Source organism: Triticum aestivum, chromosome 5D (assembly GCF_018294505.1).
Source record: "Triticum aestivum cultivar Chinese Spring chromosome 5D, IWGSC CS RefSeq v2.1, whole genome shotgun sequence".
NCBI lineage: Eukaryota > Viridiplantae > Streptophyta > Magnoliopsida > Poales > Poaceae > Triticum > Triticum aestivum.
In genome coordinates, this window is record NC_057808.1 from 25829002 (window position 1) to 25901090 (window position 72089).

The 72089-nt window shown below is 43.9% G+C and overlaps 2 long non-coding RNA genes across 3 annotated transcripts; one reads left to right on the forward strand and one right to left on the reverse strand.

Moving 5' to 3' along the window:
- Nucleotides 1-5674: 5674 nt before the first annotated feature.
- LOC123124153 (uncharacterized) lies at nucleotides 5675-8133 on the forward strand. Of its 2 annotated transcripts, none has more exons than XR_006460997.1 (4): nucleotides 5675-6072; nucleotides 6237-6289; nucleotides 6918-7069; nucleotides 7578-8133. It is a non-coding gene; the product is annotated as an uncharacterized lncRNA (long non-coding RNA). The 2 variants fall into 2 exon arrangements; XR_006460998.1 differs by having other exon boundaries at nucleotides 5677-6072; nucleotides 6918-7039.
- A 33902-nt stretch (nucleotides 8134-42035) lies between these two features.
- LOC123124154 (uncharacterized) lies at nucleotides 42036-44819 on the reverse strand. The gene is made up of 4 exons (XR_006460999.1): nucleotides 43665-44819; nucleotides 42578-42717; nucleotides 42416-42492; nucleotides 42036-42318 (listed from the first exon to the last, which is right to left on the reverse strand). It is a non-coding gene; the product is annotated as an uncharacterized lncRNA (long non-coding RNA).
- Between the last annotated feature and the right edge of the window lie 27270 nt (nucleotides 44820-72089).

Here is a 72089-nt window from a genome sequence, read left to right on the forward strand (position 1 = left end):
CAAAGTCAGTCAAAATAGTAACATTAGCAACAACAACGGGCACATCCTCACAAATACCGATAGGTATGGCCATTGATTTCTTAGCCATTTGCAAAGATATTTCAGTAGGTGTGAGTTTATTCAAATAAAGTCTTTTATATAAAGAGAAAGGCATAACACTAAAACCAGCTCCTAGATCACACAAAGTAGTTTTGACATAATTCCTTTTGATGGAGCAAGGTATAGTTGGTATTCCCGGATCTCCAAGTTTTTTAGGTACTCCATCTTTAAAACTATAATTAGCAAGCATAGTGGAGATTTCAGCTTCCGGTATTTTTCTCTTGTTGGTGATGATGTCTTTCATATACTTTGCATAAGGAGGCATTTTAAGGATGTCAGTCAAGCACGTACGCAAAAAGACTCGCCTCAGCATTTCAGCAAAGTGTTCAAATTCCTCCTCATCTTTCTTTTTAGTGGACTTAGGTGGAAAGGGCATAGGTTTTTGAACCCAAGGTTCTCTCTCCTTACCATGTTTTCTAGATATAAATTCTCTTTTATCATATCTTTTATTTTTAGATTGTGGGTTATCAAGATCAACAACTGGTTATATTTCCACATCATTATCTAGTTCTTTTTCATTGTTTGGTTGAGTATCTTCATGAACATCATCATTATCTTTTTCATTATCACTAGGTGAATGTTCATTACCAGATTGGGTTTCAGCATCAGAAATAGAAACATCATTATCATTATCAGGAGGTTTTTCTATTTCAGGTTCACTAGAAGCATGCAAAATCCTATCATCTTTCTTCTTCTTTTTCTTTTTAGAAGGACTGGGTGTAGTGGTATTATTTCTTTCTGAATCCTGTTCAATTCTTTTTGGGTGTCCCCCAGGATAAAGTGGTTCACTACAAGAAATATGTCAACTAGTGACCTTCTGTTAGTGACCCTAGAAAAATTAGTCATAGATCTATGACCATTTCGGACCAATTGGTCAAAAGCTGCTCGGGGGGCTCCAAACCCTAAACTATAGCGACCATTTTGGTTAGAAAGGTCGTAATTTCCTTACACGAAATGGTCATAAAGCAGATAGCACTGGTTCGCTGCCTTATTTCTAGCTGATCATGACCAATATAGATGGTCGTAACCTTGTAAATTGTGGTGGGTTGCTATGACTAGGCGCCACCTCATCAGTTTTGCCTATGTGTCATGTCCATGTGGCAGTTTTTGCCCTAGGTTGTGAAGCAACCTATATTTCTGTCATTCCCAAAATTCCCAAAAAAATCTCATAAATTCTTTGGGACATATCTTCGTCAAATATGTTAAAAAACCTTCCTTGCCTAGTTCAAAAATAATTCAAAAATATTCATTTTCCTATTCTGTTCAGAAAAACACTTTGTGAAGGAAGTACCACTTTGGCATGTCCAAATGGTATCCATTTTCTAAAGTGCTTTCCTCTACCCAAATAACCATCCTCCACCAAATGCCAGCTCAATCCATTCATTATTTTGAGCCCAGCTTCAACATTCGTATTTATGTCCAGTGTGGTACTTTGCAAAGCAAGTACCACCTAGGCTCCTTTTTTTGAGCTGAAAATTTGTGAAGACGGTCTTCTTAGTAACTGATCATCCTCAGCCAAAACTCACGCCTATTAGCCATGTGCATTTCCCGTACCGCTAATCAAACACTTGGCTGCTTATTCATGTTTGAGCATTGATCGGTCTCCTCGTAAGAATCTTATGTTGTGATTTTCTTCCTAGCACCTACCTGGGGAGTGCCCAACCCACTAGACATGCCTAGGCCACCCAGGACACATGGCAATGGCACAGTCACGCGGTGACCACGCGGCGGGCATGCGAGTTTACGCGCTCTAGAGTTGGGGCCCTCGTCCACCGTTCAAACCTCGACGTATCGCCACCAAACCATGTATTTATGATTCAATAGGTACTTATGTAACTATAAATGATTTTTGGAAAAAATAAATAGCAAACTATGAGGCAGCTGTAGTTCAAATTTGACCCGCTTCCTGCTGAATCGGCGGGAATTTGTCTTTTTATCAGAGGTGGATCAAAACTTTTGACACCCAACCATTTTGTCAATTGTGCATTAAATATGGACTAGTATTTTATAAAATTGATTTGGTCCAATTTTGCAACAAATATATGGTAGGTCCTTCACAAAAAAACTCATTTCAGGCACTCGGAAAATGGAAAATGAATTTTTCCATGCAAAGAACATGAAAACTTCCTTAGGCAACATTGTTTGCCATTCCAAGATGCACCCTTGTGCACAATATGAGATCATTTGAAAAAACTATGCCATGAATGTGGCCATAAGATTGATCATTTGGATTGAAACCCATGAATCTTCACGCATGATAGCTCATTTTTTAGAACACTTTTTTAAAATAATTTCTGTATTACAAGTTTATTATTTTTCCTGGAAACTTGATCACATATAATGACACAATGCGAAGGTTTTCCAATTTTTTGATTTTTTTGAATTTTTATGCCCGTTTCAAAATGCGGACAAAACGGCGGGCTTGACCGTTCCTAGCTAGTTGTTGAATCTTGGAAAAAATTTGATGTTTCTCTTATTAAATAGATACTTATGTACCTAGAAATGATTTTTGGAAAAAATAAAGAGCAAACTATGAGGCAGCTGCAGTTCAAATTTGACCCGCTTACAGCTGAATTGGCGGAAATTTGTATTTTTCACCAGAGGTGGATCAAAACTTTTTACACCCAACCATTTGGTCAATTGTGCATTAAATATGGCATAGTATTTTAGAAAAATGATTTGGTCCAATTTTGCAAGAATTATTTGGTAGGTCCTTCACAAAAAAACCTCATTTGGGGCACTCGAAAAATGGAAAATGGCTCTTTTGTGCAATGGAAGTGAAAACTCCCTTAGGCAACATTGTTTGCCATTCCAAGATGCATCCTTGTGCACAATATGAGATCATTTGTAGAAACTATGCCATGAATGTGACCATAAGATTGATCATTTGGCTTGAAAGCCATGAATCTTCACGCATGACAGCTCATTTTTGAGAACACTTTTCTAAAATAATTTACGTATTACAACTTTATTATTTTTCCTGAAAACTTGATCACATATAATGACACAATACGAAGGTTTTCCAATTTTTTGAATTTTTTTGAATTTTTTATGCCCGTTTCAAAATGCAGTCAAAACGGCGGGCTTTGACCGTTCCTAGCTAGTGGTTGAATCTTGGAAAACTTTTGATGTTTCTCTGATTAAATAGATACTTATGTACCTAGAATTGATTTTCTGAAAAAATAAAGAGCAAACTATGAGGCAGCTGCAGTTCAAATTTGACCCGCTTCCTGCTGAATCGGTGGAAATTTCTCTTTTTCATCAGAGGTAGATCAAAACTTTTTACACCCAACCATTTGGTCAATTATGCATTAAATATGGCCTAGTATTTTATAAAATTGATTTGATCCAATTTTGCAACAAATATATGGTAGGTCCTTCACAAAAAAAACTCATTTTGGGCACTCAAAAAATGGAAAATTGATTTTTCGTCCAAAGAAAATGAAAACTCCCTTAGGCAACATTGTTTGTCATTCCAAGATGCATCCTTGTACACAATATGAGATTATTTGAACAAATATTTGGTTGATCCTTTACAAAAAAACTCATTTTGAGCACTCAAAAAAATGAAAAATGAAGTTTTCATGAAATAACTTATCTTTAATCGATTACGACCAATTTAGATGGTCATAAAGTCTTCAAATTGCTTGCTGTGTTTTGATTGGTCCAGGAGCATATCACGCGGATCATGCCTCAGACACCGTCGGATGCTCCCGAATCCAACGGCAGCCCTCACCCCTCACCCTCTCACCCACGCCCCCACTCCCCACCGTACCTGCAGACCCCATGCACCCACTCACCACCGTTCCAATCCCCACGCACGCACTCTGATGGGAATCGTAGCATAATTTTAAAATTTTCCTACGCTCACCAAGATGCATCTATGGAGTATACTAGCAACGAGGGGAAAGGAGTGCATCTACATACCCTTGTAGATCGCGAGCGGAAGCGTTCCAATGAACGTGGATGACGGAGTCGTACTCGCCGTGATTCAAATCACCGATGACCGAGTGCCGAACGGACAGCACCTCCGCGTTCAACACACGTACGGTGCAGCGACGTCTCCTCCTTCTTGATCCAGCAAGGGGAAGGAGAGGTTGATGGAGATCCAGCAGCACGACAGCGTGGTGGTGGATGTAGCGGGTCTCGGCAGGGCTTCGCCGAGCTTCTGCGAGAAGGAGAGGTGTAGCAAGGGGAGAGGGAGGCGCCAGGGGCTGGTGTGTTGCTGCCCTCCCTCCCCCCACTATTTATAGGACCCCTGGGGGGGGCGCCAGCCCTTGGGAGATCAGATCTCCAAGGGGGGCGGCGGCCAAGGGGGGGGGGAAGGGGGTGGCTTCCCCCACAAGCCAAAGGGGGGCGCCCCCCACCCCTAGGGTTTCCAACCCTAGGCGCAGGGGGAGGCCCAAGGGGGGCGCCCCAGCCCACTAAGGGCTGGTTCCCTTCCCTCTTCAGCCCACGGGGCCCTCCGGGATAGGTGGCCCCACCCGGTGGACCCCCGGGACCCTTCCGGTGGTCCCGGTACAATACCGATAACCCCCGAAACTTTCCCGGTGGCCGAAACTGGACTTCCTATATATAATTCTTCACCTCCGGACCATTCCGGAACTCCTCGTGACGTCCGGGATCTCATCCGGGACTCCGAACAACTTTCGGGTTTCCGCATACACATATCTCTACAACCCTAGCGTCACCGAACCTTAAGTGTGTAGACCCTACGGGTTCGGGAGACATGCAGACATGACCGAGACGCCTCTCCGGTCAATAACCAACAGCGGGATCTGGATACCCATGTTGGCTCCCACATGTTCCACGATGATCTCATCGGATGAACCACGATGTCGAGGATTCAATCAATCCCGTATACAATTCCCTTTGTCAATCGGTATGTTACTTGCCCGAGATTCGATCGTCGGTATCCCAATACCTTGTTCAATCTCGTTACCAGCAAGTCTCTTTACTCGTACCGCAATGCATGATCCCGTGACTAACGGCTTAGTCACATTGAGCTCATTATGATGATGCATTACCGAGTGGGCCCAGAGATACCTCTCCGTCACACGGAGTGACAAATCCCAGTCTCGATCCGTGCCAACCCAACAGACACTTTCGGAGATACCCGTAGTGCACCTTTATAGTCACCCAGTTACGTTGTGACGTTTGGCACACCCAAAGCACTCCTACGGTATCCGGGAGTTGCACGATCTCATGGTCTAAGGAAAAGATACTTGACATTGGAAAAGCTCTAGCAAACGAAACTACACGATCTTGTGCTATGCTTTAGGATTGGGTCTTGTCCATCACATCATTCTCCTAATGATGTGATCCCGTTATCAATGACATCCAATGTCTATAGTCAGGAAACCATGACTATCTGTTGATCAACGAGCTAGTCAACTAGAGGCTTACTAGGGACACGTTGTGGTCTATGTATTCACACATGTATTACGATTTCCGGACAATACAATTATAGCATGAACAATAGACAATTACCATGAACAAAGAAATATAATAATAACCATTTATTATTGCCTCTAGGGCATATTTCCAACACACTCACCGCCGTTCCAATCCCGCACCCGCACCCGCTCGCCGAAACCCTAGCCGCCGCCGCCCCCGCACCTTGGCCGACCCTTAGCCCGTCGATGGCGAGGAGCCCTCAGCCCGTCGCCTGCCTTTACCGACAAATCACGCGACCGCGTGCCCACCAAATCCCAAATCTCACTGTCTCCGCCCTCTCCCCGTCCCCTCCACCAAGATCGCACCAACTACCTCGATGGCCGCCGCCGCACCGCCGCACGCCGCGGCACTCCTGGCCGCCCTCGCCCTCGCCCTTGCCCTGCTCGCGCTCGCGCCTCCGGCGGTGGCCGAGATCCGGTCGATGGCGATCCGGGCCGACCCGCGCACTATGATCCCGTGCGGTGCGGGAGAGCGGCACGGCGGCGGAGAAACCTCGGCGACCAGATGACGGCGCAGGTAAGCTTCGCCCCGCTCGCATCTTCCCCCACTAGCCTGTGCTCCCTCCCGCCACCCCCACCCCATCCCGTCCCCCCTCCCTCTCCTCCGTGTCGCCTCTCTCCTCTGAACCCCCTAGAACAGCAACGCCAAAAATCCTAACCCTTTCCCTCCCATTATCGCAGGTTGACTCCGGTCCGGCGTGGTGAATCTGCAGCGGCGGTCAGATCAAGGCAAGGTAACAGAAATACGTACCATCCATCTGTTGTGATTTTCTTTTGAGTACTAGATCCGCCCCTGCTCCGGGCGCACGCACACAACCTTTTCGACTACTAGATTCGTCTCAGCATAAGTCACGTTTCACCAAACGGTAGCGCAGGGATAGATGAGCACACGCCGCTGTTTCCGTCTGATGACGTGTTTGTTCCTTAGATGATGTGGTGCCCGCTGTTCTACTGCCGTGATGGCCAACAAATTCGGTGCATCTTTGCGTGGCATATATAATACCTACTTTGTTTCTTTGAAAGGGAGATTTCGCGGTTCACGGTTATTGAAGGAACTCGGTTTCTCCCAGATTAGGCAGTGCCACACTGTTTCTTTGAAAGAAAATTTCGCACTTCACGGTTGTTGGAGGAACTCTGTTGCTCCTACGCTACACTAGCTAGTAAAACATCACCATATGCCATGCTCTTTTCTCCAGATGTTTGGTTCAGATGATTCATTTCTCTCGCATTGCCTGTTTGCCCACGCATTATCGTGTTGCTCATGTAGGCATTTGTTATAGACAGAGTACTGACTGTGAGTGGTCACTGAGTAGTCAGCCTTTGCTACTGCATAAAAATTCACACTTGTAAGTGATATGGCAGGATGGGTCGGAAAGCTGGGCTGTACATAAACTCAAAGAAGTTTGGCGGCGTCGTTAAGCCGTACATGCTGGAGATGACGGCCTTCCTCAACTGCCTCGCCTTGAACAAGCAGATCGATCAAAGTAATTCCATATCTAGCGATGATTATCTCAGTAAGTCTACTAGAATTGTGCTGTCCTTGTACATAAACATCCAGGAAAAGGGTTTTTCATCTGGAGATAATAAACTATGTCAAATATGAGTACCTGTATATGTGTTAAAATTCCCGCTGATTCAAATGTAAAGTGTGGTCTCTGTTTGCTGAAGTATCCTTTGAGGTGTAATGCTTCCACCAGAGATTAGCTACACCAGCATCTCCGTAAAGCAACTAGTATTATGGAATGTGGTAGCCATGGAGGTGATTGCTCATTGTTGTACTTCACTAGCTTCTACTTACTGAAAGACTACATTGCAACTGTTAACTGGTTCAAGATTAAACTGAACCACTGCAGCTACCTTGGTTAGATAATCTGGCTGAAATAAGAACTCAAATCCTTGGTTAGTCTGGGAGATGTATCTGTTAAAGGTTGAGCTTACATAGTTCAGATGGTTTTACCATAGCTTGTTTGAACTGAGCAACATGGGTAACTGTCAACTCAAGGATTTGAATTTATTTGGCAGGCACCAATTGGCAGTGAGAGGCAGAAGGGGAATGCTGACACCGCGTTCCATGCTCCTTCAGACATGGAGTCCAGGCGCGCATGGCTCCGTCGCCCCGCGCGCTCCATTGGAGGAGCCCCCGCCCCGCGCGTGGCCGCCTTGGAGTTGGAGCGCTCTGGCCCCACGCCCTTGTCTGCTCTGGCGGCGGGTTCCTCCTGGCCGCAATGATGCTCGAGGCCGGCCGCTACACCCACAAGAAGGATGATGGCATCTGCAACAGTGAGCTGCAGGGTTTTGCTTGCTCGCTTGCTTACTTTGCTGCCTGTCTGTAACCTGGTCGATTTTGTTTTCTGCTACCATTCTCAGTGTCATGAAAATGGAGATGCATGTCTAACTGCTTCACATGCTTAATCTAATTTAATGTGTAAAATGGCAGGCAAATGCTGCTGCAAAGATATTAGTGGTATATGTGCATGCATTTGACAATATGATTTCACATGTGTGTTTGAACATTAACCATACAGATTATGGTACTGTTAATTTGGTGCAGTTGAATGAGTGCTTGGTGTTGATATTTTGTTAGATGAGCATTATTTTGTCTTATAATAGATTGATTTGCATTGTTTTGGTTAATCAAAGTCCCACAATCATATGTGATTTAATTGACTGAGATGTTGCAGTAGACTTTGTTGCTAGCTATTTAAGATCACTTAAGATATTATATAAACATCATGTTGTGATAGTGGCACTACTAGAAAAAGGGCTATAGATGGAATGGCCACTAATGGCGCACCAGACATGTGGTGCGCCATTGCTATGTAGCAGTGGCGCACCATGTGCTGGTGCGCCATTAGTGTGAAATACACTAATGGTGCACCAGACACACGGTGCGCCATTAGTAACAATTTTTTTTATTTTGCCAGACATACTAATGGCGCATCAGGACATAGTGCGCCATTACTAGTTGTAACTAGTAATGGCGCACCAGCAACATAGTGCGCCACTACAATATTTTTTTTATTTTTTTACTTTTTTGCAAAACTACTAATGGCGCACCTGGGGCAGTTGGTTGATACGTGGGACGCCGCAGAGAAAGAATATTTCCCTATGAGAGCCGCACTGCTCACGACGGTGCACGACTATCTCGGTTTCGGATATCTCGCGGGGCAGGTGGTTTCGGAGAGAAAGAATATTTCCCTCCCCCGCTCCACCGGCCGCCGCCGCCGACCCCCGGCCCGCACCCTCCCCCACTCCACCGTCGCCGACGATCCATCGCACCCTCCCCCGCTCCACCGGCCGTCGCCGACGACCCCCCGCACCCTCTCCCCCGCACCCTCCCCGGCCCGCTCCACCGTCACAAATGAATGCAACTAAATTTGCAAAAAAAGCAAATTTGATTATATTTTCAAATAACAAATTTGATGATATTTTTTAAAAAATCATTACTGTTTTTATAAAAAAATACAAATGAATGCAACTAAATTTGCAAAAAAAAGCAAATTTGATTATATTTTCATATAACAAATTTGATGATATTTTAAAAAAATCATTACTGTTTTTATAAAAAAATATTACTGTTATGATTTAAACAAGTTTGAACATATTTAAACACAAATAAATATCAAACAGCATTTTAAATCAAGTTTGAACATATTTAAACACAAAAAAATATCAAACAGCATTTTAAATGCATAAAAACAAAAATTGGGTTAAATTTGCAAAAAAGCAAATTTGATTATATTTCAAATAACAAATTTGATGATATTTTTTAAAAAATCATTACTGTTTTTATAAAAAAATACAAATGAATGCAACTAAATTTGCAAAAAAAAGCAAATTTGATTATATTTTCATATAACAAATTTGATGATATTTAAAAAAAATTCATTACTGTTTTTATAAAAAAATATTACTGTTATGATTTAAACAAGTTTGAACATATTTAAACACAAATAAATATCAAACAACATTTTAAATCAAGTTTGAACATATTTAAACACAAATAAATATCAAACAGCATTTTAAATGCATAAAAACAAAAATTGGGGAGCCTGGGAATCGAACCCAGGACCTCCTAGTGTGTGTGCTGCGTGCTGACTAGTCAGGCTAGTGGGCATGTACTAATGGAGATAGGGTTAGGTGGAATATAACCTGACCAGTCGGGCTAGTAAGTAAAACAAAATTCTAATGGCGCACCAGGGGGAGGTGCGCCATTAGAATCGACGTACTTGTTCCCCTCGCACTGTGGCCTCCCGCCCTCCCCTCGCCAGATCCCCCACTCGAGACCCCAACCGTATGCCGCCGCCCCCTTGCTCCGCCCCCTCCGTCCGCCGCGCCTGCACGCCGTCGTCGACGCCGCCGCCGCTGTGGTCTTGCGCTGCCCCGACGCCGCCGCCTCGACCCCCGCGGGACTCCACCCCCGCCGCCCCCGACGGCCGAGCGCTCCTCTCCTCCTCCCTCCGACGAGCGAGGGCCTCCTCTGGCCCCTGCAGCAGCCGGCGAGCAAGGGCCTCCTCCTCCTCCGACGTGCCCACACCCCGCCTGCCCCTGCCGTCCTCCGCCACCCGGCGACCAGCCGCGCCCGCCCAGGTACCCCTCCTCCTTCCTCCTTCCTCCCTCTCCACCCGGCGACCAGCCGCGCCCGCCCAGGTACCCCTCCTCCTTCCTCCTTCCTCCCTCTCCACCCTTCCTCCCCATTCCCTTTCACCCATCTCAAATGAACAGATGCATGATGCTATCTTATTAGGGCAAACACAAAGGTTAAATCCTATATGCACTTTATTTCTACTTGCAGACATCAAGTTCAGTCAAATATGTCATGGTTAGCTGAATGAAAAGGAAAAATTTCAGAGAAGTGGTGCCCGGATCAAGAAGCACTTTTTTAGTCGAGCCATCATTTAAATTTCAAAAATTGAGACGATTCACTTATGTTTGTTGTAAAAGTTATACTTGAAAACCTGTGCCAAATTGCACTTGAAAATTGTGCATTGGTGGTGTATGTTGGTGGCATTTTCTTACGCTTTCAGTTTGAGCGGTGTCACAAAACTGTGCCAAATTGCACTTGAAAATGTGTTCTGTGATGTGGTATAACACCATGCTCGAGATATCCTTAACTTCCTATTCATAAAACAAGCAAAAGCTTTGGGAGAAATATCATCTAGCTAGAGAAGATTGGCAGAGAATTCCTTTGGAGAAATATCATCTATTCATAACACACTCTAGGAATTCCTTTGCATTTTGACAAGATTGGCAGAGAAGATCTGCTAGCTTTTATTGATAAAATTTTAGCCAAAATAGCTAGATGGAGAGGCAGACTCCTTTCTTATTTGGAAAAAATTACCCCAATTAGGTCCTGCCTAGCTAGCATGAATCTAAAGGGACCTGCTCTTATAAATCTCTATATGTTCTAGTGAATTTTAGGGGGGGTGCAACCTTTGTAACTTCCTGTAGTATGGAGTATTAAATTGCCCCCTAGGGTATAAGGTTTCGTTTGGATGTTCTCCCAGAACAAAATCATGACTTGTGACAATCTAAGGAAAAGGGGGATGGCAAAACCCCTAGAGTGTGTTCATTGCAAAGAGATACAAACTGTATATCATTTATTTTTTGAATGTATTGTAGCTAGTAAAATCTGTGAAGATGTCGAAATGCTTTTCTAGGTGCCAATCGTTAACTTTGAATCTATTGCTAAGTTGTGGCTTTGCAATAAAAGATACATTCACTTGAATGCAGTGTGCTTTTTTCTTTTCCAAAGGAAAAGAAAATGTGGTGTATAACAAATGTATTATTTGGTGGAAATTGAGATATCATATTAATCATTGACAAATTGGCTTTGAACAAATAATCTTAAATCCATGCATACCTACACAATTCATCTATTTGCAATGTGATGTTGTAAGGGTACTAATTGGTCTCTTCTGCTGCTTATCAGAGATGGGGGGAAGCAGCCACCGCCGCTCTGCCTCACCGGAGTACGAGTTGGATGCTTTCGAGTTATTCAGTGTCATACTTGGGACTTCAGTATCAGCCACGAGGCAAGTATATAAAACGAGAGATCTCCCCTTCACCCATCTCATTATGATAACTCTGTTGTTTGCTACATCACTCCTTGTCCCAAATTGCAGAGGCTGCCTGACACTTTTATGAACATGCTGGGTGAAGATCCGCCACATAATGTGAAGCTCCGACAGACCGGCGGCGGGGTTCGCAGGCTGTGGGACGTGGAGTTGGTGATCGAGAAGGGCCACATGTACCTGTGCCGTGGCTGGGAGAAGTTCTACAGTGCCTACGACCTGCGGACCGGGTACTTTCTTCTCTTCAGGTACGACGATGACGCCACAATGCTCATCGTGAAGGTTTTCAACACGACTATGTGTCGCATGCGCTACGCTGACGACGAAGATGCCAGTGCGTTCTGCCTCTTCTTATTCCTCTACATTTGGCTTTGTCTCACATCGATTGTTAACGGCCATTGTTGCATTTGGACAGGCAATGGGAGCAGCAGCAGCGACATTGGCTACAGCCAAAGCAGCAGCGATTCTGGCTTTAGCGAAAGCAGCAGCGATTCTGGCAGCAGCAAAGACAACAAGAAGGATGATCCGGACTGGAGTGGGGGAGAAGAGGAGCAGAGTGGGGATGAGGAGCTGCAGGATGACGATGGGCATCAGGCTGAGGATGACCTAGCGCTGGTGGTGGCTGACCAAGGGCAAGAGATGGTGGTGGCTGACCATGGGCAAGAGATGGTGGTGGCTGAGGATGACCTAGCGATGGTGGTGGCCATCCTGCCTGAAGGTGGCCTCGCGATGGTGGTGGTGCCTGACAATAACCACGCACCGGTGGTGGCGCCGGCGATCCCATAGCTGGGCGACATGACCACGCCAATTGTGGTAGAAGACTACATCCCACAGCTGCCTCCACCGCCTCACCGCTCTTGGCGCATCAGGCTGAGGAAGGAGAAGGAGAAGAACAATGAGAACTGAACTATGTGAAACTTTTGTAATATGGTGTTGGATGGATAACGGTGTTGGATGAACAATGTGAAACTTTTGTAATATGTAACGATGGAACTATGTGTTGGCTATGTATGTATATATGATGAAACTTGTGTGTTGGATATGATTGTTATATGGATGCTTGTTGTATATATATGTGTTGGATATCTCATATGTGAAATAGTGACATGAGATTAAGAAAAAATGAATTTTTTTTAAAATGTTCCTAATGGCGCACTTCCATCTGGTGCGCCATTAGTATACCAGTTACTAATGGCGCACCTTTGGGATACTAATGGCGCACCCTTGGTGTGCCATTAGTATACCAGATACTAATGGCGCACCTGTGGTGCGCCATTACTAAAATATTCTAGTGGCGTGGTGCTAGTGGCGCACCAGTAGTGCGCCATTAGTAGGCAAAACTGGTGCGCCACTAGCAAGCCTTTTTCTAGTAGTGTGGTGGTCATTGGGTGCATGCAATTAACCAGGACGACGAGTGCGGCGACGAGTCCGACCAGGGCGCGCTGGCAGAGGAGGCCCAGGAGCTCACCGCCCCTGATGGCGAGGGCGTGCCTGACTTGGGTGGTGGCCGCCAAGGCCAACGCCAGTGAGGACGTCGTCCTGGAGTTCATTGGGGGCCCCATCTCATTTGACAAGGCGCGTGCCACTACGAGTGTGTCCCCGTGGACGGCAGGAGGTAATGTATCCTAGTACCTTGTTCGTCTCGGATCGATTTGTCTCCTCTCTGTGTAGCTGAATGTTGTTCATGTGACTGTGTCTGGGCAGAAATAGTGAGGATGAAGAGGTGAATGGTGTTGATTGTTGAAGTGAAAGCTTGATTTGGTCAGGTGGAGGGTGGCTTTGTGAAGGATGGGGAGGTGGGAGAAGAAGAACTCTGAAGGTAAACAATCTAACACTGCTGCTCACAATCTGAGGCTTGTTTATTTCTGCACTGAACTGAAGCTTGTGTTTATAACTGTAGCTTGTGTTATACTCTTTACTGAATGCTCTGTGCCACGATCCCATGAGTAACAAGTTTGATTCTTAATCCTATTTGTAATTATACTTTGACTGTACTGAAGCTTGTGTCTGATTGTAGGCATATGGTACTGAACTATAGTACTGAACTGCTATAGTAACAAGAGTAGCTTGTTTTAATGCTTGTTGCTGCTGCAAAACTACCCTTCGAGATGAAATTAGTTTGCTGGTGTTTACTCTCTACTAAAGAGATATTAGTAAAGCTGTCGTTGGTGGTTCAATTCTGAATATATACTGATATATGAATTCTGAATATTACTCTGTTCTAAAGGGATGTGTACTGAACTGAAGATTGTATGCATTGATATATACTTTGTCTTTGCCTTTGTGCTCTGCTCGAACCTGGCCAATTTGGTTGAATTGTCTCTGGGGCCTGTACGTGGGCGTGTGATCCAAGTAGGGCTAAACGTGTTGATTCTACTGATCTCTCGGCTGTACCACTATGCATTGCCGTTGCTTAGGCAGCATGCTACAGGCACATCACAACAACTTTGAAATTTGAGCCGCGTTGTAGTCATGCTGTGGTTGCTGCGTATATGCTGCATCCTTTTGTTATGAGTATCAAAACCAATCAACAGATGTGTGAAACTGTTTATTCGGTAGCTTCTCGTAGAGCGAGGGGAATTGTCTAGATCCACACAGGCAAATCAGAGTGCCTCTCTGCTAGAATATGTCTGTTGATAAACGAGTTGGCACAAGCGTTCAAAGCCAAAGTTTCTTGGGGTAGTAATGTAGAACATATAAAAAAGGATCTACCCTGCACCCAGATTCATGCGAGAGATTTCAAATAAGGGCAGTAATGTAGTGTGATTCAGTAAAACCAGTAAATAAATAGCACTGGGGTTTCTGGACTTATCGTGCATATACAACATATTTCTGGACTTACCGAGCTATTGTAATATGAATGTATATTAGGACTGTATTGAACCCTTCCATGTTTCTGGACTCATGAAAATAAACTACATGCGATATACTCAAATAACACTCGGGTTTGGGACTATTTTATGGTGTTGTGGATATACTTTGTGATTTAAAGTTACTAATCTATGGTCTGGTGTCATATCATGGTCTAATATTTTTTTGTTTGACTCTTTCTCCATTGCCAGGAAAGCGGTGAGTAGATGTCGATGATGTCTACTTGCTTGGCTCCTATGGTGATGCATGCACCGGTGAAGCACGCACACATGCAAGGCTGGCCCCATGTCTTCCTTGGCTGCGAACATCATCTACAGGTACAACATTGTCCCACATCTCTATGCTGTTTTGCTCATTCTTCTCCTTGCATCTGAGAAAATTGGTGCTTAATCTGCTATTGATTACAGTCTTTGTTCGTTAATACCAAGTCTAAATTGTTCCTTTCATTTTTCCTGTTACTCAGGCTAGCAGTATGACCGGATGCGAGGACCTGCTCACTGACCAGGACAATCTATGAGCTCCCAGCGCCTCTGATACAAGGTGCGTTAGGGCCAACCTCTTCCGGAAGAAGGCCACACTCGTAGCCCCTCTGGATCAAAATTGGTATCCTTCCTGCCTCTCCTTGTGGATTCACATGATTTTGCCTCATGGATTGATGGATGTGTCTGTAATTGTAAAGTCTGGTCCTCGTTTACTTTCTATAATTTATTGCATGCTTGATGAGGCTATGTCAAGTGTCTAAATTTTGAATGCATGCTAGCTAAGGCATTTCTGAGCACTTCGTGTTGATTGGGCGTTTAGCTCCTGTAATGTTCTTGAAGTTCATTGTTATATACTTCTTGTTGTAGGATGGTGTTGGAAATATGCCCTAGAGGCAATAATAAAATGGTTATTATTATATTTCCTTGTTCATGATAATTGTCTATTGTTCATGCTATAATTGTATTAACTGGAAACCGTAATACATGTGTGAATACATAGACCACAACATGTCCCTAGTAAGCCTCTAGTTGACTAGCTCGTTGATCAATAGATGGTTATGGTTTCCTGACCATGGACATTGGATGTCATTGATAATGGGATCACATCATTAGGAGAATGATGTGATGGACAAGACCCAATCCTAAGCATAGCACAAGATCGTGTAGTTCGTTTGCTAGAGCTTTTCCAAATGTCAAGTATCATTTCCTTAGACCATGAGATTGTGCAACTCCCGGATACCATAGGAGTGCTTTGGGTGTGCCAAACGTCACAACGTAACTGGGTGGCTATAAAGGTGCACTACGGGTATCTCCGAAAGTGTCTGTTGGGTTGGCACGAATCGAGATTGGGATTTGTCACTCCGTATGACGGAGAGGTATCTCTGGGCCCACTTGGTAATGCATCATCATAATGAGCTCAATGTGACCAAGTGTTTGGTCACGGGATCATGCATTATGGTACGAGTAAAGTGACTTGCCGGTAACGAGATTGAACAAGGTATTGGGGTACCGACGATCGAATCTCGGGCAAGTAACGTACCGATTGACAAAGGGAATTGTATACGGGATTGATTAAATCCTCGACATCGTGGTTCATCCGATGAGATCATCGCGGAACATGTGGGAGCCAACATGGGTATCCAGATCCCGCTGTTGGTTATTGACTGGAGAGTCGTCTCGGTCATCTCTGCATGTCTCCCGAACCCGTAGGGTCTACACACTTAAGGTTCGGTGATGCTAGAGTTGTAGAGATATTAGTATGCGGTTAACCGAAAGTTGTTCGGAGTCCAGAATGAGATCCCGGACGTCACGAGGAGTTCCGGAGGTAAAGATTTATATATGGGGGGCCCACCTGCATGGGGGACCCACATGAACATGGGTAGTGGGGGCAAGGCCCCACACCCCTGGTCAAGGCGCACCAAGATCCCACCTTAGAAGGAATAAGATCATACCCCGAAGGGATAAGATCAAGATCCCTAAAAAAGGGGGATAACAATCGGTGGGGAAGGGAAATGATGGGATTTCTTTCCCCCACCTTTGCCAACGCTCCAATGGACTTGGAGGGCAAGAAACCAGCCCCCTCCACCCCTATATATAGTGGGGAGGTGCATGGGAGTAGCACCCCAAGCCCTGGCGCCTCCCTCCCTCCCGTGGCACCTCTTCCTCCCCGCATGCGCTTGGCGAAGCCCTGCCGGATCCCACTACTTCCACCACCACGCCGTCGTGCTGCTGGATCTCCATCAACTTCTCCTCCCCCCTTGCTGGATCAAGAAGGAGGAGACATCCCCGCTCCGTACGTGTGCTGAATGCGGAGGTGCCGTCCGTTCGGCGCTAGGATCATCGGTGATTTGGATCACGACGAGTACGACTCCATCAACCCCGTTCTCTTGAACGCTTCCGCTCGTGATCTACAAGGGTATCTAGATGCACTCCTCCCCTCTCGTTGCTAGCATCTCCTAGATTGATCTTGGTGACACGTAGGAAAATTTTGAATTTCTGCTACGTTCCCCAACAGTGGTATCAGAGCCAGGTTTATGCGTAGATTCTATGCACGAGTAGAACAGAAAGTAGTTATGGGCGACGATTTGTTCAATTTGCTTACTGTTACTAGTCTTATCTTCATTCGGCGGCATTGTGGGATGAAGCGGCCCGGACCGACCTTACACGTACTCTTACGTGAGACAGGTTCCACCAACTGACATGCACTTGATGCATAAGGTGGCTAGCGGGTGTTTGTCTCTCCCACTTTAGTCGGATCGGATTCGATGAAAAGGGTCCTTATGAAGGGTAAATAGCAATTGGCATATCACCGTTGTGGCTTTTGCGTAGGTAAGAAACATTCTTGCTAGAAACCCATAGCAGCCACGTAAAACATGCAACAACAATTAGAGGACGTCTAACTTGTTTTTGCAGGGTATGGTATGTGATGTGATATGGCCAAAAGGATGTGATGAATGATATATGTGATGTATGAGATTGATCATGTTCTTGTAATAGGAATCACGACTTTCATGTCGATGAGTATGACAACCGGCAGGAGCCATAGGAGTTGTCTTAATTTATTGTGTGACCTGCGTGTCAATGAAAACGCCATGTAATTACTTTACTTCATTGCTAACCGTTAGCCATAGTAGTAGAAGTAATAGTTGGCGAGACAACTTCATGAAGACACGATGATGGAGATCATGGTGTCATGCCGGTGACGAAGGTGATCATGCCATGCCTCGAAGATGGAGATCAAAAGGCGCAAGATGATATTGGCCATATCATGTCACTTTATGATTTGCATGTGATGTCTGTCATGTTTACATCTTATTTGCTTAGAACGACGGTAGCATAAATAAGATGATCCCTCACTAAAATTTCAAGAAATGTGTTCCCCCTAACTGTGCACCGTTGCGAAGGTTCGTCGTTTCGAAGCACCACGTGATGATCGGGTGTGATAGATTCTAACGTTCGCATACAATGGGTGTTGACGAGCCTAGCATGTACAGACATGGCCTCGGAACACATGCGAAACACTTAGGTTGACTTGACGAGCCTAGCATGTACAGACATGGCCTCGGTACACAAGAGATCGAAAGGTCGAACATGAGTCGTATAGTAGAAACGATCAACATGGAGATGTTCACCGATGATGACTAGTCCGTCTCACGTGATGATCGGACACGACCTAGTCGATTCGGATCATGTATCACTTAGATGACTAGAGGGATGTCTATCTAAGTGGGAGTTCATTAAATAATCAGATGAACTTAATTATCATGAACATAGTCAAAAGGTCTTTGCAAATAATGTTGTAGCTTATGCTTTAGTTCTACTAAGATATGTTCCTAGAGAAAATTTAGTTGAAAGTTGATAGTAGCAATTATGCGGTCTGGGTCCGTAAACTGAGGATTGTCCTCATTGCTGCACAGAAGGCTTATGTCCTTAATGCACCGCTCGGTGTGCTGAACCTCGAGCGTCGTCTGTAGATGTTACGAAACATCTGACATACACGTTTTGATGAGTACGTGATAGTTCAGTGTGTGATGCTAACGGTTTAAAATTGTGGCACCAAAGACGGTTTTGAAACGTCGCAGAACATATGAGATGTTCCAAAGACTGAAATTGGGATTTCAGACTAATGCCCACGTCAAGAGGTATGAGACCTCTGACAAGTTTCTTAAGCCTGCAAACTAAGGGAGAAACGCTCAATCGTTGAGCATGTGCTCAGATTGTCTGAGTACCACAATCACTTGAATCGAGTGGGAGTTAATCCTCCAGATGAGATAGTGATGGTTCTCCATAGTCACTGCCACCAAGCTATTAGAGCTTCGTGATGAACTAGAACATATCAGGGATAGACATGATGATCCTTGAGCAACTCGCGATGTTTGACACCGCGAAAGTAGAAATCAAGAAGGAGCATCAATTGTTGATGGTTAGTAAAACCACTAGTTTCTAGAAGGGCAAGGGCAAGAAGGGATACTTCATGAAACGGCAAATCAGTTGCTGCTCTAGTGAAGAAACCCAAGGTTGAACCCAAACCCGAGACTAAGTGCTTCTGAAATGAGGGGAACGGTCACTGAAGCAGAACTACCCTAGATACTTCGTAGATGAGAAGGCTGGCAAGGTCGACAGAAGTATATTGGATATACATTATATTAATGTGTACTTTACTAGTACTCCTAGTAGCACCAGGGTATTAGATACCGGTTCGGTTGCTAAGTGTTAGTAACTCGAAATAAAAGCCGCGGATTAAACGGAGACTAGCTAAAGGTGAGATGACGATATGTGTTGGAAGTGTTTCCAAGGTTGATGTGATCAAGCATCGCATGCTCCCTCTACCATCGAGATTGGGGTTAAACCTGAATAATAATTATTTGGTGTTTGCGTTGAGCATAGACATGATTGGATTATGTTTATCGCAATACGGTTATTCATTAAAGGAGAATAATGGTTACTCTGTCTATTTGAATAATACCTTCAATGGTCTTGCACCTAAAATGAATGGTTTATTGAATCGCGATCGTAGTGATACACATGTTCATGCCAAAAGATATAAGATAATAATGATAGTAACACATACTTGTGGCACTACCACTTGAGTCATATTGGTATAAAATGCATGAAGAAGCTCCATGTTGATGGATCTTTGGACTCACTCGTTTTTGAAAAGATTGAGACATGCGAACCATGTCTATTAGTATATATGCATGAAGAAAGTCCATACAGATGGATCGTTTGGACTCACTTGATTTTGAATCACTTGAGACATGCAAATCATACCACATGGGCAAGATGACTGAAAGGCCTCGTTTTCAGTAAGATGAAACAAGAAAGCAACTTGTTGGAAGTAATACATTTTGATGTGTGCAGTCCAATGAGTGCTGAGGCATGCAGTGGATATCGTTATGTTCTTGCTTCGCAGATGATTTGAGTAGATGCTGAGTATATTTACTTGATGAAACACAAGTCTGAATTATTGAAAGGTTCAAGTAATTCAGAGTGAAGTTCAAGATCGTCGTGACAAGAGGATAAAATGTCTGTGATATGATCATAGAGATGAATATCTGAGTTACGAGTTTGGCACACAATTAAGAAATTGTGGAAATTGTTTCACAACTAATACCGCCTGGAACACCATAGTGTGATGGTGTGTCCGAACATCATAACTGCACCCTATTGGATATGGTGCATACCATGATGTCTCTTATCGAATTACACTATCGTTTATGGGTTAGGCATTAGAGACAACCGCATTCACTTTAAATAGGGCACCACGCAATTGCGTTGAGACGACACCGTATGAACTATGGTTTAGAGAAACCTAAGCTGTCGTTTCTTAAAAGTTTGGGGCTGCGACGCTTATGTGAAAAAGTTTCAGGCTGATAAGCTCGAACCCAAAGTGGATAAATGCATCTTCATAGAATACCCAAAACAGTTGGGTATACCTCCTATTTCAGATCTGGAAGCAAAAGTGATTGTTTCTAGAAACGGGTCCTTTCTCGAGGAAAAGTTTCTCTCGAAAGAATTGAGTGGGAGGATGGTGGAGACTTAATGAGGTCATTGAACCATCACTTCAACTAATGTGTAGCAGGGCACAGGAAGTTGTTCCTGTGGCACCTAGACCAATTGAAGTGGAAGCTTATGATAGTGATCATGAAACTTCAGATCAAGTCACTACCAAACCTCATAGGATGACAAGGATGCATACTACTTCAGAGTGGTACGTAATCCTGTCTTGGAAGTCATGTTGTTGGACAAAGATGAACCTATGAGCTGTGGAGAAGCGATGGTGGGCCTGGATTCCGATGAATGGCTCGAGGCCATAAACTCCGAGAGAGGATCAGTGTATAAAAACAAAGTGTAGACTTTGAAAGAACTACTTGATGGTCGTAAGGCTGTTGGGTATAGATTAATTTTAAAGGGAAGACATACAATGATGGTAAGTGTCACCATTAAGAAAGCTCGACTTGTCGTTAAGATGTTTTCCGGCAAGTTCAAGGAGTTGACTGCGATGAGACTTTCTCACTCGTAGCGATGCTAAGAGTCTGTTAAAATTATATTAGCAGTTACTGCATTATTTATGAAATCTTGCAGATAGGATGTCAAAACATTGTTTCCTCGATGATTTTCTTGAGGAAAGGTTGTATGTGATACAACCAGAAGGTTTTGTCAATCCTGAAAGATGCTAACAAGTATGCAAAGCTCCAGCAATCCTTCTAAGGATTGGAGTAAGCATCTCGGAGTTGGAATGAACGCTTTGATGAGATGATCAAAGATTTTGGGTTTATACAAAGTTCATGAGAAACTTGTATTTCCAAAGAAGTGAGTGGGAGCACTATAGAATTTTTGATGAGTATATGTTGTTAACATATTGTTGATCAGAAATGATGTAGAATTTCTGGAAAGCATCCAGGGTTATTTGAAAAGTGTTTTTTAGTGGAAAACCTGCATTAAGCTACTTGAACATTGAGCATCAAGATCTATAAGGATAGATAAAAAAACGCTTAATAGTACTTTCAAATGAATACATACCGTGACAAGATTTTGAAGGAGTTCAAAATAGATCAGCAAAGAAGGAGTTCTTGGCTGTGTTACAAGGTGTGAGTATTGAGTAAGACTCAAGACCTGACCACGGCAGAAGAGAGAGAAAGGACGAAGGTCGTCCCCTATGCTTTAGACGTAGGCTCTACAATATGCTATGCTGTGTACCGCACCTGAAGTGTGCCTTGCCATGAGTTAGTCAAGGGGTACAATAGTGATCCAGGAAGGGATCACATGACAGCGGTCGAACTTATCCTTAGTATCTAGTGGACTAAGGAATTTTCTCGATTATGGAGGTGGAAAAAGGAGTTCGTCGTAAAGGGTTACGTCGATGCAAACTTTGACACTAATCCGGATGACTCTGAGTAGTAAACCGGATTCGTATAGTAGAGCAGTTATTTGGAATAGTTCCAAGTGGCGCGTGGTAGCTACATCTACAAGATGACATAGAGATTTGTAAAGCACACACAGATCTGAATGTTGCAGACCCGTTGACTAAAACATCTCTCGTAAGCATAACATGATCAAACTCTAGAACTCATTGAGTGTTAATCACATGGTGATGTGAACTAGATTATTGACTCTAGTAAACTCTTGGGTATTAGTCACATGGCGATGTGAACTTTGAGTGTTAATCACATGGTGATGTGAACTAGATTATTGACTCTAGTGCAAGTGGGAGACTGTTGGAAATATACCCTAGAGGTAATAATAAAATGGTTATTATTATATTTCCTTGTTCATGATAATTGTCTATTGTTCATGCTATAATTGTATTAACTGGAAACCGTAATACATGTGTGAATACATAGACCACAACATGTCCCTAGTAAGCCTCTAGTTGACTAGCTCGTTGATCAATAGATGGTTATGGTTTCCTGACCATGGACATTGGATGTCATTGATAACGGGATCACATCATTAGGAGAATGATGTGATGGACAAGACCCAATCCTAAGCATAGCACAAGATCGTGTAGTTCGTTTGCTAGAGCTTTTCCAAATGTCAAGTTTCATTTCCTTAGACCATGAGATTGTGCAACTCCCGGATACCATAGGAGTGCTTTGGGTGTGCCAAACGTCACAACGTAACTGGGTGGCTATAAAGGTGCACTACGGGTATCTCCGAAAGTGTCTGTTGGGTTGGCACGAATCGAGACTGGGATTTGTCACTCCGTATGACGGAGAGGTATCTCTGGGCCCACTCGGTAATGCATCATCATAATGAGCTCAATGTGACCAAGTGTTTGGTCACGGGATCATGCATTACGGTACGAGTAAAGTGACTTGCCGGTAACGAGATTGAACAAGGTATTGGGATACCGACGATCGAATCTCGGGCAAGTAACGTACCGATTGACAAAGGGAATTGTATACGGGATTGATTAAATCCTCGACATCGTGGTTCATCCGCTGAGATCATCGTGGAACATGTGGGACCCAACATGGGTATCCAGATCCCGCTGTTGGTTATTGACCGGAGAGTCGTCTCGGTCATGTTTGCATGTCTCCCGAACCCGTAGGGTCTACACACTTAAGGTTCGGTGACGCTAGAGTTGTAGAGATATTAGTATGCGGTTAACCGAAAGTTGTTCGGAGTCCCGGATGAGATCCCAGACATCACGAGGAGTTCCAGAATGGTCAGGAGGTAAAGATTTATATATGGGAAGTCCTATTTTGGCCACCGGAAAATGTTCGGGATTTTTCGGTATTGTACCGGGAAGGTTCTAGAAGGTTCCGAAGTGGGGCCCACCTGCATGGGGGGACCCACATGAACGTGGGTAGTGGGGGCAAGGCCCCACACCCCTGGTCAAGGCGCACCAAGATCCCACCTTAGAAGGAATAAGATCATATCCCGAAGGGATAAGATCAAGATCCCTAAAAAAGGGGGATAACAATCGGTGGGGAAGGGAAATGATGGGATTTCTTTCCCCCACCTTTGCCAACGCTCCAATGGACTTGAAGGGCAAAAAACCAGCCCCCTCCACCCCTATATATAGTGGGGAGGCGCATGGGAGCAACACCCCAAGCCCTGGCGCCTCCCTCCCGTGACACCTCTTCCTCCCCGCATGCGCTTGGCGAAGCCCTGTCGGGATCCCACTACTTCCACCACCACGCCGTCGTGCTGTTGGATCTCCATCAACTTCTCCTCCCCCTTGCTGGATCAAGAAGGAGGAGACGTCCCCGCTCCGTACGTGTGTTGAACGCGGAGGTGCCGTCCGTTCGGCGCTAGGATCATCGGTGATTTGGATCACGACGAGTACGACTCCATCAACCCCGTTCTCTTGAACGCTTCCGCTCGTGATCTACAAGGGTATGTAGATGCACTCCTACCCTCTCGTTGCTAGCATCTCCTAGATTGATCTTGGTGACACGTAGGAAAATTTTGAATTTCTGCTACGTTCCCCAACAGATGGCAAGTTGTCGCAGCTGGAGCAAGTCTCACAAGAGAGAGCAATGAAGTCCATTGTACTCTCCTGTTATATACTTCTTGTTGTAGGATGGCAAGTTGTAGGATGTGCCATAATTGTCTTATTGCATATTCCCTCTGTTCCTTCTATATTCCTGTGTAAGGAAATGTATTTCCTGAGATGATTTGTTATGTAAACCTGATGTGATGCGATGGATGATTTGAATTTGATATGTTGTTTTCTTGATTTGAATATGAAATAATGTTGGATGTACGTGTGTGTAACTGGGCTAGAGGCTGGTCCAAAAGGCTGATAGCTAATACCGGACAAATAATTGGGCTGAAGAAGGCCACAACCCAAAAAACACTGGACTGTTTAAAGAATGAAACAAAATAAAATCTCAGAAAATAGAAAAGGAAATAGATTGCAAAAAGGATGAGTCCCAAAAAATGGAAGAAAATCATGAAAGCCGAATTGTTGATCCAGGCCCATGTAGCTAATCAAAGCATAGGGAAAAAACAACAAATAGGCTAAATTGTTGGGCTCGGCCCATGTAAAACACCGAATCGGACCGGGCTGAATCTTGTCAACGACCTTTTCAATTGGTCATAATTTTGCCATGTCAGCTTGCCACCTCGGAGCCGACATGGCCTGGGCAGACAGCTAGTGACCAAAACAAAACAGTAGGCATATTTTGGTCGTAAACGTCTACGACCTTCTCACAGAGAAGGTCGTTGATTTTAGTTTACGACTGCCAGCTTTTGACCTTCTGTTTTTGGTCACAAAAAGGTCGCAAATGAAAAACAATGACCTTTCGGTGACCAATAGTCAAGGTCACAAGTTGACATATTTATTGTAGTGGTTCCGGGGTCATTTTACCTCCTCTAGTTGCAACTCTAACAGCAAAGTCATGTATATTATTATTCATTTCCTCAAGCAACTCTCTTCGAGATTTAGCAACTTGTTCTAACTAGGTTTGAACCATAGAAGCATGCTTTCCAACACCTCTAACATCATTTGAGATTCTAAATAACAATTCACTCAAGCGAGCAATCATATCAGAATTATATTTCAATTGTTTCATAACATTTTCATTCAAGTGATCTTGCTTTCTAATATAATTCTCAAACTCATAAAGGCATTGGCTAGGGTGCATATTGTGAGGATTATCATTATCATTGAATTTCATTAGAGAACTTACCTCTACCACCTTAGGTGGTGGTGGTATATTAAGCCCATGTATTTCTTCAATAGGAGGTAAATTTTTAACATCCTCAGCTTTAATACCTTTCTCCTTCATAGATTTCTTTGCCTCTTGCATATCTTCAGGACTGGGATATAAGATACCCCTCTTCTTCGGAGTGGGTATAGGCGGTGGTTCAGGGAGAGTCCAATCATCATATTTTTTCAATATGTTATTCAATAATTCTTCAGCTTGCCCAACAGTTCATTCCCTGAAAAGACAACCAGCACAACTATCTAGGAAATCCCTAGAAGCATCGGTTAGTCCATTATAGAAGATATCAAGTATTTCATTTTTCTTAAGAGGATGATCAGGCAAAGCATTAAGTAACTGGCAAAGCCTCCCCCAAGCTTGTGGGAGACTCTCTTCTTTAACTTGCACAAAGTTAAATATCTCCTGCAAGGCAGCTTGTTTCTTACGAGCAGGAAAATATTTTTCAGAGAAGTAATAAATCTTATCCTGGGGACTACGCACACAACCAGGAGCAAGAGTATTGTACTAAGCTTTAGCATCACCCTTTAATGAGAACGGAAATAATTTGAGAATATAGTAATATCAAGTTTTCTCATCATGTGTAAAAAGGGTGGCTATGTCATTCAACTTAGTAAGATGAGCCACAACAGTTTCTACTTCATAACCATGGAAAGGATCAGATTCAACCAAAGTAATTAACAATGGGTCGACAAAGAATTCATAATCCTTATCATCAATAAAGATAGGTGAAGTAGCAAACTTAGGATCATATTGCATTCTAGCATTCAGAGATTTTTCTTTATACTTGCATAATAATTTCTCTAGATCATCTCTATCCTTACAAGCAAGAATGTCTCTAGTTGTCTCTTCATTCATAACAAAACCTTCCGGTACCTTAGGAAATTCATATCTAGGAGGGCTAGTTCTAGTAGGTGTTTCAAGATTTCCAGTTTCAAGCTCATCATCAGATTCAACAACATCATGTTGTCTTACTCTAGCAATTTTTTCATCAAGAAATTCACCTGGTGGCACATCATCATCAAGCAAGGTACTAGCATCATCATAAGTATCATTCATAGCAGAAGTAGCATCATTAGCAACTTGCGACATATTAGGATTGATAGCATGTGGTGGTGTTGCAAGTTTACTTATAACAGAAGGTGAATCTAAAGAAGAGCTAGGTGGCAATTCCTTAGCTCCCCTCATCTTAGAGGGAAATATCTTAGTCTTAGCATCCTTCAGATTCTTCATAGTGATAAATTGATAATAATCCCAAGTGACTCAACAAATATAGCTATGCTCCCCGGCAACGACGCCAAAAAAAGGTCTTGATAACCCACAAGTATAGGGGATCACAACAGTTTTCGGGGGTAGAGTATTCAACCCAAATTTATAGATTCGACACAAGGGGAGCCAAAGAATATTTGCAAGTATTAGCAGCGAAGTCCTATTGGAAACTAAGGGATATTAAGGCCTCCTTTTAATAGAGAACCGGAGAAAAGCATTAACACAACGTGAATACATGAACTCTTCAAACTACGGTCATCACTGGGAGTGGTCTTGTCGGTTACGTTGATGACAACATCGACACCAAGAGCGGGGGATGAAGAGAACCGTTTTCCTACTCACTATAGTGAGGTGGACCAAATGGCGAGGTTCTCATCCACCGGTGGTTGCCGATAAAAGAACGATAAGGACATGGTTGCTCTATTAGCGATGTATATCATGATCTTTCATATCCTATGCCCTGATCATCGTAGGCTAAGGTTGCATCATCTCGGGGCAGTGTCGCGGTGTCACCATCTCCTAGGTCTTGATGTCCTCATTCCTCGAGACGGTATCCTCTATGGGTATCGTCTTGTTGTGGTGTCGCCAAACTTTTGTTCCGAAGAGGTGGGCCAATGCCTGGCAAGGCATATTACTTCTAGGATACCCACGAGGATTACAAGGAATCCAGTGGTCAGGGGCATAAGGGTTCTAGCGACCATTTACAAAGGTTTGAAGGGCAAGAGATCAAGGAGAATATACCTTAGTTTTCGAAAACTTGAGAAGGGGAAGAGAAGTATAGATAGTTTTTCAAAATTAGTGATATTTTTTAAAACAGTTTTACCCTAACTAACGACCATACTAACTAAGGCTTCCTACAGTCAGGATGGCTCTGATACTAGCTCTGTGGGGACCCCGACTCATAATTCATGATCACCGATTGCACGTGTATAGTGATCCCAGAGATCAATGCTCACTGAACACACAGAAGCTGAATAACAAGAGTCTTACATCCATACATACCGTCTTACACACGTAGGACCATTATGGTCAAGTCTTGAGTATATCATCGCAGCGGAAATCCTCAATGACAACCTGGACCCCTGCCATCTGCCTTAACCCTACAGGCATTCTGACTGGGAAGCGTCCTAGCTCGCATGTTCGTCACCAAGGTACTCTTCATAATATCATGTTCTTTCATGCCTGGCCAATAAAATAACCAGTGGCAAGCCAATGAGTACTTTGTGAAGGAAATATGCCCTAGAGGCAATAATAAAGTTGTTATTTATATTTCCTTATATCATGATAAATGTTTATTATTCATGCTAGAATTGTATTAACCGGAAACTTAGTACAAGTGTGAATACATAGACAAACATAGTGTCACTAGTATGCCTCTACTTGACTAGCTCGTTAATCAAAGATGGTTAAGTTTCCTAGCCATAGACAAGAAGTTGTCATTTGATGAACGGGATCACATCATTCACTACTAGGGAAGACCTTATACACAGAAGCTTAGCAGCAGCGCGGTACAAAAAGAGGCGCTACTGCTAATCAGCAGTAGCGCGCGTCCAAAACAATCGCTACTGATACAAAGTTAGCAGTAGCGCGTGTTGGCGGAACCACGCTGCAACAAAAATCGACCGAGGGTACCCACCAACCTAAGTTTAGCAGCAGCGCGGTGTCACGACACGCGCTACTGCTAATGCAATAGTAGTAGCGCACTTTTTACCCCGGTCGCTGCTACTAATTTTGAAATTGGCCACATGGTTGGCCCCGCTTAGCAGTAGCGCGTGTGAGGAAAGCGCGCTGCTTCTATGCTCTAATCAGTAGCATGTTTTGCCGCCCGCGCTACTGCTAAGACGCAGCACAGTACCACCTTTTTCCCCTCCCCCTCCTCCCCTCCCCCATCTCCTATCTTCCCTTTCCCCTACCTCCCACATCCTCTCTCTCTCACTTTGCTTCTTCCTCAATACTTCTCCCCCATTACTCTCCCTCTTCTACCTTTCTCTAGCTAACTACACCACCTCCATTAATGCATCTCCTTTCTCTTTTTCCTTCCCCCTCCACTAGCTGAAGTTGTCTCCTCCCAAATTAGCTAGCTAGGTAGATGTAGCATTCAGTTAAGTGACCTATTTGCCCCCTAACTAGATCTATCTTTGTCAAGAAGAGCTTTGTCCACTTTTGATCTCCCTACATCATCATCTCCACCGTGTGCTCGATCTCGAGATAGGTGATTAAAATTTCATGCTTTTGCAAGAATGGAAATATGTGTATGTGTGCGTGATATGATAATTGGGCGATATGATGGAAATTGTGTGTGTGGCATCATTTGATGCCGAATTGTGCTTTTGAGTTGCCTATGTTTTGCCGAAATGTCGATTTATTTCCGTTTTGGCGAATTGCGGGCAAACTCTAGATCTATATGTCCTATTTTTAGGGAAGGTCATACCGAATTTTTGTATGACTTTGATGCATGCACGCATTTTTATAATCAATTTGTTTATTATTACCATGCAGACGTTCATGATGGTCAGTGGAACGATGGTGGACAGGTGGTTGCGGTTGGCGGAGAGAACGTGGACTCCACGCAGCAGAGTTCGTCGGTTCTAAGTTCAATCGTGCGGGACCCTCATGTTCAAGCACTGCTTCGCAAGGAGACGAGTACTGAGAGAGCTACTTCTAGAGAGGAGGCTAAGCTACATCAACTGGTGGTAGACTCGAACACTCCATTGTATGATGGTTGCAATCCTGAGGTGACCCGCTTGAGTTTCACGCTCCAACTCTTGAAGACGAAGGCTAAAAACAAATGGACCGACACTAGCCTCGATGAGCATCTCAAGTACCTAAAGGATGTTCTTCCCGCGGGGAATCTATGTCCTACTAGTGTGGATGAGGCCAAGAAGATCGTGTGCCCGCTTGATCTGCCCCGCGTTAGATACCATGCATGCATCAACAATTGCATAATTTATCGGAAGGAGCACGCGGAAAAAACAAGCTGTCCGGTGTGCAATGCTTCTCGATACAAGAAGGCCGGGAAGAAATGTCCCCAGAAAGTTGTATGGTACTTACCAATCACTCCCCGTCTCCAGCGGTATTTCGTAGATCCTAAGGAAGCAAAGGTAATGCGCTGGCACGCGGAGAGGAAGAAACCCGACGATGGAGATGATCCGAAGCTGAGACACGTCAAGGATGGAAGCCAGTGGAGAGCGTTGAACGGCTTCTATCGGTATTTCGAATGTGATGCAAGGAACATCGTTCTCGGCACGTGTACCGATGGCATGAATCCGTTTGGCAACCAGAACACCAACCATAGCACATGGCCCATGTTTGTATGGATGTACAACCTCCCCCCCGGTTGTGCATGAATTCGAAGTACATTCACATGAGCATGCTGATTCAAGGGCCAAAACAACCAGGAAATAATATTAATCTGTATCTGGGGCTACTTCAAGAGGAGTTAGAAACGCATGGAAAACACCGGCCAAGACATGGGACACCAGCAAAGGCGAGTATTTCTAGATGAGAGTCGCGCTGATCACGACGGTGCACGACTATCTCGGTTATGGATATGTCGCAGGCCAGGTGTGCCATGGATATTGTGGATGCACGTGGTGCATGGATGATACGACATCTCAGCAGCTAACGTAAGGAAATATGGCGGATCTGGGAAAATCGTGTACATGGGGCATCGAAGATGGCTCGAGCCGGACGACCCGTGGAGAAACCATGGAGATCTATTCAATGGTCACGCTGAGCATCGAGGACCTCCATGTAAGCGGAGCGGCGCCAAAATCGATGAGCTGTTGAAAAACTGGAAGCAGTGCCCGGCGCTGGGAAAGACTATGAAAAAGGCGCCGGAGCCACTGCTGAAGGTATGGAAGACGAGGTCTGTGTTCTGGGACTTGGAGTACTGGCACAAACTCGATACACCTCATTGCCTTGATCAAATGCATATCTGTAAGAATGTCCTTGTGAGCTTGCTCGCGTCACTGATGAACATGCCAGATAAGACCAAGGATGGGCCGAAGGCAAGAAAAGACTTGCAAGATTTGAATGCCAGGGAAGATCTGCACATGCGGCCCCATAAAAAGTCAGATGAGATAGAGACGGAGACAGAGGCACGAGAGAAGAAGGCAAGAAAGTAAAGGAAGAGAATTATTGCCCCCCTTCTTGCTTCACCTTAAGTGCCTTACCAGAGTCAAAGTTAGTTCCGGTTACTGTGGCAAGATAAGCAGATATCTAGACATGGAAAAGAAAAGGTTCAGCGGGATAAAGTCCCATGAGTGTGATGTGATGATGACGCAGATACTACATGTTGCCCTTAGAGGGATAATGGACAAGCACGTCCATGACACGCTTATTGGTCTCTGCAACTTTTTCGACGTCATCTCTCAAAAGTCGATCAGTGTGAAGCAACTCCGAAGGCTACAGGAAGAGATCGTTGTGATACTGAATGAGTTTGAGATGTACTTCCCGCCCGCGTTCTTTGACATGATGGTGCATCTGTGTGTCCATATTGTGGACGACATAATAGACCTGGGGCCGTCATTCCTGCACAACATGATGCCATTTGAGAGGATAAATGGGATCATCAAAGGATTCGTTCGTAACATGTCCCGTCCGGATGGAAGCATCGTCTAGGGCTATCTGACACAAGAGTGCATCTCTTTCTACGAGAATTTTCTATATGGCGCAGACCAGCCGCCTGGTGTTGGTGTTGGTTTGCCCGTTAACAAGCACGATGGGAGGCTCGAAGGAGAAGGTCACTCCAACGGTCGCAGGGAACTGCACGTGGCATACTCAGATCGACGCAGCGACTTTGACAGAGCAAACTTGGTAGTGCTACAACACCTAGACGAGGTAGATCCTTTCGTGGCACTGCACAAAGAAATTATCGCAAAGAAGTATCGTGACCGGGGGGTATGCAGGACGCTGAAGTTACTAGAGAGCACAACTCCACTTTCCTACATTGGTTCAAAGAGCATATTATTGCTAATCCCCCGGAGGAGGGCTGGAAGGATGGATTGCTCATATACGCCTTAGCACATGGCCCCTCGCCCAACCTCGTAACCTATCAGGCATACGATATCAACGGATACACGTTCTACACGGAGGACAAAGATATGAACAGTGATGATTGGAACTCAGGGGTGACAATGGAATGCATGACCGGCAGCGACAACGGCGCAACTGATAGATTTTACGGAAGGGTCGAGTAGATCTGGGAGTTTGACTACTCTGGACTGCACAACACAACGATGTTCCGTGTCAGATGGGCTAAGAATGTCGAAAGAGGAAACTGGTATTTCAGTACCATGACTATATCCGACGCCAAGAGCGCTGCCGTGAATGCTATCGCAAAAAACGAGCCATGGGTACACGCCAAGCACGTGACACAATGCTTCTTCATAACCGACCCGCGCAATCCCAGCCGTGTTATCGTGAGGAGAGGCAAAAGGAACATCATTGGAATGGATGGAGTCGCCAACGAGGAAGACTACGACCAGTACGGCAACCCAATGAGGGAAGATGACGATGATGATGAAGTATACGTCAAAAGAAGAATCAATACTACATTACCTAAGAAAAATCGTACTCCATGGAAAAGGAAAAGTCACAATGAGGGGCTCAATTATTCTTCAACAAACAAGAAGGGAAAGAAGCTCACTCAAAAACGAAAACGTCAACGCTGAGGAGCCGTATGTTATCGATCAAATGATGTAATATATATGTTCCTATTTTGAATACACACTTAGCCATTATTATGCATGGGTTCAATGATGTAATATATATGTTCCTATTTTATATACATACTTAACCGTCGATGCAATATATATCGCCTCCCCTTCGTTCACTGCTCTCGAAAAAAAAGAAAAGAAAAGTGAGAGAAAATAATGGAAAAGAAAATAGAAGGAAACAAACAGGAAAACTGCTATATAGGTACTGGTTATAGCAGCAGCACTTTTCTGAGAAAAGAGCTACAGCAAGTCAAGATAGTAGTAGCGGTTTCCTCATAAAACCACTATAGCTACCTGGAGTAGCTATAGCGCGTTTTGTTTAAATGTGCTACTGCTATGCCCACTTAACCCCCCAAATCCCCACTCCTCTCTTCATCCCGCTTCTTTTCCTCATATATTTAGTTATGAATTTAGCTAGGTTTTTTCTTCAACTTCTATATTTTTCTTCCTTTTATATGCAAATTTGAAGTGGACATGTGATATGTGGACATGTGATGGTTTGGACATGTCATATTTGGAATTTCGACATGATGATTATGTGCAGGGTAAATGATCCAAGTGGCCTATGTTACGCCGGAATGTTGATTCATTTCCATTCCGGTGAATTTCAGGCGCTCGATATGTCCATTTTTTAGAAAAGGTCATGCCGAAATTTTCCGTGAATTTTGGCATGACTTGTGCTAGATAGTAGGCATATCGAGTGTCGGGAGTTGCTGGGAAACGACATTCCGGCAAACATAGATATTTTTTATGTCATTTCTCATTTTTTCATAGTTTTAGAATTAAACGAGGAGACTTAATCATAGGAAACATGTCGAACAACGAAGAAACTAGGCCTTCTGACCAAGATGCAAACGAGATGGATTATGATGGTGAACAAGAGTACGCCAACTTTTTGTCTGCTAAGCACAATCAAGGTTTGCAGGTTGGCCTCGACGATGATACTGACGCCGACATCGACGGCGCTGGCACCGATGGCGGCACCGAGACCGGCGGGGAAGGTACCGGCGGGGAAGATATCGGCGGGGAAGGTACCGCGTCGATGCCGCTACCAAAAAGAAGAAGCAGAAGAAGCAGAGGATACGAAAACCTAACAAACTAGGGATTGGACGACTGGTGATCACAAAGATGGCACCTGGCAAGTTTGAGCCATTAGAGCCGGAAGAACCTCGCAAGTGCTATGGGAACCAAGTAGGATGCATCCTACGGGAATGCGCGAGCATCAACGACGATGACTTACGGAGTAAAGAACATTTGACGCAGTTGCTCCTGACGAAGTTGCACAAGAGATTCAAGTTCCCCGACCGGGATGATAACATAGAACAACCGTGGGATGATCCGAAGATGAAAAATATTAACAATCACGCCATGGGCATGTTCAGCAATGATTTGGCCTCCTGGAAAGGGAGGGTGAAACGAGCTATTGAGACTAAGGAACCCCTGTCCAAGATTCTGGAGGAAAATCCGACACTTACGGAAGAGGAGTTTGAAAAGTTCAAGGACACTTGCGCTACCGAGGCAGCCAAGGCTAAGGCTGCGAAATTCAAGAGCCTTCAGCAAAGGAACACGGGGAAGCATCGCCTCGGAAGCTGTGGCTACCTCGGTAAAAGGCCCATATGGGATAAGGAGGATGCGGAACGTGAAGCCGCGGGTATCCCAGACCCCTTCACGAAGTTCACCAACCCCTTGGAGCGTGACTTCATCAGGGCCCGCTACAAGTGGGACAAGGAAAAGAAGGTTTTTTACACGGACCGGATCACGATGAGATTGATTAGACTACTGGTAATTATTCTTTTACCACCTTACATTTAGCTCTAGATCTAGTCGACTACACATTCCTAAACAGTTCACGTTCCTTCTGAAGGAGAAGCAACACCATCTTGCAGCCGAAAGCCCTACTTCTCCGATGAGGCCCAAGTGGGAGACCCCTCTCAACCGGGCCTTGAACGAAATTAAGGGACTCCCTTTGGGCCAGCGGCCGCAATATGGTCGTGTGCACGGCGCCGGAGACGGCGCCACGTGGAAGGTGTTTTACAATGAGGGCCCGGAGGCCAAGAAGCAGAAAAAGAAGTTTAGTCAGGTGGACATCGACGAGAAGGTGAAGCTTGCGGTCGAGAGAAAAGCAGCTGAGGACGCGAAAAAAACAGCCGAGGAGAAAAATGAGTTGCTACAGCAGGTAGTCAATGTAGCTGTAACTGCCTGCAGAAATGATTTTGCTACTAACTTGGTTCCGGCTATCATCAACTTGACGAAGGAAAATCCAGGCAAGACGGTACGTGATTTCTCGTTGCCCAGTTTCGTCGCGAGCAACTCCGTGAAAAACAACAACAACACCGCACCATCACTTGCTCACGCAACCGGGCCTCCTCTCGCACTCGCTCCTGCTCATAGCAGCCCGTCCTCAGTCTCTGGCACGCGAGGTGGGCCTTCGTCTTTGGCTGAGCTCGACGCCCTCATGGTAATTACATCTCGCATGAACATATATATCTAAAATATTCCATTTCCGTTGCCTTTCGGATGTTTTACGCCGCAGGCATGTGTTTGCAGGCCGACGAAACCCCATGCACCGTACTGTACTTGATCAAAGGCCAGAAGGTGGACGTGGGAAAGCGGGTGATAACGAATCCCTTGTGTTGTGGAATTATCACGTCAGATGTGCTAGTGTGAGGACTTAGTCGTGGAGCCATCGCAACGAGATTAGCTTAAAGGGGTTAAACCGGACAAAGGACACGGGGAGTTTATACTGGTTCGGCCCCTTGCGGTGAAGGTAAAAGCCTACGATCTAGTTGTGGTGGAATTGATGGGGTCTCGATGATCAGGGAGCGAATCCGCTTTACCTGGCCCTCGAGCTGTTGTTTCTTGTCCTTGAACCGCCGCCGGGTCGTCCCTTTATATACACAGGTTGACGCTCGGCAGTTTACAGAATCCGGACGCCGGCTCATACACGTGTCCAGCTCGGTTTCTACCCTTTCCTATCTTACAACACAAGTTACATAGTACATGGCGGTTTATGTCTACGGGCCCTAATCCGCCTTTGGGCCCTGGGCCTTTAAATCTCTTGCAGTAAAGCGCCATACTCCTTGTCTTCATGGGCTTCAATACAGATGACTACTTATGAGTATAACCCGGCCCCTCCTAGGTGGTTTATACTCGATAGTTATATCCCCAACATTAGGCCCCAGATTGATTTGAACCTGTTCATGTCAATCTTCCAGACTTAAGAAAACTCCTTCTTGAATATTCTTCATGTGAACCTTGTAAACCGCCATGATGTCATCTTCCAAGATTGTAATAAACCGCCATGACGTCACCTGCTTATTAAAATTGTATATACTTCCCTTTTATTAATGAGCCTCCGAAAATCAAGGCAACAACTCTGTCACATATCCATTTTTTGGGGCTCCTCGATTCCCGCACCTAACCGCCATGACGTCACCTGCTTATTAAAATTGTATATACTTCCCTTTTATTAATGAGCCTCCGAAAATCAAGGCAACAACTCTGTCACATATCCATTTTTTTGGGGCTCCTCGATTCCCGCACCTGTCACTTATCCCTTCGTCTTATAAATAGGGCCGAGGGTCCCTTTCCTTTTCTCCCCTTGCCTCTTCGTCTTTCTTCCACCTCGCGTCACCTCAGTGCTCAAGCACAGCTGCCGCCGTCGACCTTCGTCTCTGCCCCAACAACGTCGACCTTCGATCAGATCCTCGTCTGCACGCCTCCGCGTTCAACAGCCCTGGTAAATCCTTCTTTGCTCTTCCCATAGATCCCGTTAGGGTTTTCCGCAAGTTCATCGAAGCGCAGTGTTGTTCTTCCCTGTTCTTCTCCATAGCATAAACAGCGAGTTCAATCTGATATTTCTCTGTGTAGTCGTAGTTTATAATCCCCTTTTCCATCATTAGCGCATCCTCTTTGTATAGAAAAATCTCAACTGGATCTGATGAACTGCTTAAGCACCTATATCTTTGGTCTGAATATATTTTGATTTGCTGACACGCTGCATATCTGAAATTATCATATCAATCTGTGAAACTTGTTTTTCATCACTTCAGATCTGTACTCTCCACACTAGTATAGGCGGTTTAACCTTTAGAAAATGATACCCGCCAGGTACCATTAGCCCTCTCTTAAACCGCCGCTTCTTCTTTAATGTCAGAATCCGGTTTAACATCTGCATACGTTTCAATGTCTTCTCCCTCCGTCCTTGCGCCGGTTTATACGTGTCAGTCATGAATCTTAAACCGGCATTGATCCTCTTTTCTAGATTTTCGTTGAAATGGCCAAACAGTTCTATGCTTGCAATTGGGTCCCTTCCCGAGTTACTGAAGATCAATTAAATGGGTTCGTTGCCACTGGCGTTTTAGCGAAGAAGGAAGTCATACATTGGAGAGTTCCCGGTCCAGAAAATCCTCCTAAACCCGAAAATGGACAGGTGGTTGTGTTTGTTGACCATCTGGGTCGAGGGTTTAGCCCGCCCGGTTCAAAATTCTTCCGTGATGTGCTTGCTAGCTTTCAACTCCACCCTCAAGATATTGGGACTAACTCTGTGTCCAATATTTGTAACTTTCAAGTTTTTTGTGAGGCTTATCTGCAAGAAGAACCCACTGTTGAGTTGTTCAGAGAATATTTCTATTTGAACCGCCGTACTGAGTTCACAGATGGGCCCAACACTGAGCTGGGCGGGGTTTCAATTCAGAAGAGGAAAGATGTCAGCTTCCCTCATGCCAAGCATCATAGTCATCCCAAGGACTGGAATGAGACTTGGTTTTACTGCCGTGGTACATCTCCACCTGAAGAGAACCCTCTGCCGAGTTACCGTGCTCACCGGCTTACCAACACTCATCCATTTCCCCAGCGGCTAACTGCTAAGGAACGATCAAAATACGCCCCTCACCTATCAAAACTCAGAGCTTTTGTTGCAAACGGATTGACAGGCGTCGACTTCGTTCGATGCTGGGTTTCTTGGAGCATTATGCCTTTAAGCCGGCGCCCCGGTTTAATGTGTGAGTACACAGGGGATCTAAAAGACCCTCAACATCATATTGACATCCAGCTCACTGATGATGAAGTTACCGAATCTGTCAAGAAAATGCTTGACGAACCGGTGGTTGCATGCAACAAAGTAGGGCTCAGTCCCTTCTGTACTTCCAACAAACCGCCGGCTATAAGAATTGCATCACTCTTTTTAATCCATCCTCCTGTAATCACTCTATTATAACCTTTGCTAATCTTTGCAGGGCGATGATCCATTTTGGAAGCGGAAACCACAGGATAAACCGGCGAAGCCGCAGGATAAACCGGTGAGAGCACCTCGCATCAAGACAAAAGTTACAAAGAAACCCGCGAAGAAGAGAACCGCCGAGTCCCCTGACCTGCCAAATGAGGAAGAACTTGATAATCTGGAATCAAAGGTAGACCTTGACTCTCTTGGTTCCTTTTTCATACACCTCATTGACAATGATCATTATCAGGATGACGCGGAAGCTAGCCACGCTGGTGATGTAGAGGTAACTATTCTTTCTTCCGACTCAGATCCTGTGCCAACACCAAAAATCCGTCGAGCAGTCCGGAAAGTAAAATTTTCACGCCCTCTTGCTTATTCGGATCCACACTTTCTTTTGAAGACGCAGCAGCATGAAGCTTGCCGCACAACTCGTCATAGCGGCCAAGTGGTGACCTCCTCCGGTTTACCGAACTCTCCGGTTCGTAAACGCCGCCAAGTGGTTTCTTATATTCCTGACACACTTTGTCCTAATGCAGGTCACTTCTGATATCCTCTTAATCCGTCTGACTCAAATTATCAGGGAACCTCCCATTCATCATCCGGCGAGTCATCGGCCACACAACTCCCTCCCCTCAAAACTGTTCCTGGGTAAGCATATTACACTTAACCATTTATGCCTTGTATTTGTTGATTATACTAACTTTTGTGTTTGTTCTTTCCAGTGCCAAAGCCAGACTTAGCAAGAAGGCCAAGTTGAATAAACCGACCGATAATAATCCGGCCACTGAACCGGAGAAGACCCCAGAGACCTTTGATCCGAATGCTGATACCATCCTGGATGATCCAGTAACTCAGGTTCAGGACACTTTTGTTGAACCGGTAGAGATAAATCCGACAAGCCAGTCTGCTGATCCGCCAAGCCCATCTGCTGATCCACCAAGCCCAGCAAAATTAACGGATAAACCGCCAAGCCCAGCTAAGACTACTAATGGCACCACGGATGATATTATGATTACCGGTGTTAGTCATACTGCTCCTGGCAACCCCGTCGCTTTGTCAAAGCGTAGTGCCAAAGAAGAGTTTTCTGCTATGGACAAGGGCAAGTGGAAAACAGACTTATCAAGCTATGCCCACCTCAATGCTCAGGACATTCATTCTGGATATTTAAACCGCCTATACACAAGCCGCGACTATGAAGCCGGTTTAGTAGGTCTGATGAAGGAGCGATATGAGGTAAATATCAATTACTCTGCACAAGTTCTTTTTCCTTAGAACCGGCTTAAATTATCAACTCCAGTAGCCCCCAAGTGCCGGTTCATAACATTGATGTGAACCGGGACTTGTAGTAGAATCAATATTTAATTTTGCTGGCATAGCCCCCATGGACCGGTTTATACCTTTAGGATGAACCGGTACATCTTCTGTCATGCAACTTCCAAAATTTCTGATAATCATCAATCTAATCCGTCTGAATAGGAAAAATCCATATCCTGAACTGGAGCAAATATGCATTAGCCCCCAAGTGCCAAGTGGATAACTTGTTATGTGCTTGGGACTTTGAAAATGACAGTTGATAAAAAGCAATATGCATTAGCCCCCAAGTGCCAAGTGTATAACTTGTTATGTGCTTGGGACTTCAAAGATGTACTATCAGCTCAGTAAATGTCTCTTGCAGGCTGATCTGAACAAGAAGGAATCTCAAATCGCCGACCTTCAAGAAAATATCAAGTCCCAGCAAGCAGAAACTTCCAAGGCTAAAGAAGAGCTGACCGGCGCTTGAACAGCCATGGAACAATTGAAGGATAGCTTTAAAGAACGGGTAGACTAGGAAGCTGAAAAAGAAACTTTGGTAAAACGGGCAGAAGATGCTGAAGCAGCCCTTAATCCGGTAACAGAAGAACTGACTGGCTTGAAGCGGCAGATCAATGCTATGACTTCGGCTGTCTTCGGTAAATAACCTCTTCATAGACTTTTTATAAATAACATCCAGGAACCTGCCGGTTTAATAATATTCTGACCATTGCAGGTAACCGTGTTACTCATCTTGGCTTGGATATGCGCAAAAAACTGAAAGCTACCTATACATTGATAGAGCAACTATATACCGGCGTTCAACGGATCATCTGCACAGCTTCACATAATAAACCGTCCCCAACGTTGATCAAGGACACATTGGAAAAGTTATCCATGATGCCTGCCCAGCTTGAGGATTTGAAGAAATCAGCTGCAAGGGCCGGTGCTCTGGCTGCATTGACTCGGGCCAAGGCCTGGATATCTGATCTTGATCCGGAGGATATTGGAAACGGCTATCCCAGCCAAAAAGAGGACGGGTCAGATTTTGATAATGATGACCTCAGGGCTTTGATGAAGGAAATGCGTCCACTTGCAAGTAAACTGGCTGAAGAGACTGATTTGTCTTTTTACCGGTCGACTTGTGAGGCAGACAACAAATGGGTTGATGCACCTTTATATGATGTGCAAAATCTTATCCCGCCAATCCGTAAGCATACCTACGCCCCTGACGTTGAACCGTCCGATCATATAAGCGATGAAGCTGTCTTCCGAGCTTTAACTGGGATTGACTGGGCAACCATTGACTTCCAGCCACTGGGTGGAGAGGCGGAGGTTGAATCGGCGCAGGATGACCCACAACCGTCAAGTCAGCCTGAGGAAGAATCATGATCCTGAGGCCGGTTTAGCTTCTGCATGCTGAAATATCGGTGATAAACAATTATTCTTTTGGGCGTCTCCTGCCTTGTAATAGGCTAGTTTTAAACACTTGGTCTGCTATGCCGTCGTGCATATTGACTTTGCATAATACTGTTATTCCACCATGATCATGCTTATGTCTGCTTATGATCCTTAGCAGCTTTATGCAATCCTATTTCTGCATAGAATAAACTTAAATTGTCCTGGCGGTTTACCACCGGACGGGTCATAACACCCAATATAAAGCCAGGGTTTATAACCAAGGCTGTATTTTCAAGAATAATTAAATATGAAATATGTCATACCTGTGACATTGAATCACATCGTTGATTTACCAATTTTATTGTAGTAAGGGTGATAACCCAAATCTTGAGTGCTGATAACTCCCACCATGCTTTGTTGGTTTATGATGAAGCCATGCCGGGTTATAATAAACAACGGATAATCATTCTGGTGACTTATAGTCAAAGCCAGACCGGTTTAACAAATACCAGATTATAATTGATAGTGTACTGACAACTTATAGTTGAAAGCCAAGCCGGGTCAATTGACACCGGTCATCTTATAAGTTTGCACTTGGCAACTCAAAAAACAGTCCGGGTTAGTAAGCACCCGTTTTAACATAAACCTTATCGGAATAAACATCGAAAAGAAAGATTTACGAAGAAAATATGCAAAAAAAGGCGAGGCTTTTCATGGGCTGCCAGGCCACTGAGTTAAACCATTTTACAAAGCCTTATAAGATGGACCTCACATTAACCAATCGTCAATTTAACTATGACAGTTCAGGGTCTTTATAAGATTGACTGCCAAACGCTCGACGGGTCATACCAGGATTACCTCGACGGAGTGACTTACTTAAAAAGGCAGGATAACCCAGGGTTTTAGGTGAATACACCTGGCTTTCAAGCCTGGCTTTTATAGCCTACTGCAAGGTTATAGACTCTATGTTCTTGTAGAAGCAAAGAGCCCTCAAGCAAAATTTTGAGCTGTGCTCAGTGGATGCCTATGTTTGAGTTGTGCTTTGCAATAAACTATCTTAGGCTCCTTATGATGTTGGGTATTAAGCCCCCAAGCTTATGTTTTGAGCTGTGCTCTTTTTTTGTAGCTTTTATAAGCCGGATCAATGGACAATCAGAACTCCGCCCCCATGTAACCAAGAAATACTGTTAGGAAAAACGGCAGAGGCCCCGCTTTGGCAAGGATGCCGGTTTATTATACTAGTCAATCAACCCGTGCACCTGCACGGGCTAGCTCTTCTATTCACTGTGTGCAAATATATTAGTAAAAAGTTAATTTTTTTTATAGATAGTGTGAACACGTTTTCATGGATTATCATTGAACAATTAAGTACCATTTTTCTTGGCTACATCGGGATGAAAGGAACTTTATTGTGTTGGCTTATCTGTGTATGAGTTATGTCACATGGCACACACATTCTTGTTGGGTCAACAAATTTGGGTCAAAGCTCTATTTATTTGTGACCTATAAGTCTCTGTAGGGTTAAAAAAATGGAATGCCTGATTTTCCTTTTTAGCACGGAAGTCCGATAGAGTTTCATCCTAGAATATGCAGAGACATTGATCACCCAACATAGATTAGTATTAACATGTAGAACCTCCATGCATAAGTGTAATGCTAGGAACATAGTAGAGCATTTCAGTTGCATGCTGTTCTGTATAATTATGAGCATGCTATTTGGTTTAGTGCACGGTGTCCCGTCAATAGAAAAACTGATATTTGCAGCCATGTAATGTGAACTTCCATTATTAACGTAAGTATGGAAGATCGATTAGGTTTTCCATGATTTTCTATTTTCTATCTGTAACAAATAATGTTTAATATGACAATTTTTTGACACGTCCTGCAAGGAACACCATGTGAATCTGTGCTCTAAGGAACTACTGTATATAGTAAACGCACTCACTTAGTGTATTATTAGTGAAAAAGCTATGAGAAAAAAACGTACTTTAGGAATCAAGCCGTTTGGAATGTACGCTTATGTAGACTAAACCTTCCTCCCGGGAAAGGTACTATGTGTACTAAGCCTGTATCACACCGGCCACTACTTTGCAGCAGGATACAGGATACATATATTGGATGTAGCTGACGCCCGCCAGTGTACAGGAGCTGCTTGCACCTCATATAGCCAATCCGATGGTACCTTCGGTTGCCTCTTGATATATAAGCCGCTCGATCAAACCTCATTTCTTTACCTATCGTTGGACCTGCTTGCATCCTAGCAAGTAATTCCTGTTGTCAAATGCATTGCCACAATATTGCATAACGATGATTTCTCTATTGAAGACTTGAAGTAATATGTATTGATGGAATACCTCAACATTAGTCAAGCCCAGTTTACTTGCGCATGCAATGCACTTGCCACGGATCTTCCTTTGCGGAGCTAGCACAACTGTTTTGGACAACGTATTAGAGTTAAATGGGAACAGAATTCAGGATAATAAACTACTTCCCTGTTGAGTAGACAAAGTGATGACCATCAACAAAACTGAACGATGTCGAAGGTGAACAGCTGGGCTACTGGTCCACCATAGTGTATATGTTTACTCGGCAGCCTCTTCGGCAGTGGCGGCCATCTGATCTGCTTCAAACAGTGGTCAGCACATCTGCTCCTCCGCTGCATTAACCATCATGGGATAAATCCATCGATCGAAAATAGATGCCTGGTGACTACATGGTCAGAACCTGCAAGCTAATACAGGGTTCACGATTTCTATGCTTTTGGAAACAAAATTATTCTATTTAAATCCAATTTATGTGCCCTGTGTTTACAAATGTGTGATTTATCTGTACCAATCTGTGCCTAAAGAAAATATTAGATATTTTGAAGGATATATGTTCAGAATTTTTTCATTGAACAGTATAGAACACCAGCCATAGTTTGTCGTGCAAGATTCTATAAACTGAATGCAGATGACATTCCAGCACAACACTTATGGGATGTGCACTCGTGTAGAGTTGCACTGAACTTACATCATTGGTATGCAATTATAATGCTGAACCAACTCATGAATGTACTAACAGAAAATGTGACTGAAAATCTCATCTTATTTGGGAACTCAGTCTGCATGCAATATACTGTCTAAGTATACACCTATATTTTGATTCCAATGAATCCAATGGGCTAGGGCTACTGGCTAGGTAAGATCAACCCAACCCAGCAATGTTTATCCGAATAAGCTGATGGCATTACCCCTTGGTCGGCAATGATTTCCTAAGGTCAATTACATTAGCACTATTTTGTGGAGTTTGGCCTTTAAGTCGTAACAATATTTTCTCATGTTTTGCATCCTTGAAAAACAGTGGAGCAAGTTTTGGTCTGAATGAAATTCTGAACTGAGGACTATCCTGATTGGGTCAGGGTGTTAGAAAAAAACATATTAGTCATGGGCTAATGAAGAAAGTTAAAATCTTGCTATTTGAGGTATGGCTTGGCAGTCTTAAACAAATACTCAGTACTTTAAACTGATTTCAAAATACTAAGTGCTATTTGAGGTACAGGCAAATGGATGGAGCATTTTTTTATGATAGGGTAAACAATAGAATTTCTGTAGTTATATTTACCTGGAAGATACCTGCGAGCAAAATTGCGATGACTCTTGAAGTGATCCATGCACGGATGTCTTAATAGCTCCCAACATGTTAATTAGTAAGATATGACCGACTTTCTCAGCAGAATAAGAAAATTCTACTACTGAAGCATTAGAACCTATACAGAGGAGCCATCTGGTTGGGCAGAAGGGTGAGGACGCCAAGTAGGGAGCCTAGCAGGCTGCTTAATTATTAGATTCTTTTGAATTGTCACAGAATTGTTATATTTCTCTATTCTCCAAAACCTACTCAAGGGCATCCAGATCGCACATGAAGCATCCAAGTATTCAAAATTCCATCTGTCCATCATCATATATCTCACCGGCAGAAAACAAACATCATGTATCATCCAGATTAGACCGTGGGCATTGATTGATTATGGAGGAAGAAGGTCAAACCTGAAGCATCAGTGCCAGAGAATCACTGTCAACCAATGGATTTGCTCTCATTGGCAACTACCAGACTTGAATTCATCCGCATGTCGGATCCAGTCTTTCCTGTCAAGAGGACGCCAAGAAGGGAGCCTAGAAGGCTGCTTAATTGGATTCTTTTGAATTATCACAGAATTGATATGATTTCTCTATTTCTCCAAAACCTACTCAAGGGCATCCAGATCGCACATGAAGCCACCAAGTATTTAAAATTCCATCTGTGCATCATTATGTATCTCACCGGCAGAAAAATCATCCAGATTAGACCGTGGGTATTGATTGATTATGGAGGAAGAAGGTCAAACCTGAAGGTCAGAGGGGGCGGCGGAGTTGCATCAATGCCAGAGACTCACTGTAAACCAATGGATTTGCTCTCATTGGCAACCATCAGACTTGAATCCATCGGCATGTCGGATCCAGTCTTTCCTGTCAAGAGATGTAGGTGTATGATCCAGAGGCTGTATTAGATCAGACCATGTTCTTGGATTGATTCTAACATGGATGCAGCAACAGGGGATGCCCTCGATGATGCTCCAGGATGAAGGGGTGATGAAGTTGAAGGCTAAGGGGAAGATAGAGGAGTTCTTGTCGGTAGCCTGCAACAGATTGTTTCTTTTTCTTTCTTACGTGAATCATGGGAGAGTCCATCCTACCGCAGATTGTTTCTTTTTCTGGTGGATTATGTCCTCTTCTTTCTTACGTGAATCATGGGAGAGTCCATCATAGATACGTATGTGTGGAAAAGAGGGCAGGACGTCATAGGATATTCTTTTTTTTTTCATGGGCACAGGCTATTCATCTGACTGCCAAGATTAGATAGTAAAACGATGTGACGGACAGTAATCTATTTTCACCACGGTTAATATGGAGGCTCGTATGGTGCCTCCAATTAGTAAATATAAGATTGATCATAATATATACATTGTCAAAAATATGTACATAATAGGAGCATATGGCTCAGGTGTAGTAAGGCCGAAGATGAGCAATATTCCACGGCCGGCGGGTCTCCTCCTCCGACTTGCGTGAGTCTTTGTGCTCTCGAACATCGATAAGGTAGTATGACCCATTGTTCAGATTCTTGCTGACCACAAAGGGCCCTTCCCAAGGTGGGGATAACTTGTGCATATCGGTCTGATCCTGGATAAGCCGAAGCACTAAGTCGCCTTCTTGAAAAGCTCTGGTTTTAACCCGGCGGCTGTGATAACGCCGCAGGTCTTGTTGATAAATCGCCACTGCAGCCGATGAGTGCTGCGTGGGCTGCGTACCGGCCATGAAGATCGCAACCCGGTTTGGCGGTTCAAGGGGGTCCGGAATACTGCCGCCATCGGAACAGCCCCCAAACCGGCCATCTTGCAGTTGGTACAGTGACTCGGTCTCACCGGTGGATGATTCACCATCTGAATAAACGACCGTCTCACCATCGGACACCGGTTCAGACTCTGCACCATTGATGAATCCTACGAATGCATGCTTCATGGCGGGCTGAACCCGGGCGGGGCTTGCACGCTGAGCCGTCTCGACGAGGTCGGTGCAGATGTCCGGCTCAGGGCCCGGTTCGCCAATCTTGCCAATGAAGACATGAATTCCTCCGAAGGGGATCCGGTACCCATACTCGATGTAGCCGGCGTCGGGGCCCCAGCCTGCGTCGTCGATGTAGATCTTGCCGCGACGACTCTTGGTCATCCGTCCCACTGCGTATCCCTGGAGTCCTTCGAAATTGCCCTTTAAGAACTCGAAACCATCGTGCGATAGCCCCACGGTGGGCGCCAATTGTTGTGGAATTATCACGTCAGATGTCCTAGTGTGAGGACTTAGTCGTGGAGCCATCGCAACGAGATTAGCTTAAAGGGGTTAAACCGGACAAAGGACACGGGGAGTTTATACTGGTTCGGCCCCTTGCGGTGAAGGTAAAAGCCTACGATCCAGTTGTGGTGGAATTGATGGGGTCTCGATGATCAGGGAGCGAATCCGCTTTACCTGGCCCTCGAATTGTTGTTTCTTATCCTTGAACCGCCGCCGGGTTGTCCCTTTATATACACAGGTTGATGCCCGGCGGTTTACAGAATCCCGACGCCGGCTCATACACGTGTCCGGCTCGGTTTCTACCCTTTCCTATCTTACAACACAAGTTACATAGTACATCGCGATTTATGTCTACGGGCCCTAATCCGCCTTTGGGCCTTGGGCCTTTAAATCTCTTGTAGTAAAGCGCCATACTCCTTGTCTTCATGGGCTTCAATACGGATGACTACTTATGAGTATAACCCGGCCCCTCCTAGGCGGTTTATACTCAATAGTAATATCCCCAACACCTTGGATCTCTCGTCCCACAACCAGCCGATGCCCGCTGGGCACTTCAGGGTTACCTTGTCGAGTGTGACATCGGGGCACGAGGATTTGCCTCCTCCATTACGCCTAGGGGGAGAGGACGACGAGACCCCGCCGCGGATTGGAAGCTGCAAGGGTTGGGTGCTGCTATGGCCGAAGAATCTTCTTTGTCTGGAGCCAGCCGAGAGCACACCAATAACCACACATCAACAAGCATGTGCGGAGACCACCACCCCGCCTACGCAATTACCAGCTCCTGTAGTGCCGGATGAGAGCGGCGGATGACGTGATGAAGGGGGTGCAATAGTACTGGCTGATGTAATTCGTCCTGTAGAACAGAGAATGGATGATGAGACGGAGGAGACGGAGGACCCAATGGGTTTCCTCAATACAAACGCGTATGAGGGTGACTTAGATATGATTGGAAGCTGCAACGATATGGATGATCTGCCCGGGAAGAAATGTCGTAGCAGGGATTGCAAGAAGTCTCTCTTCATGAAATCCTCACAGGACACTCCTGAAGATGCTGCCTCAACACAGGCTCAACTAGCCGGGGGTCGTACAGTGCTTAGCCCAGCAACACTGGGGCAGGGGTTAAGGAAGGGTCTGGAAGGTGTGCCCAAGAAAAAGGAGAGGAAGAGAACGGGGAAGATAGTTGTCTCCAAACAAGCCAGGGCACATAGCAGCCAGATGATGGATTCTGAAGAGCGTGTACCCGTGAAAGTTGCGGCCATGTTCCATCTCACGGGCGAGCCGATGCTACCGCCGAAACCGCTGGAGGCACTATCAGGGGATCTCAGGAGACTGCACGACCATGTGTTGTCGACTGAGAAAAGCCTACTAGCCTCGAAGGATCCAGGATATCCGACATACGCGGCTCATGTGCCTGAGGGGAAGTGCTACGTCGACACACGGCCCGCAGAGGTGTTCTTCCTGCGGCTTGACCATATCTTTGAGATGTTTCTAACAAGGCGGCTCGATTTTACAATCGCACGCCTTTTTGCGCTACATATGAGCTCCGATGAAGAGAGAAGAAGTCTCACAAATCTGTGTGGCGGATCCGTACTACATGCACGAGTCTTTCTTGAGTCTCGGCAACTTTGAGTGTGAAACTTCTAGGGAGTACCTCCAAAACTTCATGGTACAGAATAAGGACCAGGAAATTGCCCTCCTGCCTTATCATCCAAAGTAAGTCAGTTCCGGACAACCCTTTCGTACATTTCAATCATTCCTTCTCGCTCATATGGAGAATGATTTGAGGTGTCTTTTCCCCGTAGCAACGGGCGCGCCGACCTTATCGTTCTTTACCCGCGAGTCTTCCACGTCGTGTATTTCGACCCTACCAGAGACTACAAGAAGAAGGACTACACCCACATAATGAATATTCTAGATGATGCTCTCCAAGGCTTCAGCATTAGGGGTGGCCACCTGCAGATCAGGAAACAAAGGAACAAGAAGTTGGGTTTCTCGCATAAAACTAACTTCTGCTGCATCCATGTCCCAAAACCAAGCAAGAAAGATGGATTCTACCTCCTCCATGTCATGATTGAGTTCAACACGGATCACCAAAAGCTTCGTATGACAACCAGAAACGATGATCATATCTGCAAGTGGGTAGAATCTCATGGAGAAGCGGATTATAAACTTAGAGATGACTTCTTTCGCATCCAAAGGGACATTGCAATGATCATCATGAAAGAATTCGTCGATGAGAAGGGGATGTTCCACCACGGCCCTATATCACGAGCTGACGTCTGAACTCGCATAGGCATGCAACATCATGACCTCACGCCGTTCAAGAAGCTAGAGTCCATCCTTGATGATATGGAAGGATGGAACTTCTAGTGATTTACCATGTCGATGATGATGATATGTGTCGATTGAACTTGTATACTTTCTGTAGCGAAGAAACTTTGTGATGTCCACGGTCCCAGCAAAACTTGCGTAACGCTACTTTGTTAGTTTGGGTACGATGACATGCGTACCTCTAGTTAATTAGTTTGCGTACTATATGTTGCATCTAGTTGCTAACCCTTTCTTTTTTGTGTTGCTCTAGTATATTTTGTTGCATATGATCGTGCATTCTCTTGATGAAGATGCATCTCTAACAGGCACCGAGATTCTTGACGGCGAAGTGCTATGTCGTGTATGAAGGGAAGGTTCCGGGAGTGTATGACGAGTGGCATGAGTGTCAGGCGCAAGTGCAGGGGGTCTTGGGCGCCAGCCATAAAGGCTTCAAAAGCAGACAAGAAGCACAAGCTAGTTACTTGAGGTTCAGGCTAGCGCGAGAGAGGACTCATGACCGCCGCCTCATGTACTGCATAGTTCCACTATCACTCATAGTGATAGCACTTCTTGTGTGTATCATTTTTTAGATGGATGACATTGTAGTTGCAAGTATTCGAGACTTGCATGTATCGCTATTTTCGAGATGATGACGAGATACCACTTTGTGTTGGATGATGATTATGATGAGACTATTTGTATGTATATGCTATGATTACATTTGTGGTCTCGCAGCCATTTGTATGTGTATGATGATGGAATTTGTATGTGCTAAAGATTCTTGTATAAAGCCTGTTCAAATACAAAAAAATATGTAGAAAAAAAATCAAAAACTACTAAAATTAGCAGTAGCGAGTGGAGAAAAGTTAGCAGCAGCGTGCCAGTAGCAGTAGCGCGGCCCAGCAAAGCATGCTAGAGCAATTAGCAGTAGCGAGCTTCCATACAGCACACTGCTGCTACACTTGTATAGCAGTAGCTCGGCCGTACACACGCTGCTGCTACAGGTTAGCTGTAGCGCCTTATCAGTAGAGCGGGTCCCCGTGCTACTGCTATACCTAGAACCCACGCTGCTGCTAGGCTTTTCCCTAGTAGTGATTAGAGAATGATGTGATTTACTTGACCCATCCGTTTGCTTAGCACTATGATCATTTAGTTTATTGCTATTGCTTTCTTCATAATTTATACATGTTCCTATGACTATGAGATTATACAACTCCCGAATACCAGAGGAACACTTAGTGTGCTATCAAACGTCACAACATAACTGGGTGATTATAAAGATGCTCTACAGGTGTCTCCCATGGTGTTTGTTGAGTTGGCATAGATAAAGATTAGGATTTGTCACTCCGATTGCCGGAGAGGTATCTCTGGGCCCTCTCGGTAATGCACATCACTATAAGCCTTGCAGGCAATGTGACTAATGAGTTAGTTGCAGGATGATGCAATACGGAACGAGTAAAGAGAGTTTTCGGCAACGAGATTGAACTAGGTATAATGATACCGACGATCGAATCTCGGGCAAGTAACTGATACGTCTCCAACGTATCTATAATTTATGAAGCATTCATGCTATTATATTATCTGTTTTGGATGTTTATGGGCTTTATTATACACATTTATATTATTTTTGGGACTAACCTATTAACCGGAGGCCCAGCCCATATTGCTGTTTTTTGCCTATTTCAGTGTTTCGAAGAGAATGAATGTCAAACGGAGTGCAAACGGAATGAAACCTTCGAGAGCGTGATTTTTGGAACGAACGTGATCCAGGAGACTTGGAGTTGAAGTCAAGGAAGCTTCGACGTGGCCACGAGGGTGGGGCACGCCCCCCTACTGGGCGCGCCCCCTGTCTTGTGGGCCCCTCGTGGCTCCCCTGACCGACTTCTTTCGCCTATATATGTCCATATACCCTAAAAACATCTGGGACGAGAATAGATCGGGAGTTCCGCCGTCGCAAGCCTCTGTAGCCACCAAAAACCTCTCGGGACCCTGTTCCGGCACCCTGCCGGAGGGGGGATACCTCACCAGTGGCCATCTTCATCATCCCGGCGCGCTCCATGAGCAGGAGGGAGTAGTTCACCCTCGGGGCTGAGGGTATGTACCAGTAGCTATGTGTTTGATCTCTCTCTCCCGTGTTCTTGATTTGGCACGATCTTGATGTATCACGAGCTTTGCTATTATAGTTGGATCTTATGATGTCTCCCCCTCTACTCTCTTGTAATGGATTGAGTTTTCCCTTTGAAGTTATCTTATCGGATTGAGTCTTTAAGGATTTGAGAACACTTGATGTATGTCTTGCTGTGCTTATCTGTGGTGACAATGGGATAGCACGTGATCCACTTGATGTATGTTTTGGTGATCAACTTGCGGGTTCCGCCCATGAACCTATGCATAGCGGTTGGCACATGTTTTCGTCTTGATTCTCCGGTAGAAACTTTGGGGCACTCTTTGAAGTACTTTGTGTTGGTTGAATAGATGAATCTGAGATTGTGTGATGCATATCGTATAATCATGCCCACAGATACTTGAGGTGGCAATGGAGTATCTAAGTGACATTAGGGTTTTGGTTGATTTGTGTCTTAAGGTGTTATTCTAGTATGAACTCTATGATAGATTGAACGGAAAGAATAGCTTCGTGTTATTTTACTACAGACTCTTGAATAGATCGAGCAGAAAGGATAACTTTGAGGTGGTTTCGTACCCTACCATAATCTCTTCGTTTGTTTTCCGCTAATAGGGACTTTGGAGTGACTCTTTGTTGCATGTTGAGGGATAGTTATATGATTCAATTATGTTATTATTGTTGAGAGAACTTGCATTAGTGAAAGTATGAACCCTAGGCCTTGTTTCCTAGCATTGCAATACCGTTTACGCTCACTTTTATCACTTGCTACCTTGCTGTTTTCATATTTTCAGATTACAAATACCTATCTCTTCGCCGAACTAGTGCACCTATACAATTTACCATTGTATTGGGTGTGTTGGGGACACAAGAGACTCTTTGTTATTTGGTTGCAGGGTTGCTTGAGAGAGACCACCTTCATCCTACGCCTCCCACGGATTGATAAACCTTAGGTCATCCACTTGAGGGAAATTTGCTACTGTCCTACAAACCTCTGCACTTGGAGGCTCAACAACATCTACAAGAAGAAGGTTGTGTGGTAGACATCAAGCTCTTTTCTGGCGCCGTTGTCGGGGAGGCTAGGTAAGCGGCACTCACACCCCGTCAACTAAGCTCTTTTCTGGCGCCGTTGCCGGGGAGGTGAGTGCTTGAAGGTATATCTTTAGATCTTGCAATCGAATCTTTTTGTTTCTTGTTTTATCACTAGTTTAGTCTATAAAAGAAAATTACAAAAAAATAAAAAAGGAATTGAGGGTGCCTCATATGCTTCATCTTTTTAATGTCTTCCGTGAAAATAAGGAGTCCGATAATTGTGCTCAATTGCTAGAGGAAGAATGCATTAGAATGTTTGGCACTAAATCTTTGAATGATGAGCATGATTGCAATGTTGTTAGTACGAATTCCTTGAATATCCATGATGCTAATGATATGCAAAGATACAAGCTTGGGGATGCTATGTTTGATGAAGATGATATTTTTAGCCTCCCGAGTTTTGATATGCAAAGTTGTTATGATGATAGCATGCCTCTTACCTATGATGATTATATTGATGAAAGTGGGTTTGGAAGAGTGTCAACTTTAGGAAGTAATGATCCCACTATTTTGGAGGATGTTGAATCTTATAATATTTATGAAAGTGGATTTGGAGAGGTCATGACTTTATTTAGTGATGAGTCCACTATCTTGGAAGAGGTTTCAATTGATTATGATGAGAACAGAGTTGCTACTTATGATGATTATTGTGATGAAACTTATGCTATAAAAGGTAGTGATGATTATATTTATAAAACTTGTCATGATTATGATTACCCTTTTTCTGAACATTACTCCTTTAATGTGGAAACAATTTTTAGTATTCGAGTCTCTTATGATACTCCCACTATTCCGAATGAGAAGAATTTTGCTTATGTGGAGAGTAGTAAATTTTCTATGCAAGTAGATCATGAAAAGACATGAAAAGAATGCTTTAGCTGCTGGTTATATTGTTGAATTCATTCATGATGCTACTGAAAATTATTATGAAGGAGGAACATATGCTTGTAGGAATTGCAATAATGTCAAGTTTCCTCTCTATGTGTTGAAAATCTTGAAGCTATGCTTGTTTAGCCTTCCTATGCTAATTGATTATTGTTCCCATAAGTTGTTTTCTCACACAATCCCTATGCATAGGAAGTGGGTTAGACTTAAATGTGCTAGTCATATTCTTCATGATGCTCTCTTTATGTTTCAATTCTTATCTTTTATACGAGCATCATTGAAATCATTATGCCTAGCTAGGGGCGTTAAATGATAGCGCTTGTTGGGAGGCAACCCAATTTTATTTTTGTTTCTTGCTTTTTGGTTCTATTTAGTAATAAATACTTGATATAGCCTCTGGTTAGATGTGGTTTTATATTTTAATTAGTGTTTGTGCCAAGTAAGACCTATAGGATCTTCTTGGATAATAGTTATTTGATCTTGCTGAAAATTCCAGAAACTTTCTGTTCACGAAAACAATTGTTTAAAATCACTAGAACGTGATAAAATACTGATTCCAATTACAGTAGATCAATAATCAAATTATCTAGGTCTTCCTATTTTTTCAGATTTTTCTGAGTTCCAGAAGTTTGAGTTTGATGCAGATTACTAAAGACTGTTCTGTTTTTGACAGATTCTGTTTTCTACGTGTTGTTTGCTTATTTTGATCAATCTATGAGTAGTATCGGAGGGTATGAACCATAGATAAGTTGGAATACAGTAGATATTACACCAATATGAATTTAGAATGAGTTCACAAGAGTACCTAAGTGGTGATTTATTTTCTTATACTAACGGAGCTTACGAGTTTTCTGTTGAGTTTTGTGTTGTGAAGTTTTCAAGTTTTGGGTAAGCTTTGATGGACTATGGAATAAGGAGTGGCAAGAGCCTAAGCTTGGGGATTACCAAGGCACCCCAAGGTAACATTCAAGGACAACCAAGAGCCTAAGCTTGGGGATGCCCTAGATGGCATCCCCTCTTTCGTCTTCGTTCATCGGTAACTTTACTTGGAGCTATATTTTTATTCACCACATGATATGTGTTTTTCTTGGAGCGTCATTTTATTTTGTTAGTATTTGCTTTCTGTTATTTAGAATAATGTTTTGCATCTCTATTTTCAATAAAAATGTCAAGGATAGCTTTTACAATGCTTATTTTGCAAGTATACATGTTGCTGTTTCAAAACAGAAAGTTTACCGCTGTTGCAAAAATTCCTTAGAAAAGTCAGAATGTGATAAAATGTTGAAACCTTTTGCATAATAAGCTCTGATAAATTTACTACAGTGGGAATTTTCTTTCATAATTTTTGGAGCCAGGGAAGTATGGATCTTGCTGCATTCTTTACAGACTGTCCTGTTTAGGCAGATTGCTGTTATGTTTGCATTGTTTGCATATGTTTGCTTGTTTAATGATTCTATTGGAGGATAGGACTATTAAATATGCAGAGGCATTTAGTATGCAATGTTGAATAATAATTTTAGTGATTTGCTACAGTAGAGTATGATAAGGTTTTTGCATTGGTTTATACTAACTTATCTCACGAGTCCTTGTTGAGTTTTGTGTGGATGAAGCTTTTGAGATTTAGGGAGACCGTGATATAAAAGAAATTAAGGAGACACAAAAGCTCAAGCTTGGGGATGCCCAAGGCACCCCAATATAATATTTCAACAAGTCTCAAGCATCTAAGCTTGGGGATGCCCCGGTAGGCATCCCACCTTTCTTCTTCAACAATTATCGGTTAGTATCGGTTGAGCCTAAGTTTTTGCTTCTTCACATGAGTTGTGCTATCCTTGCAATGTCATTTTATTTTGCTTTGCTTGCTGTTTGAATAAAATACCAAGATCTGAAATTCTTAAATGAGAGAGAGTCTTCACATAGTTACATAATTATTTAAGTATTCATTGATCTTCACTTATATCATTTTGGAGTAGTTTGTCTTTACTTGTGTGCTTCAATTATATCCTATGAGTAAATGGTTGAATGACTTGAATGTCATAAATCTGAAATCATATATGTTTCATATGCTTACCCCATTGGGAGTAATGACTTCACATCTAAGAAGTAGAGGTAGTAAATTTATTGAATGTTAGCAAGCATTGTATTGGTCACTTGAACAATTCATGAAAGAATATTGAAGGAAGAGATATTTCACATATAAATATACTATCTTAGACATCTTCTGTGATTGTGAGCCCCATTAATTATTTTCAAACCTGAGCAAATTAGTTGAAGTTGGACAAGGAAGACAACGTAATGAGTTATGCTTGGGTGTATTTGTATAGAAGTTATATTGTTATAGATCCTCCAACATGTGGTGCTTGCTTTTTAGAATCCTTTGCTAGCCAAAATTTCTGTACTAAGCGGGAATACTGCTTGTGCATCCAAATCCCTTGAACCAAGTTTCTTCCATGAGTGTCCACCATACCTACCTCTATGCGGTATTTACCTGCCGTTCCAAGTAAATTTGCATGTGCCAACCTCTAAACCTTCAAATAATAATCTGTTTTGTATGCCCGAATCGCTCATGTAGCGACTAGGGGCTGTCAGTATCTTCCATGCTAGGTGGGTTATTCTCACGATGAGTGGACTCCGCTCATCATTCACGAGAAAAATGGCTGGTAACTGGGATGCCCAGTCCCATGATCAAAAGATCAAAATCAAATCAAAAATAATTGCAAACAAAACTCCCCCAGGATTGATGTTAGTTGGAGGCACCCGTTGTTCTGGGCAGGCCATGGATTGATGATTGTTGGTGGAGGGGGAGTAAAAACTTTACCATTCTATTTGGGAACCTCCTATGATGTATGTAGTATGGAAGATATTGGGAACTCTTGGTTGTTATGTTGACAATGAAAGCATACCTCTCAAAATTATTTTCATCTCTATTTCAAAATCGAGCTCTGGCACCTCTGCAAATCCCTGCTTCCCTCTGCGAAGGGCCTATCTTTTACTTTTATGCAAGAGTCAGTACTATTCCTTCTCATTCCTACCTACTCTTTAGTTGGCAAGCATCGTGTGTTGGGGAAAGATCTAAGCATATATGGCCATGCAAATATATTTGATCATGAATTATTATTGTTGACAATTATCTATATGATAAGTGAGTTGGGAGGCGAAACACTAAGCCCCTATCTTTCTCTATGTTCGATGGATGCTATTTGTTCTAAGAATATGCTTTGAGTGGTAGCAATCATGGAAGACTAGATGATAGTTGAGTATGTGGAGTTTGCTAAATCAAAGCCGTGACATAGACCCTTCCTGAAAATAAGATGAATTGTAATTGTTTGATGACTGAGAATGAAGTTTGCTAGTTTTCAAAGAAAGTTTATGGTCTATGCTTTAACGTGTGAATAGCTTGTTACTTAATCGTGAGAAGTTTTATGAGATGAACTACTGTTATGACATATAATGATGCTAGAAAAGGTGATTGAAATTATCATTGATCAAACTTGTGCACCTGCTAGCATTCACACTTCATAAATTCTTTCTTTTATCATTTACCTACTCGAGGACGAGCAGGAATTAAGCTTGGGGATGCTGATACATCTCCAACGTATCTATAATTTATGAAGCATTCATGCTATTATATTATCTGTTTTGGATGTTATGGGCTTTATTATACACTTTTATATTATTTTTGGGACTAATCTATTAACCGGAGGCCCAGCCCATATTGCTGTTTTCTTGCCTATTTCAGTGTTTCGAAGAAAAGGAATATCAAAAGGAGTCCAAACGGAATGAAACCTTCGGGAGCGTGATTTTTGGAATGAACGTGATCCAGGAGAGTTGGAGTTGAAGTCAAGGAAGCTTCGAGGTGGCCACGAGGGTGGGGCACGCGCCCCCCACTGGGCGCTACCCCTGTCTCGTGGGCCCCTCGTGGCTCCCCTGACCGACTTCTTTCGCCTATATATGTCTATATACCCTAAAAACATCGGGGACGAGAATAGATCGGGAGTTCCGCCGCCGCAAGCCTCTGTAGCCACCAAAAACCTCTCGGGACCCTGTTCCGGCACCCTGCCAGAGGGGGGATCCCTCACCGGTGGCCATCTTCATCATCCCGGCGCTCTCCATGACGAGGAGGGAGTAGTTCACCCTCGGGGCTGAGGGTATGTACCAGTAGCTATGTGTTCGATCTCTCTCTCTCGTGTTCTTGATTTGGCACGATCTTGATGTATCGCGAGCTTTGCTATTATAGTTGGATCTTATGATGTTTCTCCCCCTCTACTCTCTTGTAATGGATTGAGTTTTCCCTTTGAAGTTATCTTATCGGATTGAGTCTTTAAGGATTTGAGAACACTTGATGTATGTCTTGCCGTGCTTATCTGTGGTGACAATGGGATATCACGTGATCCACTTGATGTATGTTTTGGTGATCAACTTGCGGGTTCCGCCCATGAACCTATGCATAGGGGTTGGCACATGTTTTCGTCTTGACTCTCCGGTAGAAACTTTGGGGCACTCTTTGAAGTACTTTGTGTTGGTTGAATAGATGAATCTGAGATTGTAAGATTCATATCGTATAATCATGCCCACGGATACTTGAGGTGACAATGGAGTATCTAGGTGACATTAGGGTTTTGGTTGATTTGTGTCTTAAGGTGTTATTCTAGTATGAAATCTATGATAGATTGAACGGAAAGAATAGTTTCGTGTTATTTTACTATGGACTCTTGAATAGATCGAGCAGAAAGGATAACTTTGAGGTGGTTTCGTACCCTACCATAATGTCTTCATTTGTTTTCCGCTAATAGGGACTTTGGAGTGACTCTTTGTGGCATGTTGAGGGATAGTTATATGATCCAATTATGTTATTATTGTTGAGAGAACTTGCATTAGTGAAATTATGAACCCTAGGCCTTGTTTCCTAGCATTGCAATACCGTTTACTCTCACTTTTATCACTTGCTACCTTACTGTTTTTATATTTTCAGATTACGAATACCTATATCTACCATCCATACTGCACTTGTATCACCATCTCTTCGCCGAACTAGTGCACCTATACAATTTACCATTGTATTGGGTGTGTTGGGGACACAAGTGACTCTTTGTTATTTGGTTGCAGGGTTGCTTGAGAGAGACCACCTTCATCCTATGCCTCCCACGGATTGATAAACCTTAGGTCATCCACTTGAGGGAAATTTGCTACAGTCCTACAAACCTCTGCACTTGGAGGCCCAACAACGTCTACAAGAAGAAGGTTGTGTAGTAGACATCAGTAACATACCGATGACAAAGGGAACAACACATATTGTTATGCTGTTTGACCGATGAAGATCTTCGTAGAATATGTAGGAACCAATATGAGCATCCAGGTTCCGCTATTGGTTATTGATCGGAAGTGAGTCTCGGTCATGTCTACATAGTTCTCGAACCGGTAGGGTCCGCACGCTTAACGTTCGATGACGATCGGTATTATGAGTTTATGTGTTTTGATGTACCAAAGGTAGTTCGGAGTCCCGGATGTGATCACGGACATGACGAGGAGTCTCGAAATGGTCGAGACATGAAGATTGATATATTGGAAGGTTATGTTTGGACACCGGAATGGTTTCGGATGAGTTCGGGCATTTACCAGAGTACCAGGGGGTTATCGGAACCCCCCGGGGGCTTAATGGGCCTACATGCATGGGCTTTATTGGAAGAGAGAGGAGGCGGCCAAGAGGTGGGGTGCCCCCCCAAGCCCAATCCGAATTGAGAAGGGGCCGGCCCCCCTTTCCTTCTTCTCCTCTTCCCCTTCCTTCCCCCTCCTAGTTGGACTAGGAAAGGGGGGAAACCTACTCCTAGTAGGAGTAGGAATCCCCTCTTGGGGCGCGCCATAGGAGGCCGGCCGGCCCCCTCCTCCACTCCTTTATATACGGGGGAGGGGGGCACCCCATAGACACAGAAGTTGATTCTTAGCCGTGTGCGGTGCCCCCCTCCACATATTTCCACCTCAGTCATATTATCATAGTGCTTAGGCGAAGCCCTGCGTCGGTAACTTCATCACCGTCAACACGCCGTCATGCTGACGAAACCCTCCCTCAACCTCAACTAGATCTAGAAGTTCGAGGGACGTCACTGAGCTGAACGTGTGCAGATCGCGGAGGTGTCGTGCGTTCAGTACTTGATCGGTTGGATCGCGAAGACGTTCGACTACATCAACCGCGTTACTCAATGCTTCCTCTTTCGGTCTACGAGGGTACGTGGACACACTCTCCCCGCTCATTGCTATACTCTTCTAGATAGATCTTGCGTGATCGTAGGAAATTTTTTAAAATACTGTGTTCCCCAACAGTGGCATCAGATCCAGGTCTATGCGTAGATGTTATATGCATGAGTAGAACACAAAGAGTTGTGGGCGATAATAGTCATACTACTTACCACCATGTCATACTTTGATTCGGCGATATTGTTGGATGAAGAGGCCCAGACCGACATTACATGATCATGTTCATGAGACTGGTTCTACCGCCGTGCTTCGCACACTGGTGGCTAGTGGCTCTCTGTTTCTCCAACTTTAGTTGAATTGAGTGTGACTACGCCCCGGTCCTTTTTGATGGTTAAAATAGCAAACTTGACGAAAAATCGTTGTGGTTTTGATGCGTAGGTAAGAATGGTTCTTGCTAAAGCCCGTAGCAGCCACGTAAAACTTGCAACAACAAAGTAGAGGACGTCTAACTTGTTTCTGCAGGGCATGTTGTGATGTGATATGGTCAAGATGTGATTATATAAATTGTTGTATGAGATGATCATGTTTTGTAACACAGTTATCGGCGACTGGCAGGAGCCATATGGTTGTCGCTTTATTTTATGAAATGCAATCGCCATGTAATTGCTTTATTTTATTACTAAGCGGTAGCGATAGTCATAGTAGCAATAGTTGCCGAGATGACAACGATGCTTCGATGGAGATCAAGGTGTCAAGCCGGTGACGATGGTGATCATGACGGTGCTTTGGAGATGGAGATCAAAGGCACGAGATGATGATTGCCATATCATATCACTTATATTGATTGCATGTGATGTTTATCCTTTATGCATCTTATTTTGCTTAGAACGACGGTAGAATTATAAGATGGTCTCTCACTAAATTTCAAGGTACAAGTGTTCTCCCTGAGTATGCACCGTTGCTACAGTTCGTCGTGCCGAGACACCACGTGATGATCGAGTGTGATAAGCTCTACGTTCACATACGACGGGTGCAAGCCAGTTTTGCACACGCAGAATACTCGGGTTAAACTTGACGAGCCTAGCATATGCAGATATGGCCTCAGAACACTGAGACCGAAAGGTCGAGCGTGAATCATATAGTAGATATGATCAACATAGTGATGTTCACCATTGAAAACTACTCCATCTCACGTGATGATCGGACATGGTTTAGTTGATATTGATCACGTGATCACTTAGATGATTAGAGTAATGTCTATCTAAGTGGGAGTTCTTAAGTAATATGATTAATTGAACTTTAATTTATCATGATCTTAGTACCTGATAGTATTTTGCATGTCTATGTTGTTGTAGATAAATGGCCCGTGCTACTGTTCCGTTGAATTTTAATGCGTTCCTAGAGAAAGCTAAGTTGAAAGATGATGGTAGCAATTACACGGACTGGGTCCGTAACTTGAGGATTATCCTCATTGCTGCACAGAAGAATTACGTCCTGGAAGCACAGCTAGGTGCAAAGCCCGCTGTAGGAGCAACACCAGATGTTATGAACATCTAGCAAAGCAAAGCTGATGACTACTCGATAGTTCAGTGTGCCATGCTTTACGGCTTATAATCGGGACTTCAACAACGTTTTGAACGTCATGGAGCATATGAGATGTTCCAGGAGTTGAATTTAATATTCCAAGCAAATGCCCGGATTGAGAGATATGAAGTCTCCAATAAGTTCTACAGCTGCAAGATGGAGGAGAATAGTTTTGTTAGTGAACATATACTCAGAATGTCTGGGTACCACAACCACTTGACTCAACTGGGAGTTAATCTTCCTGATGATAGTGTCATTGGTAGAGTTCTTTCAATCACTGCCACCAAGCTACAAAAGCTTCATGATGAACTATAATATGCAAGGGATGGATAAGACAATTCCCGAGCTCTCCGCGATGCTAAAAGCTGCGGACGTAGAAATCAAGAAGGGGCAGCAAGTGTTGATCGTTAACAAGACCACCAGTTTCAAGAAGAAGGGCAAAGGGAAGAAGGGGAACTTCAAGAAGAATGGCAAGCAAGTTGCTGCTCAAGTGAAGAAGCCCAAGTCTGGACCTAAGCCTGAGACCGAGTGCTTCTAATACAAAGGGACTGGTCACTGGAAGCGAAACTGCCCCAAGTATTTGGTGGATAAGAAGGATGGTTAAGTGAAAGGTATATTTGATATACATGTTATTGATGTGTACTTAACTAATGCTCGCAGTAGTGCATGGGTATTTGATACTGGTTATGTTGCTCATATTTGCAACTCGAAATAGGGGCTACGGATTAAGTGAAGATTGGCTAAGGACGAGGTGACGATGCGCGTGGGAAATGGTTCCAAAGTCGATGTGATCGCCGTCGGCACGCTACCTCTACATCTACCTTCGGGATTAGTTTTAGACCTGAATAATTGTTATTTGGTGCCAGCTTTAAGCATGAACATTATATCTGGATCTTGTTTGATGCGAGACGGTTATTCATTTAAATCAAGGAATCATGGTTGTTCTATTTATATGAGTAATATCTTTTATGGTCATGCACCCTTGATGAATGGTCTGTTTTTACTAAATCTCGATAGTAGTGATACACATATTCATAGTATTGAAGCCAAAAGATATAAGTTCAATAATGATAGTGCAACTTATTTGTGGCACTGCCATTTAGGTCATATTGGTGTAAAGCGCATGAAGAAACTCCATGCAGATGGGCTTTTGGAATCACTTGATGCTTGCGAACCATGCCTCATGGGCAAAGATGACTAAGACTCCATTCTCCGGAACAACGGAGCGAGCAACAGACTTGTTGGAAATAATACATACTGATGTATGCGGTCCAATGAGTGTTGATGCTCGCGGTGGGTATCGTTATTTTCTGACCTTCACAGATGGTTTGAGAAGATATGGGTATATCTACTTAATGAACCATAAGTTTGAAACATTTGAAAAGTTCAAAGAATTTCAGAGTGAAGTAGAAAATCATCGTAACAAGAAAATAAAGTTTCTACAATCTGATCGTGGAGGAGAATATTTGAGTTACGAGTTTGGTCTTCATTTGAAACAATGCAGAATAGTTTCGCAACTCACGCCACCTGGAACACCACAACGTAATGGTGTGTCCGAACGTCGTAATCGTACTTTATTAGATATGGTGCGATCTATGATGTCTCTTACTGATTTACCGCTATCATTTTGGGGTTATGCTTTAGAGACGACTGCATTCACGTTAAATAGGGCACCATCTAAATCCATTGAGACGATGCCATATGAACTGTGGTTTGGCAAGAAACCCAAGTTGTCGTTTCTTAAAGTTTGGGGTTGCGATGCTTATGTGAAAAAGCTTCAACCTGATATGCTCGAACCCAAATCGGAGAAATGTGTCTTCATAGGATACCCGAAGGAAACTGTTGGGTACACCTTCTATCACAGATCCGAAGGCAAGATATTCTTTGCTAAGAATGGATCCTTTCTAGAGAAGGAGTTTCTCTTGAAAGAAGTGAGTGGGAGGAAAGTAGAACTTGATAAGGTAATTGTACCTGCTCCCTTATTGGAAAGTAGTTCATCACAAAAATCAGTTTCAGTGATTCCTACACCAGTAAGTGAGGAAGCTAATGATGATGATCATGAAACTTCTGATCAAGTTACTACCAAACCTCGTAGGTCAACCAGAGTACGATCCGCACCAGAGTGGTGCGGTAATCTTGTTCTGGAGGTCATATTACTTGACCATGACAAACCTACAAACTATGAGGAAGCGATGATGAGCCTAGATTCCGCGAAATGGCTTGAGGCCATGAAATCTGAGATGGGATCCATGTATGAGAACAAAGTGTGGACTTTGGTTGACTTGCCCGATGATCGGCAAGCCACAGAGAATAAATGGATCTTCAAGAAGAAGACTGACACCGACGGTAATATTACTGTCTACAAAGCTTGACTTGTTGCGAAAGGTTTTCGACAAGTTCAAGGAGTTGACTACGATGAGACCTTCTCACCGGTAGCGATCTTAAGTCCGTCCGAATCATGTCAGCAATTGCTGCATTTTATGATTATGAAATTTGGCAAATGGATGTCAAAACTACATTCCTTAATGGATATCTTAAGAAGAGTTGTATATGATGCAACCAGAAGGTTTTGTCGATCCAAAAGGTGCTAACAAAGTGTGCAAGCTCTAGCGATCCATTTATGGACTGGTGCAAGCCTCTCGGAGTTGGAATATACGCTTTGATAGTGTAATCAAAGCATATGGTTATTTACAGACTTTTGGAGAAGCCTGTATTTACAAGAAAGTGAGTGGGAGCTCTGTAGCATTTCTAATATTATATGTGGATGACATATTGTTGATTGGAAATGATACTGAATTTTTGAATAGCATAAAAGGATACTTGAATAAGAATTTTCAATGAAAGACCTCTGTGAAGCTACTTATATATTAGGCATCAAGATCTATAGAGATAGATCAAGACGCTTAATTGGACTTTGACAAAGCACATACCTTGATAAAGTTTTGAAGAAGTTCAAAATGGATCAAGCAAAGAAAAGGCTGTTGCCTGTGTTACAAGGTGTGAAATTGAGTCAGACTCAATGCCCGACCACTGCAGAAGATAGAGATAAAATGAAAGTCATTCCCTATGCTTCAGCCATGGGTTCTATCATGTATGCAATGCTATGTACCAGACCTGATGTGTGCCTTGTTATTAGTTTAGTAGGGAGGTACCAAAGTAATCCAGGAGTGGATTACTGGACAGCGGTCAAGAACATCCTGAAATACCTGAAAAGGACTAAGGATATGTTTCTCGTTTATGGAGGTGACAAAGAGCTCGTTGTAAATGGTTACGTCGATGCAAGCTTTGACACTGATCCGGATGACTCTAAGTCACAAACCGGATACGTATTTATATTAAATGGTGGAGCTGTCAGTTGGTGCAGTTCCAAGCAGAGCGTCGTGGCGGGATCTACGTGTGAAGTGGAGTACATAGCTGCTTCGGAAGCAGCAAATGAAGGAGTCTGGATGAAGGAATTCATATCCGATCTAGGTGTCATACCTAGTGCATCGGGTCCAATGAAAATCTTTTGTGACAATACTGGTGCAATTGCCTTGGCAAAGGAATCCAGATTTCACAAGAGAACCAAGCACATCAAGAGACACTTCAATTCCATCCACGATCAAGTCAAGGAGGGAGACATAGAGATTTGCAAGATACATACGGATCTGAATGTTGCAGACCCGTTGACTAAGCCTCTCCCACGAGCAAAACATGATCAACACCAAGACTCCATGGGTGTTAGAATCATTACTGTGTAATCTAGATTATTGACTCTAGTGCAAGTGGGAGACTGAAGGAAATATGCCCTAGAGGCAATAATAAAGTTGTTATTTATATTTCCTTATATCATGATAAATGTTTATTATTCATGCTAGAATTGTATTAACCGGAAACTTAGTACATGTGTGAATACATAGACAAATAGAGTGTCACTAGTATGCCTCTACTTGACTAGCTCGTTAATCAAAGATGGTTAAGTTTCCTAGCCATAGACAAGAAGTTGTGATTTGATGAACGGGATCACATCATTAGAGAATGATGTGATTGACTTGACCCATCCGTTAGCCTAGCACTATGATCGTTTGGTTTATTGCTATTGCTTTCTTGATAACTTATACATTGTTCCTATGACTATGACATTATGCAACTCCCGAATACCAGAGGAACACTTAGTGTGCTATCAAACGTCACAACGTAACTGGGTGATTATAAAGATGCTCTACAGGTGTCTCCAATGGTGTTTGTTGAGTTGGCATAGATCGAGATTAGGATTTTTCACTCCGATTGTTGGAGAGGTATCTCTGGGCCCTCTCGGTAATGCACATCACTATAAGCCTTGCAGGCAATGTGACTAATGAGTTAGTTGCGGGATGATGCATTACGGAACGAGTAAAGAGACTTGCCGGTAACGAGATTGAACTAGGTATAATGATACCGACGATCGAATCTCGGGCAAGTAACATACCGATGACAAAGGGAACAACGTATGTTGTTATGCGGTTTGACCGATAAAGATCTTCGTAGAATATGTAGGAACCAATATGAGCATCCAGGTTCCGCTATTAGCTATTGACCGGAAGTGAGTCTCGGTCATGTCTACATAGTTCTCGAGCCCGTAGGGTCCGCACGCTTAACGTTCGATGATGATCGATATTATGAGTTTATGTGTTTTGATGTACCGAAGGTAGTTCGGAGTCCCGGATGTGATCACGGACATGACGAGGAGTCTCGAAATGGTCGAGACATGAAGATTGATATATTGGAAGGTTATGTTTGGACACCGGAATGGTTTTGGATGAGTTCGGGCATTTATCGGAGTACCGGGGGGTTACCGGAACCCCCCGGGGCTTAATGGGCCTACATGGGTTTAGTGAAAGAGAGAGGAGGCGGCCAAGAGGTGGGGCGCCCCCCCAAGCCCAATCTAAATTGGGAAGGGGGCCGCCCCCCTTTCCTTCTTCTCCTCTTCCCGTTCCTTCCCCCTCCTAGTTGGACTAGGAAAGAGGGGAAACCTACTCCTAGTAGGAGTAGGAATCCCCCCTTGGGGCGCGCCATAAGAGGCCGGACGGCCCCCTCCTCCACTCCTTTATATACGGGGGAGGGGGCACTCCATAGACACAGAAGTTGATTCTTAGCCGTGTGCGGTGCCCCCCTCCACATATTTCCACCTCTGTCATATTTGTGGTAGTGCTTAGGCGAAGCCCTGCGTCGATAACTTCATCATCACCGTCAACACGCAGTCGTGCTGACGAAACACTCCCTCAACCTCAGTAGGATCTAGAAGTTCGAGGGACATCACCGAGCTGAATGTGTGCAGATCGCGGAGGTGCCGTGCGTTCGGTACTTGATCGGTTGGACACACTCTTCCCACTCGTTGCTATACTCTCCAAGATACATCTTGCGTGATCGTAGGAATTTTTTTGAAATACTGCGTTCCCCAACACTTTGAATGTACTCGCAAGCAACCCAAGAGTGATAACAGAATAATTATGCAAGGCTCTACTGCTAAAATGGCATTCTCGCGGAAAGCTAGTTTTTCTCATGCAAGTATGATCAACATTTATCAAGGACATGAATGCGTCTGCAACAAGTATCAGGAGGTTACACACATCAACATCGAGCAAGAGTTATGAACAACTCATGCTCAAGCTCATTGTGACTTCCTCATGAATCATATCAACAATATTACCAAGCTGTGTTGTTTGTCAGAAACATATGGACATAGTCTAAGCAACAACACCCAACTGTCCTTCACCGTGGAAATGGCTATTCGAATAGTTTAACACTCTGCAGAGGTTGCACACTTTACCCACAAGATCCGGGAAGCTTTCGTGTCATCCACAACCCGCGGTACCTCAAGTACCCGGGGTAAGCACCCGATCACTACCTTTCCCTAGCCGTGACTAACATAGAGTCCACTCGATTGGCAACAACCCCCATCCCACAGTCATGTTTTAGTTCAGTGGAGCCACGCTCCCATATCTATCACATAACGCGAGCACGGGGGTACCAACAGTGTGTCCGGTGCCCTGTGAAAACAGTCATGGCCACCTATCCAAGCACGACCCCTTCCCGAGAGTGACCACGCCACTCCCGTCACTAGTAATGCGGGCATCCATGCTAGCACGAACTAGGTAATCAATAATGCCCCATCCCATAAGGGGTAGTGTGGTTGTACATGTTTGGTTGGGACGGTAGACAATCTTAAATCTAATCCATCTCCGTAAACAACACTTTCATCAAGCCTCAGTACACTACTTCTCCACCAAGCAGTGACCTAGTTCATCATCGTCTCCCAAGGGCATTAGTTGCACCCATTGGGCTTTCGAGAGATTTCTCTCAAGGTGATTTCCACGGAATTTATGCAAGTCCATGCATCAACAACTATGGTTTCACCATCGTATCTCTAAGCACAAAATAGAGCTACGAATCATCCGAGTATCAATGGACCGTGCATCAGTGCAACATGCATAACAAGCTCATCATCAATATCATCATCATGCATATAGAAATGTATCAAAGCACATGAGAGAGTGGTATCATGGTCAAACGGCTGCTTGGCTGGTTCATCAGAGTCTTCAAATCTTCTGGTCCTTCTCCAAGTACTCCGTCTACTTCGCCAACTAACGTTGGAAACAATCACAATAAGCAATACAACAAGGCAGAAATACAAGTGCTCTAAAAATAGGAGTTGGACTTTTCTAGGATACCCCTGGTTATATGAGGAATGACCAAAGTGGTTTCATTGGAAGTGGATCAATGGATTCTTTTGAAAATTTCAATATGATGGAATTAAGAGAGTAGTGGATTTGCAAGAAGTGTACAGAAGAATTATTTTGAAAAAAATGAGAAAAGGCACCCATTTCTCAAGGAATGATTTTAGAAGCATCTAGGAGTTGTTTTCACTTGATTTGGGGTTGAAATGATTTCCCTAGGGATTTGCAAAGTTGACCCCACATGATAAAATGGTTCAATAATTTATGATGTAGTGAAAGCATAAGGAAAAATGTTCATTAACTAGGTTAGGATCTTATAAGTGCCTAGGAATTTGAATCAATGGATTTGGATCAAATTTGAGCTCTCTGTGATTTTCTAAAGTTTATCACAGAAATGGAAAATTAGGATTTTCTAAATATTTGTGAAGAAAGTTTTTCTGGAAAAATGAGAAAATAGCACCATGTGATAGAGAATGATTTACGGAGTCATTAGAAATTTGAATCATCAAATTGGGACTTGAAATGAATTGATTATGCATTTTTCAACGTTTTCGGAAAAAGAAAAGGAAGGAAGAAGTCAACCTTATACCGCGCACACGGCAAAGCCCAGCTAAACGGCGCCTACTGGGCTCAGCCTAGTGGCTCAGCTTCGCGAGGGAGGGGGGCACGTCGAATGCGCCTTTGTGGAGGTCCTTTCCCAACGGGGAAGCGGAAAACCTTGGGGCGCTTCCACTCAAACCGCGGGGCCCGCTGGCGGGGTCACTGGCCTGCGGGCCCCTCCCGCAGGGTCGTCTCCCTCCTCCCGCTTGAACAGAGGCGAGACAGGGGAGGCGGGGTCGAGCACTCATCGGCGTTGCCCCGGCGACTCGGGCCGCCCCCAGCGACGCTCCGGCCACCCCGTGCTCAGGACGGTGAGCCGCTTCCTCCTGGGAGGTCTGCCGGCCCTGGGGAAGGTCGAGGCCGACCACATCTTCGGGCCGGGCGGAGGACGCCGCCGGTGGTTGGGGGCTCGGTCCTGTGGCCATAGGGGGGAAGAATGGAGCACGGGAGGGAGTTAGCGGTGGTGCTGGTGATCCTCTGGAGCGAAGGGGAGGAGAGGAGGGGCCCTGGTGGTGCGAATTTGGCCGGAAGCCGGCGGCAAGGCTTCGGCCATGGGCGCGCGAGCATGGCACGGGAGAGAGAGTGGGGTTGTCTGGGGGATGCACAAGAGAGAGGGGGATCAGCATAGGCGAGAGGGAGCTCGGGGGGTGGCTCTATATAGGGGGAGTGGCGGTGCACCGTGAGCACGGTCCAGGCCGCGCTCGCGTGAGCTTGGAGAGGGGAGAAGAGAGAGGGTCAGGTGGGGGCCGGCAACGTTCCGTGTCCCGGATGTCAAGAAGACCTCGGGAGACATGCTGGGGAGGCCCGAGGTGGTCGGGTGGCTCGGACAATGAGCGGCTACAGTGCTCTGGTGCACTGTAGCGCACTCCAGAGCGCGCCCATTGCATGTCATGGCATAGAATATGTGTCATGGGCGTGCCCACTTATGTCCAGGGGGTCCAGGGAATTGTAAATAATGCAGAGGTGGCCTTTGATGCCCTGGTGAACCACTGGGAGAGAGGTGGGGTTGAGAGAGAGAGAAATGTGATGTCCAGAGAGAGGAAGTGAGGTTTTCACCCACCAATAATTGAGATGAGGGCATGCAATTCTTACTGGAGGTGGAAGAGGCCTAGTAGAGACTGTGGTAAAAATTCGGGGTCAAGGAGAACTTGGTAAGTGGCCAAAAGAACAACTTTTGGAATTGGGCAGAAGGTGTTTGATGCTAGTCTGGTCAAGCAAATGGATTCCACTTGACTTGAGATTTAACAGGATCAAATTTCATATTAAAATGAGGTTGATCACCAAGTTTGAGCTAATTTGAAGAAAGTTTCCAATGTAACTTTGGCAAACCCTAGAAATCAGTAGAAATGGATTTTCCAAGATTTAGTCATGCAAATGTTTTCTCCTTGATGCACCACTTGGTGTAGTGTCATAATTTGGAGCTTTGAGCATGTCCACAAAAATTGAGATCAAGAAGAGACAGTTGGCAATGTAGAGTTTTTCAAACTTGGATCTGGTCAGAGAGGGTTTTGGGGCACTTTGATCAAGATATCCTTCTCTCCAACTTGTACCATTTGGTATAGGTACATAATTTGACCATTTGAGTATGTTAAACATGTTTGAGGGCATTTGGACATGTTAGGCAATATAAAGTTGCTCAAACTTCAAGATGGACATAAGTGGTTTTGAGGGGTTCTGATGAAGTTCCCTTCATCTTCAAGACACGAGGCTTGGCAAGATCGTAATATGTCATATGTGACATGCTAGAATTTTCTTGGAATTATTGAATAATCTTTCCTTTGTAAATATTTCAAAAGCTTGAAATATCCAGAAAGGGTTTTTAGGGATTTGACCAATATTTTGGTCATGATCATGTGTTGAAACTCATATATATGGACAACATATATCCACTGAGTATCCTTAAATTTTCTCAAATATTTTTGAAACCTTAAATATTTTTAACCTATTAAAGAACATTTCTGGCCCGAAGAAAAAGTCTTTAAATAAAATAGTAAAACAACTTTTAAAAATATATTTTTGTTGTTTATGGGTGTCCTATATCCAATAGGAGTCAAATATAAATTTTTAAAGGTTTTTCATTCCCTAAATTAAGTACTTGTAGTTCAAGCCTTAACTCTAGGGTTTTTGGAAAACCTAATTTAGAAAATACTTTTTGGCCAAATTATTTTTGCAAGAAAATACTATTCTGTCCTATACACATGGCATGATCATTGGGAGAAGTTTTGGATCAATGAGAAGGAGTATAAGAGTTGGAGGATTTATTTGATTTTTTAGAGCACTTGCAAACAGCAGACAAAAATCCAATCAAAGCAAAGACCAAAACACTCAAAAGTTTCTGTCAAACCACATTTTTATCATGTTTTATTAGATTAAGTGTTGTGGCATGAAAATCAGCATGTGACAGACCTACCCCGCCTTACAAGAATCTCGTCCCCGAGATTCCCAAACTTGGCGTGGAAAGGAATGCGGAAACTTGGATGTGCGGTAGTCTTCACGTCTTCAAGTTGCTTCTGCTTCCGTGTGGTGCTCCATTGAACTTGAAGTACTTGATGGTGCGGCTTCTTGTATGACAGTCTACTTGATCCAGGTTGCAAAGGGGTCTCTTGCGTAGGTCAGGTCGGGCTAGGGGTCGATGGCTCGGTGATCAATGTCCTTGTAGAGATTGGGCTAGTTAGGAAGTTGGAAATTTTTCCAGAATTGTGACGCGTGGAAAATGTTGTGCACAGTGTGTAGCTTAGGTGGTTACTCCAGCGGGTAGCCGTCTACTCTTCGTCTTGCTGTGATCTTGGAGGGGGCGATAAAGCTTCGTGTGAGCTTTCCTTTGACATGGAAATGCTTGGTTCCATTGAGAGGAGTGGCTTGTAGATACACATGGTCTTCGACGAAAAAGTTCACTTCATGACGGCGGTGGTTAGTATGGTTCTTCCGCCTTGACATGGCAATCTTCAAATGTTCCTTGAACAGCTGAACGACTCTTCTTCCGTCTTCGGTAGACAAGTATGTTACCAAAATAAAGATGGCAACCAACTTGTCCAAGTACTCCATGAAGTCTATGGGGTACATAAGGTAGGCTGGGTATTGGTGGTGGTCTCGCCTGAGTATTGGCCAAAGTCTTCTCGACCTAGAGCCAAAGCCCATGGTCATAATCCGACCATGTTGTGGCTTGGTAGGGCTTAAGGGTTTCAAGGATTCTAGTGTGCGGGTGAACGTTTATCATCTTATCCTTAAGCACAGTTTCTGATATGCCAATTGTTCTATCTAGTCCTCCAAACAAATCACCTTATACCACCAAAAATAGCATCTCGTATAGGCCAACTCCAATCATCACTCATGCTATTCATACCCTCATGGCTCCCGAGAGGAGGTCTAACAAAATCACACATGTCAACTATCCCCCAAACTCATATTCATGCAAAAATCCCTGGGTAGAACATACAAGCTGCTAAGCTTGAATTAAACACCACAAACCAAGTGCTCAGCCTATTCTTCCAAGGTCCAGATAGTGCATCTCTATCCTAAGGAAACACGTCGTATGCCACTCCAAGATCTTGTTTCCTTCCTATGAGTCAACTCCAACAGCCCATTAACTTCCATCAATCACTACACGATCCTTTAATTCTACAAATCCAATGTCTATGGTGTTCCACACGACCTTTTAATTGAAGGAGATATGCCCTAGAGGCAATAATAAAGTTATTATTTATTTCCTTATTTCATGATAAATGTTTATTATTCATGCTAGAATTGTATTAACCGGAAACTTAGTACATGTGTGAATAAATAGACAAAACATAAGTGTCCCTAGTATGCCTCTACTTGACTAGCTCGTTTATCAAAGATGGTTATGTTTCCTAACCATAGACATGTGTTGTCATTTGATGAACGGGATCACATCATTAGGAGAATGATGTGATGGATAAGACCCATTTGTTAGCTTAGCATTATGATCATTACAGTTTCATTGCTACTGCTTTCTTCATGACTTATACATGTTCCTATGACTATGAGATTATGCAACTCCCAGATACCGGAGGAACACTTAGTGTGCTATCAAACGTCACAACGTAACTGGGTGATTATAAAGATGCTCTACAGGTGTCTACGATGGTGTTTGTTGGGTTGGCATAGATCGAGATTAGGATCTGTCACTCCGTGTTATGGAGAGGTATCTCTGGGCCCTCTCGGTAACGCACATCACTATAAGCCTTGCAAGCATTGTGACTAATGAGTTAGTTGCGGGATGATGCATTACGGAACGAGTAAAGAGACTTGCCGGTAATGAATTGAACTAGGTATGTGAAGAAAATATGCCCTAGAGGCAATAATAAAGTTATTATTTATTTCCTTATTTCATGATAAATGTTTATTATTCATGCTAGAATTGTATTAACCACAAACTTAGTACATGTGTGAATACATAGACAAACAGAGTGTCACTAGTATGCCTCTACTTGACTAGCTCGTTGAATCAAAGATGGTTAAGTTTCCTAGCCATAGACATGAGTTGTCATTTGATTAACGGGACCACATCATTAGAGAATGATGTGATTGACTTGACCCATTCCGTTAGCCTAGCACTTGATCGTTTAGTATCTTGCTATTGCTTTCTTCATGACTTATACATGTTCCTATGACTATGAGATTATGCAACTCCCGAATACTGGAGGAACACTTTGTGTGCTACCAA